The 72,089-nt window shown below is 39.6% G+C and overlaps 1 long non-coding RNA gene across 4 annotated transcripts; it reads right to left on the minus strand.

Annotated features, from left to right (window-relative positions):
- Positions 1 to 14,657: 14,657 nt before the first annotated feature.
- LOC116575311 lies at positions 14,658 to 50,516 on the minus strand. Of its 4 annotated transcripts, none has more exons than XR_004279702.1 (8): positions 50,342 to 50,516; positions 46,542 to 46,574; positions 45,750 to 46,050; positions 40,201 to 40,290; positions 40,038 to 40,113; positions 32,339 to 32,504; positions 15,397 to 15,535; positions 14,658 to 14,680 (listed from the first exon to the last, which is right to left on the minus strand). It is a non-coding gene; the product is annotated as an uncharacterized LOC116575311 (long non-coding RNA). The 4 variants fall into 4 exon arrangements; XR_004279703.1 differs by having other exon boundaries at positions 32,312 to 32,504; XR_004279705.1 differs by lacking the exons at positions 14,658 to 14,680; positions 15,397 to 15,535; positions 32,339 to 32,504 and adding an exon at positions 39,752 to 39,879.
- Between the last annotated feature and the right edge of the window lie 21,573 nt (positions 50,517 to 72,089).

Here is a 72,089-nt window from a genome sequence, read left to right on the forward strand (position 1 = left end):
ATATCTAATAAACCATTGCTAGCCCAAGACCACAAAGATTTACTTCATTATTTTTCTAAGAGTTTTATAGTTTTAGCATTTATATTTAAGTTACAGATCCATTTTGAGATAATTTTTGTATATGATGATAAATTTTGTATATGATGTGAGGTAGAGATCCAAATTCATATTTTTTTCATGGATATGCAGTTGTCATGTATTTGTTAAAGAGACTATCCTTTTCCTATTGAATGGTCTTGACCTCCCTTGCTGGAAATCAACTGCCCATAGATGTACAGGTTTACTTTTGGACTCTCTGATCTATCCTATTGATCTGAATGTTTATCCTTATGCCAGTACCAGTGTTTTTGGTTTTTTTTTTTTAAAGATTTTAAATCACAAGTAGGCAGAGAGGCAGACAGAGAGAGAGGGGGAAGCAGGCTCCTTGATGAGCAGAGAGCCCGATGTGGGATTCGATCCCAGGACCCTGAGATCACGACCTGAGCCGAAGGCAGAGGCTTTAACCCACTGAGCCACCCAGGTGCCCCTACCACAGTGTTTTGATGACTGTTACTTGTAGGAAAAAAACAGCTGGCAATTATCTTGAGGTAGAGCTTTTGAGGGAGTCTGACCTATCCTTACCCTTTCCAGGGGCTGCTAGGCTACTGATTTTCATGGCCACCATGATTATAAGGCCATTGGCTTCAAGACCACTCCCGAGTTGGGAGAAGAAGATGGGAACATGGCAAGTTAAGATACCACAAACTTCTTACTCTAACCCTGGTTCAGCCATTTTTCATTAATAAGGGCTCCTTGGATTTTTTGCAAACATTTCATCAATTTCCAGAGTTTTGAATAAGAGTTTGTTATTGTTGTTGTTGTTGATTTGTTTGTTTTTGTAAGTGTAATTGCTTTTATGAAGGAGCATATTTTCAAAGACCCTCACTCCAGAATTTTGGAAGTGCTTCTACTCCCTCCCCTCTTTTTCTTCTTTTCTTACACTCCATTCATCTTTTAATACACAGTTATCTGCGTAACCGGCTAGACCTGCAACTCAAACCTCTGCTTTGTGACTTGATGCTCACCTTGGGCCACATCCATTGCTTGATTTTAGTTGTAATGAGAGGCCTTGAGGCCAAGAGTCCCTGCTATCCAGGGGAAGTAACCAAGTACTCCTCTGTTGAGGACATGGTCTTGTATACACACCTAACACACATTTAAAAACCACAAAAGTGGCCCTTCCTTTGAGATGGGCAAAGAGAAGGAAAGAGGGATAGTGGACAAATTTTGAATCTTAGGCAACACCCCTAGAAATTAGGTAGTTAAACAAAGAAGTGAAACTACTGCTTCTTCAAGTTGTTGGGGTCCTTGACCTTGCAGACTAGAGGAGGAGGAATATGAGGAGAAGTGGAAGTCTCCAGTAGTAAATAACCAGACTGCTGACCCCATGGCAGTGAGAGAGGAGGAACAGGAAAAGGCATGCGGGTGGGGGTGGGGGACTTCCTGCAGGGATGCTATTTAATAGTTGATAGTTGCCCAGAACTAGCTGCTTCTACCTAAAAGGGACATGGATGAGTTGGAATAACCTATAAAATGCTCCCACTAGTGAGTCATCTATTATATTACTTCTTTTTATATTCAATTTTATCAACATTCTTTTCAATCATTCACTTGCTGGTGTAAATTGAGGAAAAAAAAGTATCTCTGGAAATGTGAACACAAAAGACTCGTCCTTAAACTACTTTACTGCAATTTGAGTAACAGATGGACAGAGCAGAGAATATTTCTCCAGTGTCAGAGTTGCATTTACTAAAGCAGTTGGCAAATGGAGTATAATCATTTTTATCCATTATGACACACCACATAGGGACTCCTGCTATTGTTGGTGGTCCTTGTTGACTTTGACCTTGTGCAATTAATTTTTCAAATGAGCTAAAGGTGACTCACATGTGACACAATATGTGCCTTTATTCATAAGAACTACTGATTAATGAGATCAATTGATATCTGAATTTTATTTCTGTTTCCAAGATTGAATCAGCAAGAGATGACCAAAGACTTTTTAGTGTCCAATATTTAATTTTACAGTACCCTGGGAATGCATACATTCTGAGGCTCTCGGTAAACATATCAATTGTAACTGTAAAACAGAATAAGGTTAATTACGTTGAAGTCAATGTGGAAGTGCAGGAAGAAGGGGAATAGGTTTACATTTTGAGAGTTGTTTGGATTAATCTAAACACAATAGCTAAAACATTTGTGATTGAAAAATCCTTTGGGATTAAATTACTTTGGAAGATTCATCCTCTAAACACACTCTATTAAAGATTGAAGTTCATGCCAAAACTCATTTACCCTGAAGTAAATCTGTGGAAGACATTTCACAGGAACTAGGAATATTAAATGTTCCTTGCAGTGGGAAATAGAAATTTTTTTCAAAGGGGAAAAAAGACATTAAGTCTTAAAGACATAAATGTCTTTAAGACATTATCTTTGGGGAAGGGAAATGCAAATTTTTATACAAAAACAAGTTATACTGCTTAAGTGTGGAAAGAAGCCTCTCATTTATAGAAACTTGACGGTCCCTGAGGGTTCTCTAGGAGAGAAGGGCTAACTACGAAATGGTAACTAAATGCAGAACATGAAGGTAGCAGACCTTTGTAGATAGACCCAAGGCTAGACATCCATACTTGGAGGAGTAATAGGGGGCAACTAACAAGTCAAGATGTTTAAAGGAGTTGTATTAGTCAGGGTTCTCTGGCGAAACAGAACCAAGTGCAGGGGGAGTTTTATTATGATGAGTTGGCTGATGTGACTGTGGAGGCTGAGAAGTCCCACGATCTGCCATCAGCAAGATGGAGATCAACCAGTGGTGTAGTTGTGGTCAGAGTGCAAAGGCCTAAGAACCAGAAGAACAGATGATGTAAGTCCCAGTCTGAGGGCAGGGGATCAATGTCCAGCTCACAGTCAGACCAAGCGAGAGAGAATTCTCCCTTAGAAGGACTAAGTAAGACTGCCGTAGAGGGTTCTTAACACATTCTAAAGCTACTCTTACCATGTGAAATCACTAAATATATGAGTTAGTCAAGTCTCCAGCAAAGGGTTTATCGAAATTCAAAGAACAAAGACACAGATAGCTTAAATTATTTTATTGATAGCCTCTATTTTCTTCATGGTAATAAAAAAGTCTCCTAATAGGAAATCCATACAGCTTACCTGTGGAGATCAACAAGGGATTGATGGCCTATTTAGGGAAGTTTAGGAATTCTAAGAAGCCTTATTTTCTGCAATTGCTTTTACTTGGAATTAGTAGAAGGAGCTGGCTGGGGCCATTGAGGCTAAATTAAATAATTAAAAAGAAATAACTGTTGATTAAAATATGAGTCAATTGTAAAGGGGAAAGCAAACTTTTTTAAAATTATAGTTTGAATAGCCTACAGAATAAGCAATAATCAGTATGTTAGCAATTATTTTTGCTGAAATTAAAGATATTATGATCACACAAAAAAGATTCCTATCTTATTAATTAGGCTAATGCTTTCTTTGCAATTATAATTTTATAAATATATTTTTATTTGCTTTCGAGGATAGGTAATAAAATAGGTTAAAAATTGACTTACTAGGGTAGGGCGCCTGGGTGGCTCAGTGGGTTAAGCCTCTGCCTTCGGCTCAGGTCATGATCTCAAGGTCCTGGGATCGAGGCCCGCATCAGGCTCTCTGCTCAGTGGGGACCCTGCTTCCTCCTCTCTCTCTGCCTGCCTTTCTGCCTACTTGTGATCTCTCTGTCTGTCAAATAAATAAATATAATCTTTTAAAAAAAATTGACTTACTAGGCTAAAAATTCCAAGTGTCCATGAAGATACAGGGTGACAATTGGGTATCCCTCTTCCCTCATCCTTCCTCCTCTGGTGAGGGCCTCAGTTATCAATACAGTACTATTTCACACATTTATAAACACCTCGGTAAAAAAGTGACAGGATCATGAATCATATGTTAACTGTTGGAATCAAGGGAGCTTAGAGGAAGCAAGAAAACAAGAGGTGGTGTCTTGAATTGGGATGCTTGAACTTGAGATTTGTTGTTATTACTTGATTAAACACCCACTATGAGAAATGTACTATACTAAGTCCTTTATTTGCATTACTTGTTTGATTCTCCGACCATTCCTAAAAATTATCCTTATTTTGGTGCCAAACAAACAGAGCCTCAGAAAAGTTATATAAATTGCTCCTGTTCATGCGGCTAGATATATGTGCAAGCAGAGCTTTAAGCAAAATTAGAATTACTCCAAAACACTACATGTTTACAAAATATTTCTTAAAAGGAGCGGGGGGTAAGCTTTCCACAGGCTAAGTATTTTTCAGATAGCTGGAATGTGTAGCTTTAAAACAGATCTATAAATTCAAGGATACTCCTTCCCATTAAGGGCTGGAGTATCTGTGCCTGGCCCTTGAACCTGAATGGGCCATTGTGACTCTATAAATATAATTTGGAGGAAGTGACACTGCATTACTTTTTTTTTTTAAAAGATTTTATTTATTAATTTGCAAGACAACATGCTCATAAGGGGGTAGAGGAGAGGAGGGGACAAGGGACAAGCAGACTTCTTACTGAGCAGGGAGCCAGACTGGACGTGGGACTCTATCCCAGCACCCTGGATTCATGACTTGAGTCAAAGGCAGACGCTTAACCACCTGAGCCGCTCAGGTGCCCCAACACTGCAGGACTTTCAAGCCTGGACTAGAAAAGATCATGCAGCTTCTGGTAATTTCTCTTAGAAGAATCCCAGCTACCCTTGTCTTTTAGCCATGTACCAGCCATGTGAGCAAGGAAGCTTTTAGCTTTTGCCCCAGATCTTGAGAATGAATCATCATCATCATCATCATCATCATCATCATCATCATCATCATCACTGTTCTTGTTTACGCCACAGTTTGAAGGTGGTTTGTTTTGCAGCAGTGCATAAGTGTAACAGTGAACAACTATGGCAAATTTAACACATAGCGATACAATGGCATCTTGACTCAAATGGCACTTAACCATACTTCTCCGCCTTATATTTTGTTTCGTCCACAGACGTCTTTGCTGGAGACACAATAACAATAATTGAGGATGATTTTTTTTTTAAACGCATCTGTTCAGATTTCTGTTATCCAGTACAGAAACCTTTTGCTCTCTGACTCTCTGTTCCACAGGTTATGTCTGAGGTTAATCTCCTCAGTGATGATTGATTTTGTTCTGTAGCTTCTCAATTTGAATTGCTTGGTTGCTACGCTCTGCTAGGACTGTTGCCAGAGGCTGAGACTAGCAATGCCCAGGAAGATCACTGCAGTATCATCGGTCATTTATTTCTTGTACAAGATCTCCAATTGGTGAAGGCCCGTGACTGCATAGAATTGGGGGTACCTCTGTGGAAAGCATGGTCTGTTTTCATATACTTAGCATTCTTTATGTTTTCCTTGTCTGGTGTTTTGTTTTGTTTTGTTTTTAATAATTTGTGCAGCCCAGATCTAGGAAAAACAATGTACAAAAATATTTTGAAAGTTAATGGCTGAATTCTGACTGTCATCTCTTCGACTTTTGTTTTTCTCAGACATGCTCCCTGCCCTGCTGATATCAGTCTTTGCTTATCTAGTCCTTTATCCCAAGACTGTGAGCCCTTACCTTTTAAAAATCAAGCCTTACTTTCTTCATATCCTCACACCGAATCACCTAGCCTTTGGTGGTCTTCATACATCACTATGGAGGTAATGGAATAGTTTGAAGTTCAATTATGAATAATGTTAGGAGTTAAGTGTGCAGTGAAACAGACAAAGGATAGATTGTACCATCCCTATACTTGTCCCTTAAATTCCTGGTAAGCTTCCAGAGCATCTGGTCTTACAAAGTAAGCTGCTGTGGAGCCATGGATCCCTATGATGGCAACTGGTGTCATACTGGTTAAGACAATTGCCCAAGAAACCAAAACCAGCTTCAGTTTGTCTGGACTCACAAAAAAAAAAAAAGATATGGGGGTTCCCAGGAGCCCAAACATCTGAAAGTGATTTCAGAAAGGGTCTGGCACCAGGCTCTGGGTTCCTCCCTCTGTTCCTTGAACACATTCTTACCCTCCTCTGTCTGGGGGCCAGCATTTTCCTTTCCCAAGACATGTCATAAAAAACTTGACAACCTCCAGCTCTGGAGTTTCTTTCATATCTTATTAGGAGTATCTGTTGAGGCTGTATGAGTCTGGTTCATTTCTGCAATGGCAGCTATGCCCACAGTTTTTGTCAAAAGCCCATTGACTACTGATGGGCACTGAAAGAACCTCAAAGCCAGCAGAGCTGGGTCAGGGGGGTGGAGGGCTCTGTACTTTGGGAAAACTCATGCTCACCTTATTCTTATACAGCAGCAGCACCTGGAGGCAGGAGATAACAGGGAAAGCCAAGAATCTAGGGTCTGGGAGAGCCCAGAGGCTTGCCTATGTGTCCAGTTCCATCCTGTGGACAGAGAGGTCCTGAGAACAGAGAGTGGTCATAGCTCCTCTTTCCATATTTGGCAAATGGCTCTCAAGAAGTTAGTTTTGACTGTTTTTCTCCCTAATTAGCTGATTGGTAGGGGATGCTGTAAGGGCACGGGGAACAGAGGATGGAGAAGCAGCTTGTAGGTGTGGGCTTTAAGCACATACTTCTGAACTTAAGCATTATCTTCTTGCCTGTCTTACCAATCTCAACAAATTCTTTAGCTCCACTGTATAAACATGACTGTTGGAAGCCCACTCTTGGGCTTAAGGGCATGTTTGTGTGAAGTGGGTGGTGATACAGAGAGAAGTTGGCTAGTAGATAAGCCAAGAGGAATCAACTGCAGATGCTGTTAAAAATGCAACTCTGATAGAAATAGACAAGGAATTCCTTGTTAAGTTGGTTTCTTTGCTACATCGCCCTTCTGAGCTTTGAACAAAATTATTGTCAATGTGAAAGTCAGTGACTGGCCAAGAAGGGATGTTAATATGCCCTGCTTCCCAAATTTTATTTAATCCATAAACCTTTTATTTCAGTAGTCACTTACAGGTTCCACAAAATACCATTTGGGAAGTAAATTAGTGTCTTGTGCTTGCAATCTCCATGCGAGTTTGTACAGAGAATATTCAGCAAGTGTGATAACCTTAGAAGTGCTCTTCACAGTGGCGCTGGCCCAAACGTTTTGGCGGCAGGGTAATTTACAGTCGACTTTACTCCTCACACCACTCACCCCTCCATCAGCAGTGATGTACCACTCCTAGAAGCTAGCTATCACTCACAAGCCAGAAGACAGTTTCCTAATCAATGCCTCTCTTTAAGAACCATCTACTGTCCAAGCCACGGGGCAGATACTTACTTGACTCTCTTCTACTTAATACCAATCTGTTAGCTAAAAATGTGTGAGCCCTTGGCTATTGTTTGCCTCCGGAAGACCTGGAAGGAGTCCACATTATGAGCTGAGCAAGGCCAAAGCCTCAGGCCCAGAGTCCTGCTTGGTTTAGAGCATCCCAGAGAAGGGAGAGCAAGGCTTCATCCCCTGCGGTCTGCTGCTTTACTGTCGGGCACTCGTGCATCGGGACAGCCCTCCTACAGTGCAGACTTTTTGATACTCTGGTGATGAGCGAGTACTGGGTTCTGTGAAGCCGATTCACTGCTCAAGCTCTGAGTACTTCCCACTCCCTCAGGAACGATTCCATCCAGCCTGCTCATTACGAGCCTTATTTATATGTGCTCTGACAATATTGCCGATTCCTTTTTTAATGAGTTTAAATAGATATTTCGAGATGAAGTATTTGCCTTAGCTATACATATGCCTATGAGCCTCCTACACACCTTATAATTCATGCAGTTTTCCATGTGTGAGTATCTGAAGTAAAGCATTCTGCCTGTTCTTTTTTGGAAATCATCATTACCTTGAAATCTCTATGACTTCCCCACTCAACAAATACTCATCAAAATACTATGATATAGTCCGTATAATAGAAGCTGTTGACACCTATGGTTGCTTGTTGAGGTATTTCTAGAGTGATTTCCTGTCTGCTTTATCCTTCTCCAGCTGGATCCATGTCAGTGTCCCTCCATACCAAGCCTCCTGCCTTGTGTGAGCCCATGCTGCTCACCTCCACACTTCCTCCCCGTTTGCCTGGAACCTTTTTCCTGACTCCCTCCCTGAACACTTTTGTTTAAGGAAGGTAGTTCATCAGAGTCATTTTGACTGTCTTGCACACCTGGAAAGTAAATGTGTGTTGCAGACACTGAGCCTGTCAAATCTAGTCTTGTGGATCTGTGCCTACTTTAAAAACATCTCCAAGGGAATGGGGATGGCTTGGAGTTGACAAAAGCTTTATGGTCATGACCTTGTCTTTAGGATGGATGGATCTCACCTGGAGCTTTCAGTTCCATCAGTGATATGATTATAGTGATGAAAAGGTAGGCTTTAAATGATAAAAGTCCATCTAAACTCGTCCAAACTAAAGTCACTGAATGACAGAATCTTCAGAAACTTAGAAATAAGCCTTATTTTTCACTAATTTGGAATTGTGCAGAATTCAAGCTCAGACTGAAATGGTTCAAGTGGTAACTGGGTGACACATTCATGTGAATTAGTACAAATCAAGAAGCAAAGAAGACACCTACTATGCTAAATGTAATAATCTATAACTTGAAGTTGTTGCTGCTCTTTTGGTTTTTCAGTTACTTAATTAATTGATAGTAGTGCACACTTGTCACCAAAAACCACAAGAAGTGCATTTCTCAAGCACAGAAGTTCTCTTGTAAGTGTGTCAACCGACCATATATTGTTGTTGGAACCAAAGATCCTACATGGTGGTGCAGGCAATCTTTGGAAGAACACTGGGCACATCCTGTGACTCCTCAGTCTGGTGAAAGCCTGGACCAGAGAGGGGACAGGGACAAATCAAGAAAGAAGCACTACACATTAAGAGAACAAAATTGTGTGTTCTATAGTCAGGAGTTTCCATTTCAGACAAACGGGAGGCTAAGATGAATTCAAGCAAAAGTGATATAGAAAAGGAAGTAAGTTGCTCAAGTGGTGGGGAGTAGACAGGGATTTATGAGAAGACAGGATACATGAATAGATTGGTAGCTTCTGCAAAGAACTGGAAGGAAGATTTCTCAGAGATACTGGGTGAAGTAACATAATTCTGTAAGCAGATATATAGAAGTCCTTGCCATGATACATCAGGCGAGAACACCCCCTGCCCCCACCACTGGCATGACCGATGCTGGCATCTCAGTAAGAGGCCCATCTCTGGTGGCCCAGCTTCTGGTTCATTACACAGCTATTCTTTTCAGAACTCAATCGTTTCACATTCTAATGATAACTTTTTGGACCATCAATAGTGGTGTGACTTTGATTAAATATAGAAAAATAATAATTCCTGCCTCCAGCTAATTATATCCCATCTGGGATTGCCTCTGAAAACCTCTAAGATTGGCTACCCAAATCTCATAATTTTACCCTGGAGAAGGCCAACTTCATTATGGCTAATTTAAACTGGTAGGACTTCACACATTTGCAATTCTTATTCCACTAATCTTCACAGAAATTGGAAAGAAACTCAGCTGTGACATCCAAGAAATGTGAATGCATGCAAATTCAGGAGTTGTTATGGATTAAAAAAGAAAAAAAACAAGCGGTGGAGCCTTGCCCGCACAAGTAATGAGATGCATACTTAGGTCACAGAAGCCAGCAACCAGCAGGGAATGCACAGACGATGCTGCATTTGACTCTTCTGTATGTCTAACATCAGAACTGAAGTTGTAAAATCCGACAACTTTGAAGTCATCAAGGTGATGACCTAAAATTGAGTCAGAATCCTCAACTTATTATCTATGCATCCAACCCATTAGTTCAAGCTTAAAACTCCTTAATTAACAACGACAACAACAGCAACCAAGGGAAAGAAAGAAAAGAAAAACATCTCTTGGTCTTCTAACAATTATCATCATTGGGGGAAAAAGGCTGTTAGCATTTAAAATTGACAAGTAATTTAGACACTAATGAAAAAAATGAGAACCATAGAAGGCAGTCAGCTGAAGGACTGTGGCCCCTCACTGGGGAGGCATATGCAGATGCCCAGATGGGATGGGAGGCTGAGCTGACAGAGGTGGCGAGTCCCCCACACTTTCTGTCCCATGCTCCATCTATCACCTTCCTGACCATGGCAAAGAGGACAGTCCTCTGGTTAACACGCTATCAAAAAGGGAAGAGTCTCTTGAAGTTTACTTAATGTCATGTTCAGAGGTTATCTGTAAAAAAGAATGATTTCCTTTGTGTCAAAGAGAAGGATACTCAATTTTACTAGCAAGCCAACTTGGCGAAATCCTTACAGTTTTGATCATTAGTTTCCTCATGCATTCTTCACAGGGCTGCTGTGAAGACAGTATCAGCTAAGCACCATGAAGCATCTACTATAGTGCTCGGCTCATAGCCAGCTCTCTGCCTGTGTTTCCTCCCCAAATTAATTGGCTTAAAGGAAAAATATTTCCAATTGGTTATAATATTTTTTTAAGATATAAAATATCATCAATAATAGACTATGTAAATGTATAAACCCAGGCCTTAAACCATGAGGATGGTTCTTAAAAAAAAAAAAAATTGTGGGGATAAAAATATTAGATCATCTTGGAAAACAGCCTGAACTGTGCTGTACTTCCTCCTTAATTAAGATATTGCCATTGTTGGATTTTTAGTTCGCTTTACTTCCAGGGATAAGACAGTTTGGCAAAAGCTTTGTTTTTATAATGTGAGAGATCCTGCCTGGCACACAGACACAGACTGAATTTTTTTAAAACCATTCCAGCAAACGTTTCATCTATCAAAGCAAACTTAAAATTCTCCAGCCTATTATTATCTTAACTCTGGAACATATGAATTAACGGATTTGAGGATGCAAATTGGATTTCTCATACCATGTTACATGTATCCAACTGTCATTTCTCCTGTTGACTTTATTAGTAGGAATGCCATTGGTACCAATGCTGCTCTAGCTTTTAATATGCATTCTCGGAGAGGATCTGACACAGAACAATGCAAATGAACTTCGCACGTCTTCTAAAATACAGATTCTGTGACTATAGATTGTGCTTTGATATTTCTACTGTGTCAGGGTGGCTACTGCTTTTTAACAGCGCCAACACTTAATTTCAGGATAGATCTAAACATTGGAATAAACCCAGAAAAAGAAGTGCATGAGGGTACAGCGTTTGTAATGCCTCCCGTCTTCGCCCCAGCAATTCCTTAGTAGATTGCCCGGTCTTGCCTCAGATTCTCTGTTCACTATTAATGGGGAATAAGATTAGGGATTCAGAGATGGTGGGAAGCTTGGTGGGTCCCAGAGAGTCTTTCTTCAGTGGACAGCACAGAAAACTGAAGCTGAGTAAAGGTTTTGGCTGAGGTTACACAGTGTTTTCAAGCCAGGTTGAATTGCACTCTGGCACTCCCACAACTATTTTGTGTCCATGAATGCATCACCTGCTTGTGTAGTTGGGTCTTCAGGTCTCCCGGGCAGGTTCTTCCTCCTTCTGGGGCCCTTTTCACAGTGAAGAGGTTAGCTTGTTTAATGCCCTACACACTCTCCCTTGCTGATTTCCTCCACTCCCTAGCTTCAAAGATCTTGGCAATGAAAACATTCCCCCAACGACTCATTTCTTGACTGAACTTGACTAATCATCCTCTTTCAAGATGGAAGTACCCCTGAAGCCCTACACACTCCAGCGAACACATGTTCCTCATTGTGTCCTTGACAACCACCATGCTGTGCCCTGACTCTGTCTTGACAGGCTTGGATCCACACCTCACTCACTGAAGATGTACACAGACACCTGTCTATGCTGGGTCTTACCTTTTCCCGAAAGGCTTCTCAGACGTCCCTGCTCCCACCTCCTCACCCTGCAGACCTGAGTACTCTGTACTATGATTATAGCAGCTCCTTCTGTGTGAGATCTATGATGCAAGGCTCTGGAAAGGAGGTGTATCGCACCTCTGCACTGACATAATAACTAGTTGACTGAGGTACTTAACATAGATTATGTGGAATTATAGAGAGAATGATTTCTCCAAGTTGTATACAAGTTCATAAGGAAGAAAATGAGACTATTAACCAAAAGTCCATTCAAGCCTGAGATATCCTTGAGAAATACTGTTTCTGATAATTGATTATTTACTGGAAAACAAACCAAAGACGTTTCATTGCTTATGGAATGCAATCTAACTTGACCACTCATATTGACCCAGTTCTCCTCTCTTCCTATTTAAATTGCTTCGAATTCACTGGCAATATGAACCTTTGGTAAACTGATCAATACAAAGTCTCTGTTTCTGTTGATTTGTCAGAAAACCGTTCTGGTAGATTATCCATCATTATAATTAAAATAACTTTGAAAGGACAAGTCTTTCCTAATGTCTTTTTAAGGTTAGTTGATACTCTGATAAGTACCTTAAGCCAGTTTGTGATCAAGTCAATCAAAATTACTTACTTCAAGAAGAAATGTCAGAAATCAATACATCCAAGGTTAGTGTTTGACATTCAATAAACTTACTTCAAAATATGTGATTAAATGTCCTACTGGAGACACTTGTAACTTCAATACCTTGGTCGATAACTGTGAAGGGTCTGAAATTTTACCCTACTTTCCAGCTAACAGGTTAGCCTTCCAGATTCATGGATACTGGCAGATGGCATGAGACCCGTGCATCAGAGACAAAAACAGTTACAGTAATAGCGTAGACCAAGTGTCGGCATTTTCATCAGTTCTCTTGCTATACAAAAGGCTTCACACCTTCATCCTGTACCTGCAGGGGGCTACATAACGGGAGAATCTTTTATAATGGGCAGTAAGCCTGTCTATACTTTGCCCTGGAGGGCAACAGTATCTTTCTTACGGTGGAGAGTAAAGAAACCTGCCTTTTGCCTGGGGGAGACATACTCTCTATTTTCTGAGGCTGTTCACTGTACAGTTTGAAAGAGTCTGCAACAAATACAGTCAGTATCTCTTCTTGCAAGACACACAGAACCTCAAAAGACCCGTGGAGAATGATCTCCCAACAGGTACATACAAAGATATTTAAAATTTGAAAGTAACTTCCTTAATTAGAGTCGCTCACTTTGAGTTAACAGAGATGATTGTGCTGGCGCAGGTAAGTACTCCAGTGAAAGGAAAAATTGTACTTTTGCTGAAAGAGTATTTTTTATAAAGACAGACTTACCACTTTGATCCTTGAACTGATAAAAGGAAAAACCCAACGTGGGCTGCTGCATGACGTATCTGACATGAGTGGTCAAAAGAAGACCTTGCACAACCCTCAATTCCAGAGCCAAAGAGACACAACGAATTGGAAAAAGCCTTACTGTTTTGCAGCTCAGAATACTGTTGCCCCTGCAAATGGAATTGTTTCTGGAATGGAATGGTTCTTCTCTCTCCTTTCCCGCTAACATGTCTCCATTTTGTACTCCCAGGCCCCGTCTTCTTTACAAAAACCCATACCCACATATACGTGCTACCATAAGTTCAATTGCTCCATATCATGCTCTGTATCTTATGTGTGTGACACATCCAGACGTATCTGGTCAACAACACGTCCTGCCATCTTGTCAATAAATATTGGCCCACCCACAACCCTCTTTACCACTATATGGCATTCTCTTATAAAGATGCATTTAAATTTGAATCAGTCCCTTGTTGAAAGTTGAGGATGGTTCTACTCTTTTGTTATTATAAACAGTGCTGCAATGAATATCCTTGAAGACGGTTCCACGTTTTTCTACGATTACCATAAAGCTTACACTGACATTTAAACTCAACTCTAAGCATACGTTGTTTTTAGTAATAACTTACATAAACACAAACAATTAGTCAAAGGGATTTTCAGAAGAGTTCAGTATTATTTTCTGATGATAAATGTGGAATGCTTTGTTTTGCCTCTCTAAGGTTTTGGTTAACTTTATCCTGAGATGATTTCTTCTAAGTAGAACTTTTTCTTCCTTACGAGGGAATATGGTAGGAAAATAAAATTGAGCTGAATTTGTCACTTCCCTCCTCTCATCTGGAAATTTACAAGTTATATAGTAACTACAGGAATCACTCGTTTTGCACTGGATTAAAAACAAACACAAGGAACCATGGGTCAATGCTGATATATGGTAACACCTTTTACTCTATATACACTTTTAGCTTAGAATTTTCTTTACCCATACTTACTTCTTGTAAGCCTCAGACAGACTGATTCAAGATGATGTTTCATTAACCAAACGAACTTTGAAGAAAAGGGCCTGTTGACCAATATCTCTTGGTGCCCGCAGTTCAGGGAAGAACAGAAAACTTAATTAACACCTATGTAGAATGTTGGATCTTTTGCAGATACCTTTAAACAACATCAGCAAAAAGGAAGCCTTGATGATTGGTTAACTGAGAAGTCAGGCACTCAAATTACCTTTAATAGATGCCAAGAAGGTACAGAATTTGATTCTTACCTATTTCTTTTCTGGACAGAGGATCGTATTACATTACTATTCATCAAGAAAAGTGTAAATAAGGGGAGGCTGGGTGGCTCAGTCTTAAGCGTCTGACTTTGGCTTAGGTTATGATCTCAGGGCCCTGGGATCATCTTCTTCTGCTTCTTCCTCTGCCCCTACCCCCTGCCCCATGTGTATTCTCTCTCTCTCTCAAATAAATAAAATCTGGAAAAAAAAAAAAAAAAGGAAAGAAAACAAAAGTATAAATGGCTTTTTGTTTTCCAAACTAGAAGCTTGACTCACATTACAATTGTTCAAGGTAAATACATTCTGGAAAGGTCACCAGAAATATATACACTTTAAACCAGAGGAATAATTTAGGTCTTTTAGGGATATAGGCAGGTGGCAGATATCTCTTGGAGCCAAGCTCCAGAAAGACTTCTCATCCTGGCTAGTAAGACAAAGATAAAAATTTTAGGGCTGCTTCTCTTACTCTCCATGAGAGTTCTGGCTACTAAATCAACTTCCTGATGTGCAGTGAGGTTGGAGGGGTTGTGGGGGGTGGGTAGGTGGCTGAGGCTGCTGCTGCCTGGATGTCCTTCTGGAGAAGTACAGGATGTGAGATTCATTCCCAAGGAAAGTCCTGAAGAACATTCCACGACTGCTTTTGCACAGAAAAACTAACTTCCATATATTGATTAAATTGTTACTTGATGTTCTTTGGGTTTTTGTTGGTGGTGTTAAATTCTATCTGAACACGACTGGTTGTTAAACCCAGTTAGTACAGGAATTAAAGTGTCGATGAGCAGTTGCGGATCCCTGATATAACTGAAGATGGAAAATATCTGGACAAAGAGGCAACGCTTGGAATAAATATTCCCAGTCTCTTCATGATGCCGATTAATCCATTGTTCCCGTTTTGTGTTAGCAGTGTCACATACCGTGGAGGCAGTATTGGGCAGCTGGCAGTGTCCACTGGCTTCCTGGTGCCCCATTTCCTTCCTCTGTCCTAAGTGGGGAGCCTCATCTCTTTCAGCCAAGAGCAAGCTTCTAAGTAGCTTCTATCATGACCAGCCTCATCTGCGGAAGAAAATCTTTCTAAAACGAGGCAATTACATGTATTATCACTTAGCACCCGTTTTCACAGAACTTTTAATTAGTGTGTATAAGTGAATGACTTAAAAACAAAGATTTTAAAAGGTAAGCTGAGCCCGGCTTCCCACCTATAAGAATGATCTCTGAGCTCTCCTAAGACAGAAATGTGTTCTCTTACCTTCCCTCTGCTTTCAGGCTCTCCCTTCTATTCCCTTTTTCCCCACTATTTATTTTCAAAAGGATATTTGAACAATTTTATAATAGAATACATACCCATGATTTAAAAATCACACTCAGAGTTAACTTGCTTACTGTTATTGCTGCTCTTGCCCATATCTATTTTTGTTCACTACTTCTGTATCTTGGAGATGACATTTGTAGCTTCAAATAATATACTTGTGCTTTTATTGATTGTCTCAACAGCGATAAAGACATCTTTAAACAGCACACCATGTAAATGAGAATATGATCTTTATTTTTACCTCTTCTCTTCCTCTTCTACGTCTTTAACTAGTACTTTTGCTATTCTGTTAATTTTACTGAGATATAATTGACAAATAAATCTTAATATATTTATAGTGTACAAATGACTTGATATACACACGGAATGTGAAGGGATTTCCGCTACTGAGTTAATTTAACACTCCTATCACCTCACATATTTACCCTTTATCTATTTGTTTATTTATTTTTAAAGATTTTATTTATTTATTTGACAGACGGAGATCACAAGCAGATAGAGAGGCAAGCAGAGAGAGAGGAGGAAGCAGGCTCCCTGCTAAGCAGAGAGCCTGATGCGGGGCTCGATCCCAGGACCCTGGGATCATGACCTGAGCCGAAGGCAGAGGCTTTAACCCACTGAGCTGCCCAGGTGCCCCACCTTTTATTTTTTTTTGATGAGAACATTTAAGTTCTATTCTCTTAGCAAATTCTAATTACTCATTATAGTGTTATTAAAACTAGTCACCATTAGATCCTCAGATCTTATTTATCTTATACTTGCAACAGCTAGCCTGTACTCTTTTATTAGACTCTCTCCATTTTTCCCATCCAGTACAGGGAAACTAATATTTTATTCTCTGTTTCCATGGGTTCAACTTTTTTTTTTTTTTTTTTTTTTTAGATCCCGCATATATAAGTGAAATGATGCAGTATTTGTTTTTCTCTTTCTGGCTTATTTCACCTGGTCTAATGCATTCTAGCTTCAACCATGTTGTTAGAAATGGCAATATTAACTTCATTTATTTTCATTTTATTTCATGCTATTATTTTATTTTAATTCCAGTATATATTAGTTTCAGGTGTATAATAGAGTGATTCAACAATTCCATACAACACCCAGTGCACATCATGACCTAATCCCCATCACCCATTTCACCCATCCTCTCACCCACCCGTCTTCTGGAAACCATCGGTTTGTTCTCTATAATTAATAGTCTGGTCCTTGCTTTGTCTCTCTTTTATTTTTTTCTCCTTTGCTTATTTGTTTTATTTCTTAAATTCCTTATATGACTGAAATCATATGGTATTTTTCTTTGACTGCCTTATTTCCATAGCATTATAGTCTCTAGCTCCATCCGTGTCATTGAAAATGGCAAGATTTCATTCTTTTTTAAAAAGATTTTATATATGTATTTATTTTAGAGGGAGTGTGTGTGAGAGAGCTGGGGGAGGAGGGGGGTGGGGTGAGGTGTGGGACAAACAGACTCGCCACTGAGCATGGAGCCTGAGGCAGAGTTCAATGTCTATACCCTGAGATCATGACCTGAGCCAAAATCAAGTTGGTAGCTCAACCTACTGATCCACCAGGTGCCCTGGATTTCATTGTTTTTTATGCTGAATAATATTCCACCATGAAGATATATATGTGTATGTCTGTGTGTGTGTGTGTGTGTGTGTACATTCTTTATCAAATTTGTCAATTCTTTATCCAATTCTTTATCCAATTTGTCAATGGACATTGGGGCTGCTTCCATAGTTCAGCTATTGTAAATAATGCTGCTATATAGAGATGCAAGTATCCCTTTGAATTTTGGGGGTAAATATCCAGTAGTGCAATTACTAGATCTTAGGGTAGTTCTATTTTTAACTTTCTGAGGGACTTCCATACTGTTTTCCACAATGGCTGCCCCAGTTTGCATTCCCACCAACAGTGCATGAGTGCCTTTTGGAACACATCCTCACCAACACTTGTTGCTTCTTGTGGTTTTGATTTTAAACATTCTGACATGTGTGAAGTGATATCTCATTGGAGTTTTGATCTGCATTTCCCTGATGATGAGTGATGTTGAGTATCTTGTTGTGTGTCTGTTAGCCATCTGGATGTCTTCTTAAGAGAAATATCTGATCATTTCTTCTGCCCATTTTTAAATTGGATTTGTGTGTGTATGTGTGTATGTGTTGAATTTTTTATATATTTTTAATATATTTTTGTATATTTTGGATGCTAACCCATTATTGGATATGTCATTTGCAAAAATCTTCTCCCGTTCATTAGATTGTTGTTTAGTTTTGGTGATTGTTTCCTTTGCTGTGCAGAAGCTTTTTATTTTGATGTAGTCCCAATCGTTTATTTTTGCTATTATTTCCTTTGCCTCAGGAGACATATCTAGAAAAATGGTGCTATAGTCAATGTCAGAAACATTACAACCTGTGCTCTCTTTGAGGATTTTTATGATTTTGGGTCTCACATTTAGTGTTTTCTTCATTTATAAGGCTAAATAATATCCCCTTAGATAGATAGATAGGTAGGTAGATAGATAGATGATAGATAGATGACCACAATTTTTATCCATTCATCTGTTGATAGATACTTAAGTATTTTCACATGACAATTATTGTTAATAATGTTGCAATCAACATGGGAGTATAGATTTGTCTTTGAGCAATGATCTCCTTCCCTTTGGATATATACCCAGAAATGAGATTGTTATAACATATAATAGCTCTATTTTTAATTTCTTGAAAAACTTCCCTACTGTTTTCTTTAGTGGCTAACCAGTTTACATTCCTACCAACCATGTAGAAAGATACCCTTTTCTCTATATCCTTGCCAGCATTTGTTATTTCTTGTCTTTTAGATAATAGATATCCTAGCAGGTGTGAGGTTACATCTCACTGAAGTTTTGATTTGCATTTCTCTGATGATTTGTGATACTGAGCACTTTTTTAAAAAAGATTTTATTTATTTATTTGACAGACAGAAATTACAAGTAGGCAGAGAAGTAGGCAGAGAGAGAGGAAGGGAAGCAGGCCCCCTGCTGAGCAGAGAGCCCGACGTGGGACTCGATCCCAGGACCCTGAGATCATGACCTGAGCCGAAGGCAGCGGCTTAACCCACTGAGCCACCCAGGCGCCCAACTGAGCACTTTCCATGTGCCCACGAGCCATTTGTAGTCTTCTTCTGAAAAAATGTCTATTCAGTTCTTTTGCCCATTTTTAAAAAATTGGGTTATTTGGTTACCTTACTACTGAACTATATGAATTCCTTGTACATTTTCAATATTAACTCTCTGTTGAATATGTGGTTTGCAAGTATTTTGTCCTAACCTATAGGTTGCCTTTTTATTTTTTGAAGGTTTTCTTTGCTGTATGGGAGCTTTTTAGTTTGATGTAGTCCCCCTTGTTTTCTTGATTGTTTCTTTTTTTGCTTTTGCTTTTGGTGTCAAATCTAAAAAAAAAACAAAAAAAAAACAAAAACAAAACAAAACAAACAAACAAACAAAAAACATTGTCACAACTAAAGTCAAGGAACTTCTTCCCTGTTTTCTTCTGGAGTCTCATGATATGGGGTCTTATGCTTAAGTCTTTAATTCAGTTAATTTTTGTCAGTGCTATAAAATAGTTGTTTCATTCTTTTGCATGTAAATACCCTGTTTTCCTGACAACATTTATTGAAGAGACTATCTTTTGTTCACAGTGCATTCTTGGCACTGTTGCTGAAAATTAATTGAATAGATATGCAACGATTTATTTCTGGGCTCTCTATTCTGTTCTATTGATCTATGTGTCTCTGTTTATGCTAGTACCATATTGTGTTAATTATCATACTTTGTAATATAGTTTGAAATCAGGAAGTATGATGCCTCCAGCTTTGTTCTTCTTTCTCAAAATTGCTTTAGCTATTTGGAGTCTTTTGTGATTATGTATGAATTTTAGGATTTTTTTTCTGTGAAAAATACCACTGGAATTTTGATAAATTACATTGAATCTGTGGATTATTTTGGGTAGCATGAACATGTCAAGAATATTAATTCTTCTAATCCATGAAAATGGAATATCTTTCCATTTGTTTCTTTCATTGATGTTCTGTAGTTTTCAGAGTACAGATCTTTCACCACCTTGGTGAAATTTATTCAAGTATTTTATTATTTTTCATGCTATTGAAAATGAGATATTTTTTCTTAATATCTCCTTTGGACAGTTAATTTTTAGTATGTAAAATGGAACTGGTTTTTTTTTGCATATTGATTTTGCGTCCACAACTTTACTGAATTTTTTAGTTTTAACAGTTTTGGGGTGGAGTCTTTAGAAGTTTTTTTCCATATAATATGTTATCTGCAACAGAGACAATTTTTTTCTCTTTTCGGATTTGGATCCTTTTTATTTCTTTTTTTCCCCACTAATTGCTCTGGTGAGAACTTCCAGTACTATATTGAATAAAAGTGGTGAGAGTGGACCTCTTTTTCTTGTTTCTGTTCTTAGAGAAATGCTTTTAGTATTTTATCATGGAGTACGACATTAGCAATAGGTTTGTCATATATGGCCCTTTTATGTTTCTTTGACCCATTTGCTATTTGGGATCATGTTGCTTAATCTTCACATATTTGTGATTTTTCCAGTTCCCTTCCTATAATTGATTTCTAATTTGATACCACTGTGGTCAGGAAGCATTTCTAATATGCTCAATTTTTTGAGAGGTTTTATCATGAAAAGATGTTGAATATTGTCAAATGCTTCTTCTGCATCTATTGCAATAGTGATGTGATTTCTATCGTTCATTTGGTTAATGTGGTGTATCCCATTGATTGAGTTGCAGATGCTCAACTACCCTTGGATCCCTAAAATAAATCTCATTTGATTAAGATATATGATTCTTTTTACGTACTTTTGAATTTGGTTAGCCAATATTTATTGAGGGTTTTGGTATACATGTTCATCAAGGGTATTGGGCTGTAATTTTTTCATTTTAGTGTCCTTATCTGGCTTTGATAGGGTAATAATGGCATTGCGAAATGGGCTTGGAAGTGCCTCTCTTCTTCAATTTTTTGGAAGAGTTGGAAAAGAATTGGTTTTTATTCTCCTTTAAAGTTTTGGCAGAATCCACTAACAAAGCCATCTGGTCCTGGACTTCTGTTTGTTGGGAGGTTTTGATTACTAATTCATCTCTATAAGTAATTGACCTACTAAGGTTTTCTCTTTCTTTGTGATTCAGTCTTGACAGGTTGTCTGGGTCTAGAAACTCACCCATTTCTCTAGGTTATCTAGTTGGTTGGTATATAATTGTTCACAGTAGTTTCTTATCATTCTTAGTCTTTCTGTGGCATCAATTACATGGTTCTTCTTTCATTTTTTATTTTATTTACCTGAGCCTTCTCTCTTCTCAGTCTAGCTAAAGATTTGTTAATTTTGTTTATGTCTTCAAAAAACCAGCTCTTAGCTTTATTTATCTTTTCTATTAACTTCTAAATTTCTATATTATTTATTTCCCCTCTGATTTATTTCCTTCCTTCTACTAACTTTGGACTTCATTTGCTCTGCTTTTTTTCTACTTCCTTTAGATATTAAGTTTGGTTGTTTGAGAGCTTTCATTTTTCTTAATGTAGACATTTATGGTTATAAAATTCCCTCTTAGAACTGCTTTTGTCACATCCCATAAGTTTTGGGTTATTGTATTTCCATTTTCATTTATCTCATAATTTATCTTTCCATCCCTTTTTATTTCATCTTTAACCCATTTGTTGTTTGGGAGCATGTTGTTTACTCTGCACATACTTGTGATTTTCTAGTGTTTTTTTATAATTGATCTCTAGTTTGATACCAATGTGGTCAGAAGAGATGTTTGATATAATTTGTCTTCTTAAATTTGTTAAGATTTTATTGTGGCCTCACAATAAACATAATCTCTCCTGGAGAATGTACCAAGTGTGCTGGAAAAAAGCATGTATTCTGTCACTGTTGGATGAAGTGTTCTATATATGTCTCTGAGGTTTAGCTCACTTAAAGTGTAGCTTAAGTCCATTATTTTCTTTTTGAGTTTCTATCTGGATGATCTATTCATTTTTGAAAGTGGGATATCAAACCCCTTACTATTTTTACATTATTATCTATTTCTCCCTTCAGGACTGTAATATTTGTGTCATATATTTAGTGTTCTAATGCTGGACACCAAAATATTTACAACAGTTATATTGTCTATGCATTGACCCCTTTATGATTACATACTGCCCTTCTTTGTCTCTGTTACCGTTTTTGGTTTCAGTTTTATTTTCTCAGATATAAGTATAGCTATCCATATTTTTTGTCGGTTTCCATTTGCTTGGGACACTTTTTTTCTATCATTTCACTATCTATGTGTGTCCTTAAAGCAGCAATGAGACTCTTAGAGGTAAATGTATTTGTATCCTATTTTTTTATTCACCTAGCCACTGAAATTCTTTTTTTTTTAAAGATTTTATTTATTTATTTATTTGACAGAGAGAGAGATCACAAGTAGGCAGAGAGAGAGAGAGGGAAGCAGGCTCCTCACCGAGCAAAGAGCCTGACGAGGGACTCGATCCCAGGACCCTTGAGATCATGACCTGAGCCGAAAGCAGGGGCTTAACCCACTGAGCCACCCAGGCGCCCTGAAATTCTTTTGATTAAAGAATTTGGTCTATTTGCATTTCAAATAATTATTGACAGGTATGGACTTAACTATTGCCATTTTGTTAATTATTTACTGATGTAGTGTCTTTTTTCCTTTATTCCTTTTTTACTCTCTTCAGTGATCTGATAATTTTTTGTAGCAGTATGCTTTCTTTTTATCTTTTGTGCCTCTACGATAAAAAGGAAAAGTTTATGCTTTGTAGTTACTATGAAACTTACATAAGCATCTTAGAGTTGTAACAGTCTATTTTAAGCTGTTAACAACTTAACTTTAAATAAATACAAAAGTTCTACATTAATATACCCCCCAATTTAATAGTAATGGCTTTTTATACTGTGTATGCATTAACAAATTATTTTAGTTATAGTTAATTTTTAGACATTTGTTTTTTAACCTTTATACTAGAATTGTAAGTGATTTACCTATCATCATTACAATATCAGAATATTCTGAATTTAACTATATTTTTACCTTTACCAGAGAGTTTTATACTTACATATGTTGTCATGTTACTAATCAGCATCCTTTTGTTTAGGCTTAAAGAATTCTCTTTAAAATTTCTTGTAAGATGGTGGTGGTGATGAACTCCTTTGGCTAGTGGTGATGAACTCCTTTGGCTTTTGTTCATCTAGGAAACTCACCATCTCTCCTTAAATTCTGAATCACCACTTTGCTGAGTAAAATATTCTTGATCAGTAGAGTCTTTTCTCCCAACATTGTGAATATATCATGATAGTCCCCTCTAGCTTGCAAAATGTTTGCTGAAAAGTCTGCTTATAATCTTATGGGAATTTCCTTGTACTTAAGTAGCTTTTGTCCTACTGTTTTCAAGATTCTCTCCTTTTACAATTAATTTTCATATATCTCTGTGTAGATTTACTTAGTCATTTTATTTTGTACTTTCTGTGCTTTTTAGTTCTGGATGTCTGTTTCTTTCCTCAGGTTAGGAAAGTTTTCAGTCATTATTTTTTTGTATGAGGTTTTTCCCTCTTTCTCTGTCTCCTTGATGAGATCCCTTCAATACACATATAAATCAACTTAATGATGATCCTAAGTCTGCTAAGCTATCTTTACTGTTTTTTATTCTTTTTTTCTTTTTTGCTCCTCTAATGAGTTTCACTGCCCCTTTTTTAGTTTGCTGAGGCTCTAATCACTTGATCCAGTCTGCTTTTGACTCCCTCAACTGAATTTTTCAGTTCCATTATTGTATTCTTTAGCTCTATGATTTCTTTGGTATTTTTGATATTTTATCTTTGGTGAAATTTTCATTTTATCATACAGTGTTCTTTTGACCTTGGTAAGCATTTCTATGACTATTATTTTGAACTTTTTTTTGCTAAATCACTTATCTCCATTTCATTAAGATCAGTTTTTAGAGATTTAGAGATTAAGATCAGTTTTTAGAGATTTATCTTGGTCTTTTGATTGGTCCCTTGTTTCTTCATTTTTCTTGACTCTCTGTATTGATTTCTGCACATTAGATAAAACAACAACCGCTCCCCATGTTTACATACTGGTTCTGTACAGGAAATGAACCTCCTCAATCAGCATGGCCCAAGCTCCTGGTTGTCTCTCAAATATATGTAATTGTCTATGCCACCATATTTGTTCTTAGTGGCTCCCAGTAACTGAAAGCTGTCCCAGACCGATCTACCTCCCAAAGGGAAGATTGCAGTCCACACCTAGATGCAGACTGATTAGAAACCAGATGTTTAGGTAACGGCTGGGAAAGTATGTTGTTAAGTCCCTTCCAGGGAGAAACTAAAAGATGCGTGATTTTACCTACTTCCTCTGCACTGAGTCCAGGAGGAGAGCAATGGGGAGGCTCTCCTATACCCATTTAAAAACCACTTCTTTGTTGCTATTTTCCCATGAATGAATGCAAGCCTCATTGGCTATCAGAATGAGGTGATTAAGGGGGAAGGGTGATCCCCTGGGTGGCAGCTATAAAAGTTGGGGTACTAAATGTGTCCATAAACTCCTTCCAAGGAGATGTTGGCAACTTGTTTTTATTGTTGGAACAAGCCAGAGGGAGAAGGTCGGGGAGTGCCTACTGTATCTTTTGGGTCTGGAGAAGGTCACAGTCAGTATTTATGTGTGCTAATTACAAGCTGAACCCTCAGGCAGGAACTCATAAAGTATGCAGTCAAATCCCTTCCTGTGAAGACTGGGAGATGGATGTTTTTTGCCTCAACAATGAGCTGGTGGGGGGAGGAGTATGGAGGGGGAGGATAGCCATGATGAGTGCCCATGTGTTTGTCCATTTAAAACTGCTTTTTTGTTTGCTACAGTTCTGTGTACAAGACCGATTGGCTATCACAGTCTGGCAGTCTGGTACCTGTCATTCAGGTGGGACCACAAAAGCTGGGGTGCCAAATGCATGTACATGTTCCTCTGAAGAGGTGCTGGCAGCTTGTTTTCATCATTTGAGTGAGTCAGAGGGAGAAGGGGGAATGCCCACCAGCTCTCCCAGGCTCTGAGGAAGATCACAGCTAGCCCCTAGATACATGCTCGTTAGAAGCCGAACCCTCAGGCAGTAGCATGTTAGATATCCAGTCAAACTCCTTGCAGAGAAAGACTGGGAGATGGGCATTTCACATTTTTGCCTGCTTCCTCCATGCTGAGCCCTGGGAAGATGCCATGATGAATGCTCACACATGTGCCCATAAAGAACAGCTTCTTTGTGAGAGTCCAGTGGCCTCTTGGGCACAAGCTCCATTTACTCTCTGAGCTAGGTATTTTAGAAGTCTGTCCCCTGGGTGGAAGCCTTTAAAGTTTGGGCATTGGATGTGCAGGAGTAAAACTCCTTATGGGGAAGCTGGAGGCTGGGGTTTCTTTCACAACTATAAGTCGGTGTGCCGTGGTGGGGTTTATGGTTTAAGTGTGTCTCAGCCTTTCCTACCCATTTCAACGTGGGTGTTTTCTCATTTACCTGATATACAGAAGTCACTCAACTAGTCTGCATTTCTCCCAGAGGGATATTTTTCTGCCTGTAACAGCACATTTGGTGCATCCATGTGAGGAAAAGTTCACGAGCCTCCTCTGCTGCCTTCTTGGTCCTGCTCTTCTTTTTCTCCCTTGTATTCCTAACCCTCAACTGGCTTCTACAGTCTGCCCCCACAAAAAATTTCTCTTCCAAACTTTCTCCCTCCTCATTCTCTGACAGGCTGTTTCTAAAACACATGTCGCCCTCATTAGACAAACATATTTGCCTCATTCCTGGGTCATATGGAAAAAGCTTAACTTGTGGCCTATTTCAGAGTCTGAATCATTTTACCTTATTGCATTGTTAAAGTACCAGTGAGGTAGTGAGTATTAAATCCACTTGTTACCATCTCCTGGGACGTATGCAGGGAAGCCACCTGTGTAATGTTTTCTCCCCAATTAAATTCACTCTCTTTATCCAGCATGAAATATTTCCATTATAAGTAGTCAGAGAATTATGCCCTACCAAGACACCCAAGAGGCCTATAAAACTGTAAAGAAAAGAATTGCCTCCTTTGAAAGACATTGGTCTGGGAAGCTTTATGACCCTATTTTACACTGTGCCAGCCAGAGGTTCTGGCAGATTTCCCATTGACTTATGGAGCCCAAGGCAAGTCTAGTCTGGAGTTGCCTTGATCTAATTACTGCAGGATTTCAATGTGTGCCCAGTTACAATGAACAGTGTTAAATGGTGGCCCTCAGCTGCACCAGAGTGGTAGTGGAACAGCGTTTACCAGAAGTGTAGTAGACTCCCCAGAGAAGAGTGTGGTTAGCCATGACTCTCTGTTTCCTGGTAGAATTACACATAGCTCTTGTGCTTTCATTGCGAAAATGGAATCACATGATGGTGGCAGTCCTTGTGGAAAGGGTGGGTTATAAAATGGATCTTTAATTTCAATTTGCCAGGTAAGTGAGGCAACAGGAGATCAGACTTATCTAGTTAAGACTGAGTACAGTGAGTGAAATTATCCCAGGAAAACAAATCAGCATCTTGTTTTGAAGATATTTCCAGGGCAGAAAAAAATACATTCATTTCCTTCAGATCTGCTGACACTGCCTTATATAAATAGTCAACCTGACTTTTGTCCATTCATTAGATTTCCAGCAAGACACACAAATAGTGACACATTTGTGAGGTTAAAATATGTCCACCAAAGTATATTTTACCACCACATTGCAGGTGTTCAATAAACTTTCACAAAATAAATAAAATGTGAAAGGCATTATTATTGCGCGGAATCGGTCTATGCTCAGAAATAAGTGCAACCCAGCCTATTTTGTTCATACTTCCCTGATCTAACCATTCTTCACATGATCTTGTATGAGACTACTGTATTGGGACAATGAGTGGCTCATTAAGTTAAGCACCTGCCTTTGGCTCAGGTCATGGTGGTCTCAGGGTCCTGGGATTGAACGCTGTATTGGGCTCCCTGTTCAGTGGGGAGTCTGCTTCTCCCTCTCCCTGTGCCTGTCCCCCTGGCTTGTTCTCACTTGTTCTCTCTCTCTCTCTCTGAAATAAATAAGTAAAAAATTTTTTAAAAAGACTATTGTATTAAAAGGTCATTATTTTATAAGTCACTCATGAAGAGTTCTTCCCTCTTTATCTTTATCTTGTACAAGTCTGGAACATTATTCATTAATTTGAATAATAAATATTTACCATAGGCATATAGTACGCCTGGGACAAATGATAATATTGAAATGACCTCTGCACTCAGTCAGCATATAGTCTTACAGAGTAACAACTGTTGATGACTGCACCCCTGTTAGTTGCACACTGGGAAAGACGAAATGTTTGCCTTTCCAACACTTATGAAAGCTTTGTGTCATCATCCCCATTTTACAGTTGGAAAAACTAAAGCTCTGGGCTTAAAATGGTCTCTTAAGATTTCACAACTATTAGATATCAAAGCCTGCCTTTGAATCCTCTTTTGTGTCAGTAGTTGCTCTTCAATATTTTGAATCGGATAAAACAACATAATAACTATATATTAGTTAGCCACTCACAAACCCTAGATTTAGGTAGGTCATTTACATCTCTGGAATTCTATGTCTGTGTTCTACTTTTCTACAGTAAAATTCACTGTACTTTTATCAAGTGAGCTTTCATTTTTAAAAATTTCTTCTTTATTGTTTCTCCTCTGCTATAAGATACAAACAAAAGGGAGTGGGGAACAGATATGACCATTAGTAGAAACTGTATTTCCTGGTTTAACATCTTTTCTTTGTACTAACTCAAAATGTGGTCTCAAGACACAGCTCTAGCTAAAACACTATTATTTTTTATAGTATTGTATTTCTGGCCTTGGAATTTTGTGAAGTTTGATATCACATACCTATAGACAAAAAAATAACCATAACTAATATAGAGGAAGAATTTTCTGACATAAAGATTTGGGAAAGTAATTAATATTCAACAGACTTCAGATTTAATTTTGAATTCATTTCTTTCAAACAGTGTTTTATTCAATATCTAGCCAACTTTTTTATTTAGTTTGTGAATGTCTTTTCTCACCATGTCACATAAATATATATATTTTTTTCTTCAAAACAGTTTGCTGATTCCATTTTAGGTTATGATTTACTGGAGAATCTATGGTTTCCCTGGTAATGATAAATGCAACAATGTATTCCACAGAAATTTAATAAATGATATCTTCTACTGATGATTAAGGAATGATGAGAATTGTAATGGTTGATTTTATGTCAACTTGATTAGGATATGGGGTGCTCAAATATTAGGCAAATATTTTACTGATTGTTTCTTTGAGTGTGTTTTTGGATGAGATAGCATTTAAACCAATAGATTGAGTAAAGCAGATTGCTCTTCCTGATGTGGGTGGGCCTCATCCAGTCAGTTGAAGCCCTGAGTAGAACAAAAAGTTCAACCATCCTCCAAGTAAAACTCAATTCCTCCTGCCTGCTTTCAAACTAGGATATTGGTGTTTTTATGCCTTTGGACTTAAACAGAAACATGGGCTCTTCCTGAGTTTCAGACCTGTTGGCTTTCACCTGAGGACTGACTGCATCATTAGTTCTGGTTCTCAGGATTTTGGACTCAAACTGGAACTACACCATCTTATATAAATATTGAATACTAAGAATTGGCTCTTGTGATTATGGAGGTCAATAAGTTTGAATATCTGCAGGGTGAGTCAGCAAGCAGGAGGCCCAGGAATCTTGATGGTATTATTCTAGTCTGAGTCTACAGGCCTGAGGACAGGAAGAACTAAGACCCAGGAAAAGTCAGTGTTTCAGTTTGAGTCCAAAGGCAGGATCTTGCTGATTCTATTTTTCTGAGGATGACAACAATGATGATGAAGAAGAGGAAGAGGAAGAGGAAGAGAAAGAAAAAGAAGAAGAAAAGGAAGAAGAGGAGGAGGAAGAAGAAGAAGAAGGGGAAGAAGAAGAAAAAGATTTTTAACCAAACACTTTAACTTTTCAATCTTATGCCTCCTGAGAAAAAAATTAAGACGTTTACTTCGTTTTTTTTTTAAACTTTCACTCGTTCAGCTATACTTGTTACTGATCTATTCTGTAAAAGATACTTATGCAAAATCTTTATATCTAAGAATCTTTGCCTAAGGTATATGTCCTCAAAAAAGCAAATAACACATTCTATAAAAAAAAGCAATATAAATTAAGTACATTCAAAATGAATGTAGAAAAAGAAGCAAGTGATTATACATGAAGAATTAGAAAAATTTAATAGGATGAACATTGTTTACAAATTGATGTAGGTAAAAACACTGAGTAGATGTCATGGGCTGAGTGAAGAAGTATGAGCATATCTGGAGAGTGTACATAAGATATGATAGATTTCTTAGAGACTATAGCTCTTTTAAGATGAGACTATAAAACTCATATTGAAGTCTTCACAAGTTTATAGTTTCTAAAATTGTGTGTTATAAATTGAAAGGCAAGACAGTTTGATTTTACCCTAGAAAATAAGGTGATTGTTGACCCACTTGTAACACATTTCATGGTCACAGAAGGCATGCTCTTTTTAAACTGTCCAAAATTTTATCATCTATATCACAGAATTCAAGGGGATGCATTAGGTATACCTTCCTTCCAAGTTTGCATAAGCATTTGCCTAGTCAATACAACTAAAAATGTACAATATTTTATTTTATAAATTTATCACTTGCCAGAATTTTCAAGAACTTTCCCAGTGACAAAATAATTTGTTTAAACATTGCTTCCTTGACACTTATAATACACTACCATATTAATTGTATGCTAAGAGGCATTTGATATAGAGTTTATGGATCATCCAAAAGTTTTGCAAGCAGCTTTCTTTTACTCTGAGTTTCTTCTCTTTTTAAAAACACTCATAAGAATGTGGTTTGGAGGAACACCTCCATCTTTTGAAAAGTCACTGCAATTTGTAGAATTAATCATAAACTTTTGAAAGTAGGTGCTATCACAATAACTGATTAAATAAATTTGATATAGAGGGCATCTTAATGGCAATTCTTGAAGTCTCTCCTAATTTAATCCTAGTATTTATTCAATATATACTTTTTTCAGCCACTAGATTTCAAGGAACTTTATTTTTTTTTTAAGGTCTGAACTGTTCAGAAAGGAATGAACAATGTTTACAATCAAAGAATGAAGGAAAAGGGGTAAACAAGGATATTGTTAATAGTACATAGAATGATTGATACTAAAATAAGGATACGCACAAAGAGACCTGTGCTTTGAGAGACCAAAGTAAGAGCAGAGAGGATAATCATTTAATAGCCTATTGGAGACAGACAGGTAAGATTTCTACACAAGGTTATTGCCTAAACAAATATGAAGGAGATAGACAAGAAATGAAACAAGTGACAGCATTCAGGGAAGAGATGAGAGAGGTGAAATATGTAAGCAAATTTGGTACACCCAACATAACCCGCCTTCTCTCCTTACACCCTGGTGTGTCATCTTGATCTTTTCATTTATCTCTTCAAAATTTCGCATGTTATCATTTACATATCTTGTAAGAAGCATGCAGTAGAGGTCCTCTAATATTGTTTGAACCATATAACAATTTATACATGTCAAGTAAGGCAAATTTCCTCTATCATTTAGGCACATTGGAAGTTATTTACTGAGAAGTCAAAACAAGTGGAAAAAGCTGATGCTACTGGCACAGCATCATTTCCCTGTGTTAAGATGACAGGTTCTCTTCCACAGAAAGCCTTCTTCTGATTATTTCTCTGAAATAATACTGTCTTGGCTTTGTTTTGTTTTAATTTATTCGCTTTGCAATTAAAAGTGAGATGGATTATAAATTCAAGTTGCTGTCACTCATTCATGTCTTCGTATGAGTAAGTTTTAGATTCTGTTCCCTCAGCGGATTTTGATAGGGAGAAGGGGTGAAAATATGAGAATGAGGATTGTTTGAAGAGGGGAGAGTATGCAGCCATGGAAGGTGATGGTGACTCTAAGAACTGGAGCTGAAAATACCTTATTCTTGAACATAGAAGGCTCTCAATAAGATTTATTTAATGAATGAAGACAATGTCTAAATTAAATCTCAATGATTTATAATTTTGTATGGAACTGTTTTTAATAATCAGAAACTGTTCATTTTTTTTTTCTTCCCTTTGACAAAGGTCAATCTTCAATGACAGGGAAACATTTGGAAAATATTTTTGTGGAAGAAGAAACCTTTCAAATTCCACCTCAACGTTTTATTACGTGGCAGTGTTTTTAAAAATCCAAAGAGAAAAAAAAGATAATAGGGTGGAGCATAAAAATTTAACAGGGACAAGTAAAATTCTGGACAAAAGAAAATTCAGGAAAGGAATTGACTAATGAAAAAAACTTCTACATAAGATAATGATAAATATTAAATAATTTAAGAAACATGCATAAGGAGGCAGGGCTTAACAAAAATGTTATAAGAAATCTAACACAAAATCTACTGGCCCAAGAAAAGGCTGTGGAAATGATATTCAGCAATATTTGAGCTTGGAATTCACTACAGGTAAAGTCTTGGGCCACGCTGACAGGATTGTAAGAAAATTTAGGGGTGTCTGGGTGGCTCAAGTCATGATCTTGGGTTCCTGGGATCAAGCCTCATGTTCAGCTCCCTGCTCAGTAGAGAATCTGTTTCTCCCTCTCCCTCTGTCCTTCCCCCAACTCATGCTTACTCTCTCCCATGTTTTCTGTCTCTCTCTCTCAAATAAATAAATAAATAAAATCTTAAAAAAAAAATGAAAAGAAAAAGCAACGTTAAGTGTGCAAATAAACAATTAACAGTGATTTGTATAATAAAAAAGAAGATATTAAGTTTTTTAGCATAAAACTCCAACACAAAAAATAATAACTCATATGCCAATATAAAATTACTAACTCCTTTCTCCCTGAAGCAAAGAAGCAATTAATTTGTTCTGTGTTCTCAAAGCATTGTGTTTCTAACATAAGGCAGCCGTTCCTCATCACACTCCAGTTGACTGTCTTCAATGGGTCAAGCTGATCATGTGAAGGACATCTCCAGGGAAGGGTCAGTGTGAGAGCTGTCATTTTGTGCCCAGTCCCAACTGCTTAGTCTGGGAAAGAAATGCAATTATGAAACTAAATTAAGGAGTGGGAAGAGTAGCACAAATGGAAGCTATTGAGGAGAAAAACGACTCTTCCTTTCTTTAGATTCAGTTTCTTTCTAAAGTTATACTCAAAATCCTCTGTCAATATTTAATGTTCTCTTCTCTCTCACTGGCTTCTCCTTTCCCCATAATGGCTGCTGAAGGAAGAACTGCATTCACTGTTCACACGTAGTCAGTCCCTGAATCCCCACCGCTGGTTCCTGCCCCCCATCGTGGATCTAAAACCTCCCTCTTGCGGCTCCTATCTAGAATCAGGTTTCCGGGACTTAATCTTCATCTACGTCTCTGCAACCTTTGATATTAATGACCCACCTTATATGAATCCCCCTAAATACACACCATCTGGTCCTTCTTTTCTGTTCACTTTACTCTTCTGCCTGGGTTCCTTTTCTTTGTTTGCTGACTGTAGATCAGGGAAGATGATTGTAGTGCAGAGATGTTGAATTGTCAATGAAGGGGAAGTTTCAGACAGAATAACTTCAGGAATAACGTCACAAGTGGGAACCTAGAGACAGAAATCACTATAAGATCATTTAGATCATTTCCTTTTTTCTTTAAGATATTTTATATTATTTATTTTAGGAAAAGAGCGTGAGCAGGGAGAGGGAGAAGGAGAGAGGCAGACTCCCCACTGAGCCTGACCCTGGGCTAAATCACCATGAGATAATTTTTTAAAACCAGATATAGGGACTCAATTTGGGGGGGGGGACCTTAAAAATAAAGACAGTTACACTTCAAGGTTGTACATGATCTGGGCAGAAACTAAAAGACTGGCTGTAAAGACAAGCATAGAATATTTCAGCCCCTCCAAGGTGAATTTCAAGATGCCATTATTAGTCACTTACTTTCTCAGATAATATTTACTGAACACTTACTATGGACATGTCATAGGCACAGGTTATAAAGCAGTGAATGAGGCAGGTGTGTTCCCTGGTGTTAGAATCTAAGCAAAGTTTACTCTTCAGTGAATGGAATTAGGACTTCAAGGGAAGACTCAGGACAAATGGTGCTAGCCAGAAGAAGGAGCCTTTCAGGAAGAACAGATTTAAGTATGGTCCTCGATGAATTCTTAGACTGCAAATGTAATAATACATAGGAGAATTATTGCTTTTAGCAACTGCAAGATGAGCAGGCTTTGTTTCACAGAGTTACTCTTGACCCAAAGTCATCTGTGTCATAAATTTTACCATGGGGCTTCCCACAAGGTAGAATCTGCTCTTGCAGATATGTTAGGAATACTAATTACAGACCACAAAGGAAAGGGAAATGGAGAGAAGGTGGGAAAGCCAAAAGGCAAGAAGGCAGATAAGAAAGAAGGAATGAAAATTGGTTGGTTGGTTCTGGTCTTACACATGGAAGATTGAGTTTAGGACGAACTTGGAAGTAGGTACATTTTTACAAATTCAGCTGAGCTTACCTGAAAAAAGTTGGAGAACAATCAGAGTCATGTCCTCTGCTGCAAGGAAAAATAGTGACAAGAAGGAACGATCTCACTACCATTTTCATAACATAAGTTAGTCCGAGCCTGGACAATAAAAAAGCAGAGTATGGCAATGTTTTGAAACGCATCTTGGAGAGAACAGATTGCATTTTGCTGGACCCTCTGGCAGCACAGGTTTTGGAAACAGCAAAATAAGGTTTGGTTCAGGGAACTGCTTTGCATAATTCTTCAGAAATCAGGGGAAAACTGCATTTAAGACAGATCTCTGTAATTCCAAGAGAGAAAGAGTGTTTAATAGTTCATAATGTCTTATGATCTTTCTGGAGATGAAGGAGAAAGAGGATCACAAGACACTGGGTCCGTGGAGAAGGAGGGTAATATTTGCTTGGAAATTTCTCTGTTAGGAGTGCTCCTAAGAGGAAGTAAAATCTGTGTGTTGAGATAGAGTCCTTACTTCATCCCCCTTCAGGGTGCCAAGATAAAGCAACACTGTTGATGGACTGGAGATCCCCTAGGATTCCACCACACCAAAATCCTAAATTTTGCGAGATGAGAGTGTTGAAAATACCCCCACTTGAGAACAGAGGCAATTTGCAAGATGAATGTTTTCCTGGGAATTTAGGATGCATAGGGCATGAAAGAAAATTTCTCACAACAATAGAGTTCCAGTTTGGAAATTAGCTGGCACCTGTAAATCTAAAATCAGGGAGATTGCCTCTTTGCTCTTTAAGCTTTCACTGTTAAGGCTTTGACTAATTACATCAACAGCAATGTGAATCTGCACTGAAATGTTTATTTACTTCCAAAAACATATCTGGGACACCTGGGTGGCTCAGCAGGTTGAAGCCTCTGCTTTCGGCTTGGGTCATGGTCCTGGGGTCCTGGGATCGAGCCCTGCATCGGGCTCTCTGCTCAGCAAGGAGCTTGCTTCCCTCTCTCTCTGCCTGCTTCTCTGCCTGTTTGTAATCTCCGTCTGTCAAATAAATAAAATCTTAAAAAAAAACCAAAAACATCATATCTGATTGTGCCTGTTGAGGCATACTTGTTGAGAATGGCATTTTGGTGTCTGTATTTTGTGGATGTGGGGCTTGAGCCAAGGTATTCAATTTATCCCATTGACATGTGAATTCATTGGCAATTGAGGTCTGTGAAGGGCTCATGTTAGCACTCATTCAATTTTGTAGATGCTGATGGAGCTTCCCACCCTCCACTTCCTGAGAGGAAGGCTGAGGATGTGGTTGCTGCAGGAGGACATCCAAATCACATGGAGCATCTTTGTGAGATACCCCTGGCCAGGACACAGTAAGACGAGATGGCAAGGAGAACAGAATTCTAGACTTCAGTTTCCTTTCATTTGATTGGAGAGAATTTATTTCATTTCTTGGACTTGAATTTCTCTCTGGAAATTTAATAACTGGAGGTATCTATGGGTGTTGTATGTAATAAAACGCCAAAATTAAGAGTGTTTTGTGAAGCCCTTTATTCCCTAAGCTCCAGAATTTAATAAGAAGTGGCCTAAGCTTCCCCATCATTGGATATGCATGGATGGTGTGTGAAATTTCAAGGTTCAGTAATTTTGTTTGTTCTCTCCACTTCGCACTCACTCTTTTATGAGGGTAGAGAAGTGATTAAGGAGATCAGTGATGTTCTGGCCTACACCGTTCCACCCTTATTCATTTATTTGTTTGTTTGAGATACCAAGGCCGCATATAGTATCCATCCCTCATCTTCTAATGGCGAGGCGATCCTTAATCCTTTACCTGTTATACCTGAAAATGTCCTAGGTAGCTTGGATGCATTTAATTTGGAGTGGGAGAGAAAAAAAAGGCCTCTAGAGCTCTTTAATCTGGTTCTCATGAGAAAATCTTGCTTTGGGGATTATTAGGAAAAGAATTTCAGCTTAAATTGATGGTGAAAATAAGAGCCCTAAACCAGGAGTCACATAACCTAGTGTTCATTCTGGATTCTCATAAATTTTCTACTACAACTCATTTCATTTTCTTAGACCTACCATACCCTTTATATTGCTTTTGTAGACTCAAACTTGTATCAGACCATTCTGGTTTCCTTTAACATTGCAACCAAGAATTATTTACTGAGAGCCCGTTAAAGGCCAAGCTCTGCATTGGACACTAAGGAAATTGTTGTCACAATTGCTGATTGAATACAATGTCCATCCCCACTTGGGTAGAACATTCTAGTGATAGTGTCAGACATTAGCAAATCATTAACAAAAACTATAATTATAATTTTGAGAATACTTTCTTTCTTTGCTGTTTTAATTTATTTTGAATATGTGTGTACTTTATCTTTACAAGGAAATGCAGTGTTTTGTTTTGTTTTGTTTTTTTAAAAGATTTATTTATTTATTTGAGAGAAAGAGAGACAGAGACAACAAAAGCATAAGCACGGGGAGTGTTAGAGGAAGAAGCAGGCTCCCTCTTGAGCTGGGAGCCCAATGAGGGGCTCGATCCCAGGACCCGGAGATCATGACTTGAGCCAAAGACAGACACTTAGCCATCTGAGCAACCCAGGTGCCCTGGAAATGTAGTTTGAAAGTCAGCATCCATAAGTTGAGTAACTCAAACCTAAGTTGCTCGTGACCTACTCCTTAGTACAGTAGTTTAAGCTCTTGGAAAGAGAAAAAAAATGGATTAAGCTACTAAGACAAGGCCTGTGAAGTTTAAAAATTTGTATTATAATCCATGTGTTTCAGGCATCAATCGATGAACCCAGCACGTTTATTCGCTGGAAGAGAAACTTCAAGAATGCATTCAAATTTCCCTATCAGTGCATGTCACTGTTGAGAAGCAACGTAGACTGAATATAGTTGATCTGGTGCCTGTTGGCTTTACCATGTGAAAGAGAATTGTTTGGTCAGCATTCCTACAATGATGCCAGTCAATTTTGTCTTTAAAAAAATCAACCTTTGCCATCTGTATTATTGCAACGTTCTTGTCCTATTTAGCAAATGTACAGAAAATAGATTACTGATTTTCTCCAAGCTTGCAATTCAAAGTTGTTATTTTTGTCCTAAAACTTAGGAATTTAGGGAAAAAACTGTTTCCTCTTTAGTACCCATGAGAGTTTATTTTCCTTACTCTTCTACAGTTCCAAAATCTCGGGAAATTTTGTTTTCTTAAGGGTTTCCTTTCATTTTTAGCTTCTTGGTAGCTGGATTCTAAAGAACATTCCTTATGGATAATGCATGAAATATTTTCTTATTAAAAGTCATGTTAAGTAAGCAAAGCTTATTCTCACTTAAACTTTACAATAAGAGAAAAGCAACCAACAAAAGTGTAAGGTAACTGTGAGTATAATAGTAATTGAGCCAAATTATTTTAGGTGCTTTTTTGATATCCCTGGGGCTCCTGCTTAGGAAGAATACCAAGGGGGGCAGATAAATTCCAGTATATCGCTGTATCTTATGGTGAATGAGATCAACCAAGAACTCATGGGTTTGCTTCCAGTAACTCAATAGATTGAGAAAAAAAGATATATATCGTTTCGTCAACAGAGAGTATACTTAAATTTCATATATCCAAAATGGACTCAACAGTGTGTTTATGTCATTGTGCTATTGTGTCAAAAGTAGTGTAACCCTAACAACTGTAGAATGCCTAAATGACCCAGTCTTTGCAGAAAGATTTTTAAAGGCACACAATTTAAGAGTCATAGTTGATTTTAAAACAATCACATTTTAGACTTTTGTCTTACAAAGACACTAAAACAGCTCTAGTTCATAATCGTCAAAAATATCTATCAAAAGCCCTCATGCTCAACACTCAGGCCTCTCAGTTGCCCTAAATTCATAAGAGCTTCTTTCCTGACCCAGTTTGCCCTCTTTCTTCCTGACCCAGCTTCTCCCTTGACCCAGCTCCTCTCCTTTCTACATTCTTGACCCACTTTCTCCCCTTCTCTCCTGACCCAGATTCTCTCCTAACTCAGCTTCTCCCCTTTCTTCTCTTCTGACCCAGCTTCTCTCCTGAGCCAGCTTCTCCCCTTTCTTCTCTCCTTGACCTACCTTCTCCCATGACCTAGCTTCTCCCCTTTCATCTTTCCTGACCCAGTTTCTCCCCTTTTATGCTGACCCAGCTTTTCTCCTGACCCAGCTTTCCTTTCTTCTCTCCTTGACCCAGCTTCTCCCCTTTCTTCCCTCTCATTACCGTCAGTGTATGTATCATCTTAACCTCTTCCAAAGAGAAGAATGTTCTTCCTCTCTAGCAAAAAATCAAACATGGAGATAAGTACCTGGTGGAGAATCATCTTCATGGGCAGGATTTCGGGAGGAAGGCTATGAGCATCATTCTGAATCACACTGACTGTTACAGAGTGTCACCTAAGAGTCCTTCCTGGCCCTGCCATTCTATTCTTCCATCCAATGAGTAGCTGTTGAGCCACTGACCACATTTCAGGGATTAATGCACACCTTGGGCTGAAATGATGAGCAAGAGAGAGAGCATTTCTTCCCTGTGTTATTGTTTCTATTGCTGCTGTAAAAAATAACCATATACTCAGTGACTCAAAACAACACACATTTATTATCTTCAGTTCTATTGGTTAGAGGTTCAAAATGGGCCTCACTGGACTGAAATGAAGGTATATGCAAGGGTACATTCTTTTTGGCAGCTCCAGGGGAATCCTTTTCCTTGCCTTTCCAGGTTCTAGAGGCTGCCCACATTCCTTGGCTCATGGCTCCCTTGCTGCATCTTCAAAGCCAGCAATGGTGCATGTCCCTGGTCATCACTCCATAGTCATGACTCTCTCTGACTTTCTTCTGCCTCCCCTTCTACTTTTAAGGACTCTTGTGATTGCACTGGACCCACCTTGACAATCCAGAATCATCTCTTTACCTTCAAATTAACTGATGCTCCACCTTAATTCCATCTGCAACCCCCAAACTAATCACATACGCATGGTTTTGAGGGTTAGGATATGGAGGTTACTATATTGGAGGTTATTATACATGGAAGTTATTATATTGCCCACCAGTGGAATAGGCTGTTTAGATTAGCAGAGAATCTAAACCAGTAATTAGGCAATCAACATACAGTGGGCTTAGTGCTAATGGGGAAAGTCTGGGAATGCCTAGAAGGGTCACCCAGCAGGGATTTCCAGGTTGGAGAAGCCTTTCCAGAGAAAGTACTAACGAAGCTGAGGTTGGGGAGAGAAGTGGGAATAATCAATGGATGTTGTGGTTCTAGGGGTAGGAAGAACATTCCACAGAGAAGGAATACCGAGCACAGACCCACAGAATGCAAAGAGGGAAGACAGAGCACCCTCCAAGTTGGAGATTAAAAGAAGTTCCTTATGGCTGGGGCAGGGGACTCAAGATGGGGTAGGAGCCTGGGCCTGTGAGTTCCGAAAAGCAAGAAAGGACCAGATCATAAAGAGTTGTGTTGACCTTGCTACGTGGGAAGTGGGGTGAGGCCCCACTCTTCTCGGAATGCATACCCACTTCAGGGTTTCAACCAGAGGTTGGCTGGCATTGCATTGACATTTGAAAAAAACCATTCTGGCAGCTGTGTTTAAAATTAGTTAGAGGAAGGTCAGGCAGGACATATTAGTGACCTAACTGGGTAAAAGTAAAAGATCATCCATTAATTAGGATAACAGACGAACTAATTCATGTCAAGTTAACTCCAAAGAAAAACAGTGTTAAGCAAGAGACCTGAAAGTGTCAGATGCGTTCAGATCTAAGTGATGCTGATTATTGAAAGAAACAGTATCTGTGATGAAACAGGGGGGATGACTATTTGGAAAATGAAAACTATGAGAAAAATATTTTTTAAAAAGTACCTATTAACCACAGGGTGCTTAGGTGGCACAGTCAGTTAAGTGACCAACTCTTGCTTTCAGCTTAGGTCATGGTCTCAGGGTCATTAGATTGAGCCCCATGTCTGGCTCCATACTCAGCATGGAGTTTGCTGATGATTCTCTCTTTCCCTCTGCCCTTCTTCCACTCCATGTGCAAGCTCTTTTCCTCTCTCTAAAACAATTAAATCTTTCTTTTTTTGAAGTATCTATTGACCATATTAGAAACTTATCTCAAATTACACTTGATTATTGCAAACATATGCAAATTGTCTTTTAGTCAGCAATTGGTGTTAATGAACTAAGGGCATCAATGGTTCATCCTGTGGTCCTGTTGTCCTGTGGGAGGTGGAGGATGGCTCAATCCCCCAGGATTGCTCTGTGACATGACACTACACTGCATGGCATAGATAAATCATACAGTGGAATTAATCTATAAATTTGTCACTTAACTTTCAAATGCTTTTGGTGACTTATTTTTTACCTCTCTTGCAATTTCTCCCAGACACTTGGCACTTCTTTCTCATCAGTAAGATCTGACCAGTAAGTCTTCTCAAATTCAATAGACAGCAAAGTGTCACATATTCCCCCTGGATTCTAGTCCTCATTTCTTTGACAATTTGTTCTGTATTTACGATAAAATAAAGGAAAATGTTCTAATTTAAACTTTTCAAGATTTACGAGAAGCATACTATCTGCTTGGAGAAGTTGAAATCCAAAGAGTTGGAAAATCAGATGGATTGAAGAGTTTTTTATACCTCTTATTTGTACTTTCCAAACTACCTGAGGGTGCCAGCTTGGGTAGAACATCTCGTAACAAGCTTCCTGGTGAGAGTTTTGACACTTCCACTTCTGGTTCCTATTGGAAATACCACAAAATAAGCCTTCTGTGCAGCATTTCAGTAATTCTCATGCCAATTCAGGAATTACAGAAAGAGAAACTTACCCTCAAACTTCAGAACTTTAAAAGGCTGTAGTTTGAAATTAGTGGTCAAGCTCTAATGTTGGCTCCAAAATCCCGGATTTGAAGATAAGTCTAGCAAGAAAGAAAGCTTTTAGTTGAAAGTAACAGCAAACTGGATTAACACAGGTTTACACAGGAGACATCTGCTATTTACTTAAAATCAAAATCAGGAGGTAAATCTTCCAGAGCTGGGCCAGCCACTCCGCAACATTGAAGTTAATCACTGTTTCCTATCAGCATCTCAAGATTTTTCTGGGACTGACCATGAATTTGTTGTCCAATTTAGAATGCTTTTGAGTATGAAAAAGGCATTATCAAAAATTATACTGGGCCAGCAGGATTCACATGAGATTGTCTCAGGTAAATGAGTACATATAGTTACACGATTTTTTTTTTCTCATGCTGTTGCCTCATTGTCTCAAAATGGCTGTCACAGTTCCAAATTCTGTTCCTATCACCACATGCAAGGGCAAGAAGCAAGGTGAAGAGAAAATGATAGCAAGCTTACTTTCCAGGCCTGCCCCTTTATCAGAAAGAAACTGTTTTCTCAGAAGCCCTCATTAGATATCTATCTACATCTCTTTGCCACCATTAGCTGCAAGAAAAGCTGAGAACTTGTGTTAGCCAAATAGAATCAGTCATGATAAGTTTGGAAGACTAAGAGCTTAACACCTGGGGCAGGGCCCAACAAACAAAATGGGGTTGTTAACAGGGAATAAGGGAGATGATTTGGTCCATGACTAACTGGGAAGGCCTCAGCCAATGCAACTTCCACCCTTTTAAAACAGGGAAACTGTTAGGACGTTGGTATTTGAACATAACTCCATGTCAGAGTTTCTAGATTACACAAATATTCAGGTTCTCCTGTATAGCTTTATATACATCAAGTTTATATTTTCTACCCTCCCTTGCATTTAGATATGTCCATACGGCTGAATTCTGATATAATCTGTGCCATTTTGGGGGGAAGCCCCAAAAAACCCTCTAAGGGCAATTCTCCTTCTCTCTTTCCATTCACTAACAGGAGGGAGAGAACTCTGGAGAGGATCATAGAGGAAGGTGAAGCCTTGGGGCAGAAGAGCTTGGGTTTCATAATGATGATACATGATGAGCAGGGCTCTTTCCACCAAAGGGGCAGTGACATGCTAAATCACCAAAATACTGAGGTGGACTGTTAACATCGGTTGGTCTGTCCCAGAGAATACTGTCCATTTTCTCAATATTTATTATCAACAGGATTAATTCACTTGCCTGACTCAGGTGGGAAAAAAACCACTCCACTCTAATATCCTTAGCTGGTAGCACAGAGCTTGGCACAGAGTAGGTCCTCATTACATGGGTATAAATGATTGAAAGGAAAACCCTACCAGAGAACCAAATGGGCTCTTCCATCTGGTGTCTCCAAATGCAAACAGAAAATAGAGGAAACAGTCTTCACATCCTATTCTGTGTCCACAGATAAAGGATGTTCTTGGTAATAAAACACAAAATCATTTTTCACTTTTGTTTTCCAGAATCAGTGTCTCCCTCGCTAACTGTCCCTCATGACCAAGTTGGTCCTCGTAGGCAAATCAACGTGGCTTTTCTTCACCAGCCATCACCGGTCACTTACAGGGGCTGCTAGTATCCATCCTGTCTTCATTGCCAAGTTAAAACACATGTGAGACTGGAAGCTGCCGTGGGTGAGAGGCACCTAATCTATGTCCGTCATCAGTCATGTTGTTACCTCTCTGAGTGAAGAGCTACATACTCTCTCAAGTCCTTTCCTGTGGGTTCCTTCTTGTTGCCCTGAAGGAAGCAGGGTCACAGATCTGGCTGGGAGCACAGGGCGGTGGGGTGAGGTAGAGGTGTGGTGGGACCCTGCCTCGGCTGACAACCACTGTGAGGACTTCAGTGGCCAGGGGCTTATTTGGGAGCCACTACCAGGGACTGCTTCTTATTGTAGAAATTTTATTGAGCTCTTTCTTGTGATCTTTTGTTAAGCCAGTTATTAAACAACAGCAATGAACAGTAGTAATAGTAATAATAATAAATAAAATTATGAAATTGGCTTTGGAATAAATTATGTACTTTAAAGTCTTTTTATGTGCCTCACTTGGCCTGTGTCACTGAAAGCAAATTCAGGGTAACAGGCAGTAACAAGCGTGCATGTGCCAAAGTTAACAGCATTGGGCTGGGGTCAGAATATCAACTTTAACCTTCACCAGCCAGGAGGCTTTGGACCCGAGTTTGTCCTCTTATTTTCCGTATCTTAAAACATCAGGGACAATAAACAAGGTTTTAGGGTTTTGTTGGGAAGAGAACATAGATAAGAGCTTGGCTGGTAATACCTGTAATACACTGCAGACACTAAGTGCTATGGGAACCCAGGCAGTCAATGTTATTCCTCTCCAGGAGGATGCTCTTTCTGAGCCACTGAGCGCCTGGGTGCAGAGTGGAGGTGTGTGTGTGGCGGGGGCGGGGGCGGGGGCGGGGGCGGGGGCGGGGGGGAGGCCATTAAGGCCTCCACATTCTGTGCTAACTTTATGCTCCTAGCAAAAAGACTTATGTTTCCCAACTGCATCCTGGCTGTATGTTAGATTCTCTGGGGTCAAGTACCACTCACGAAGGTGCTATTTCATTGTACTGAGTAGCACTTACAAGGCCGGCCTATCTTTAACATAGTGCCGTGATACTGAACCCTTGGCAAAGGGCACAGAGACAGGAGGCAACCGTGATGCTCCCTCCTTTTCTTAAAAGATCTTAAAAATGAATGGTAATATCAAAAGACGGAGTTCTAACCACCAGGCACAAGTCCAAGTTACCCCTGTTGCACGATATTTCCAGTGCTGTAAGAGCCAAAGCTGAGACTCCCAGGCAGAAACCGAGTAGTTACGGGCTATGGAAGCTGGGCCCTGCATCTCAACCGCGCCGCGCTCCCAGTGCGCCCTGCTCACCCCGAGTGCGAGGGCAGGTGCACCATAAACTACACCAGCAGTGCCTTGTGAAGCCTCTTTTCCATAGTACCCTGCAAGCGGTTGGGGATGCCCTGTATGCCCTTAAATCTGGACATGGATCTGTCTCTTAGCGTTGCTGATCACCGCGCAGCAGCTGCGTGAACATTACCTCTACCCAAGTGACAAGGATCTTTTGAAAAATCTGCACCAGCGCCAATGCGCAAAAAAGAAAGCACCCAAGGCTTCTCACTCGCAGTGGCTCTGGCAAAATGGGTGCCCTAAAGACGGCATGCGCCTCTATCCAGGATCTGAAAAGCCATCACAGAGGATTTCCTAGAAGTACTGAGTGTTGGTTGACTTTGTGTTCTGCCGCATACAGCCCCCCACCCCTTCCCCTGCCTTCAACCCTAGCTAGTCATTTTCCTACATCTGCAGCCTGGGTTCTTGGGTTGTCCCATTGCAAAATTCAGGCAGAAAATACTAGAGGCTGGGTTGACATAAGCTTGGCCCACTGAGAAAATTAATAATGAATTTATGTGATCAAGTAATTAAATAAATGGAAGTTACATTGAAAGCCTGTTAGATTTTCCAGTCCAGTTATTGCATTCAAAGTTAAAATTATTAAATTCAAGGTGAGACATCTTACTATTTTTAACTGGTGATATTTAGTTTCCTCTCCAATCAAAAATCTCAATTATAAGCTGTTTTAACATATAACATGTGTGGGGCCTCTCTGTTCCACCAGAAGCAAATGCATGAGGCATTTTTCTTTCTTCTTCTTATCCTCCTCCTCCTCCTCCTCCTCCTCCTTCTCCTCCTCCTCCTCCTCCTCCTCCTCCTCCTCCTCCTCCTCCTCCTCCTCCTCCTCCTCCTCCTCCTCCTCTTCCTCCTCCTCCTCCTCTTCTTCTTCTTCTTCTTCTTCATAGGGAGCCACACTCTGTGCTTTGCATGTTATTTTATTTTGTTCTTTAGGATTTAATAGATGTGGGGATATATTATTATCTCATTTAATTCTCATCATAGCCTACTGTTTACTAGCTCCATCTTTCAAAGGAGGAACTTGAGGCCCAAAGAAGTTAAGTAACTTGCCCAGGGTCACACAGTAAGCTCAGAGCTGTGATTTTCCTGCAGGAATCTGGCTCCAGGGTGTGTAAATTCCAACCACAGCTGCCCTTCGCAGTAAACCCTGCAGGAACCCTCACCACAGCCTCTGAGAAAGGATGTGTTTCTTCCTTACCCTTCTCGTTTCCTTCCGCGTCTGAGGGCCAGAGAATGCTTTGGATAAATGTTCGCTGAGTAAATAAAGGTAGCAGTATTATTATTTTAAGTTTACAAGAAAAAATGGCAGCTCCAAGAAGCTAAGTAAGGCAGAGTAAAACCACTCAGGATTCAAAGTCGAGTCTGTCTGCTCTTAAAGCCCATGGCATTGGCCATTCTCACAATGCACGTAATCGCTCTGTACCTTCACCGTGGAATTCTTATAGAGTGCATTACAATTTAGGTCCTTGTGAGCCATTCTCCGAGAACTTTTTCTAGGGGAAGGGTGGGGAGATGCGGTTGGCCAGCGGAGTCATTTTGCTCTTGGCATTCTGGTACCCCAGATTTGCAACAGAGAGCACTGGCAGAGGTCTGTTAAAGATGGTGTAATATAAATGAGAGCACAATGAGTGACTTAAACAACAATGCTTTTGGGCGCCTGGGTGGCTCAGTTGTTAAGCAATTGCCTTTGGCTCAGGTCTTGATCCTGGAGTTCTGGGATCCAGTCTCCCATTTGGGGTTCAGCTCCGTGGGGACTCTGCTTCTCCCTCTGACCTTCCCCACCCCCCATGCTTTCTCTAGTGCATGTGAGCTCTCTCTCTCAAATAAATAAGTAAAATCTTAAAAAAAAAAAAAAGTTTAAACAAAACACAATGCCTTTCAAACCTTTTCTTTGCTTTTTTACAAAGGAAGGGCTACAGTCAGCGATGAGGTCATTTTTATTCTATCACTTGAACTTTTGCTTGAGAAAAACATTAACAAGCATCTCCTTCCAGAAATCTTGCAATTTGTTTAGTCATGGGGACCCTGCAGCCATCTGCTACTCAGCTGCCCGAGTTGTTTATTCATACTTTTGCCCATTCATCTGTTTCGTGTTTCCTTTTGTCCATTTCTCACTTAAGATAAACAGAAACCTGTCAGCGTGTGACGAAAGCCAAGCCCCAGACTCTGTGTGTAGTGAGAATACGCTATTTGTCGGGGGGGCGGGGGAGCGGAGCAGAAGGGGAAGGAAGAAAACCCACTTGCTGGTTCTTAAAAGGCAGAAGATCATTTTAAATTTCTCATTATGTCTTCCTCTTGTAGCTGACCTTCGCCATGCCCTTTGGATTACAAAAAAAGGAGGAGTGTGACATGGAGTTGTTCCAGCCATGCAGACCTTGCAACACAATTACTCCTTTTCTTATCATTTAAAGAATTTCTGATTATTTCACCTGGGCAGAAAGTCTGCTTTGCCATCTCAGACAACATGTTTGTAGAAATGCATAGGTTTTGCAAGAAAAGAGATACCATTCTCTTAGAAACTCAGAAATGCAAGGGAAGATATTACTAATCCCTCACCTTCCATTTCTTGTCACTTTGAATCGATCCCTTCCAATTATGTCTCATAAGTGACAGAATGCCCGAACCAAACTGGCTTACCCAAAATGAAATTAATTATCCCTAATACCTGCAAAGTCCCAAGGTGGACTGATCTCACAAAAGACTTGAGCAGGACTTGTATGAAATTGCTAGGGCCTGGTTTCTTCTGTCATTCATCCCTGTGCCCTGTGTGCAGGGGGTAGGTGTGGGTCTCCTTGTCCTGTACTTCATACAGTGGCCAAGTGGAGATGTGAGTTTCAGTGACACCTTCCCAGGGACACTGCAAAGGGAAAGGATTTACCCCTTTCAGTTCCAGAAGCTTCAGCAGATATCATTCTCTGACTTTGATGGTGACATATCCATTCTCCAACCCACCACTGAGGCCAGGGGAAGCCAAGGCACTGATTGGCCAGGATGCAATCCTTGACAACTCTGAACCTTGGGTTGGAGGATGGAAAGGTGAGTTTACCCTACTGGAAGTCTGTAGGAGATCCCCATAGATAATCGGTAGCTACTGACCCCAGAAGGGCAAACAGACAAGAAACAAAAGATCCAGATGGTTAACTGAGTAATGGTACCTGCATACTATGGGAAATTACTCAGTCATAGATTTTTTAATATGATAACATGAAAATCAAACAAGATGCATCTGATGACCTAATTATGTAAGAATCAATACATCTCAATATTAACGTAAATAATTACTAATATTAAACATATTAATATCTTAATATAAAATAACTGGAGGAGATGTGACAGGGAGTTAGTTACCTTGTGGTATCCACTCTCCCTTTGCTCTTCTTCCTTGGGAAAAACAAAACAAAACAAAAAGTAAGAACGGAAACAAGCAGAGAGAACACTGTATTTATTTTCACACATGCTTGAGAACTTGGAATGAGAGAAACATCAGTTATGAGGACTGTAACAAACCAGCTAAAGGAGAAGCCATTTACTCAGCTCCAACCAGATATGACCACTAAGGAATACAGCCTAGTTTCTAGAACTCATCTTTTAAGAGAAACTAAGAATGAGATTTTTATGTGGATTCTCCTCCTTTTTATACTAATGGCTACTAAGTCAGTCAGTCTGTACAGAAAGCCATTCTTCTGTAAGGACTTCTAGTGCCTTTCACCATAAGAGTAACAGGTTGAATATGCAAAAAAATAAAAGGAAATACCTACCTCTATACCAATATCTACTTTACAGTAGATACCAATATCTACTTTACAGTAGATACCAATATCTACTTTACAATGAGAGGATTGATCAATGTAGTTAGACCTACTCTACACAAACTACAAAGAAAAGAGATGCTATTAATATCTTATAGTCATTATCTTCTATTGAACCTTACTTCACACAACCTCTAGGAAGATAGTCTAAGATACTTACAACTTTCTCCAGTCAAATGGAGATCTGACCTTTATAATTCCCTCCCAGTAAGTTCCTTCTTGGGCCTCAAACAGGATCAAATCAGTACCTAAACCACTGATATGATTTTCAAATGTCTTTATGGGGGCCACGTAGGGGATATTGATTTCTTAAGTTAAATCGTAGCCCCCTCAGCTCAATTCCCGAGACCTATGTTAATTCCCTAGTTCAATAAGTATGGTTGGAGTGGAAATTGCTATATTTTCCAGAGCTCCAGATGTATGAGAAGAACAAATCAGAGATTCTAGCAGATTGGAAAACCCACCTGTCTGTTTTGGGTAGTCTATCAAGTGGGTCATCTTAGTCTTAAGGAAATTTCTTTATACAATTGTTTAAAATCATGAAGTCATTAGTTACCTATAAAATTTCATACTTTCACTGAAGTTCCAGGTCTAGACTGAAATGTGCTATATAACTTTTGGGACTAGTGGGTATGGCTGGTGCCTTGAAGCAGCTTGTACAGCTAATAAGGAGTGTCTCATATTACACAGGTGACTGGGCTCAGGTGGACAGAGATTCATTTTGTGTTACATGCCTGCACAGCTCTGGATCCTCAAGCATGAGATAAAGTGTAGGTATCTCCCCTCAGGAGGCCCATAGTTTGGCAGCACCTCAGAAAGTAATATCCCTTCTTCTCAGCAAACATCCCAACCATCAGCTGGCCTACCGTCCCTTCTATGGGACCACCTTCTCCCAGTAGCTAGGAGATACACCAAGAAGAAAGAACCAGACCACTGGAGCTTCAGTAGGCTCCCCAATATTTTGGGAATTCTGACAGAGTTCTAGAAAGAGTTCCCATTTTAACATTTACCTGAGGAGGACAGATGGCTAGAGAATATCATTCTTCAGAGTTGGGCACCTAGGAAGACTCTACTTCTTTGCTGTCAGTGAACTAACTTGTGGGAGAAATAAGCTCAGATCTGTTGGCCCTCAGAAAACAAAAGGCTGTGACTGAAAGGATTCACCTTGTTTATTTGGTCATTTTTTTCACAGTCCATTTATCTAACAAATATCTGTGGAGCAGCCACGTGTGCCTCTGGAAATCCTCTCCACTGATTTAAAGGAGGCTCTTCTGTTTTACTTCTCTTGCCCTTCTCTGTCCCTTCTTATACTTCCTCTTTACCTTGCCTTGTTTGTCACGTCAGCATTGGGTTGGCCTCTGTTGTAGCTACATTACTCCCCATTAGACTACTTCTTCTGCCAGTTCTGCTTTTCTCACTCCCAGCTCCCTTAGAGACGCCCCTATAAGCACACCCCAGTGAATGTAAAATAAAGCACACAGATCTCCATCTCAGGGTCTATTTCCAGGGGTGTCCTGTCTGTCACAAAGTCTCTCCACGAATTGACGTAAGCTGTTCTTTCTTCCCCAACTGCAGGTCCATTTTCACTTACTCAAAATGAATCCTGATATAGGAAACAAAGGGAAGAGAAAAAAAAATTAATTTCCTGGCTGCCTACAACCCATTGAGAAGTCCTGGAAACAGGCAGAGCGACCTTCCTCCGGGAACTCAGCTGCCTCCATGTGAATACTTTGCTAAGGGCAAAAGGCAATCTTAGCTTGACATTATCCCCACTCTGAGGATCCTGTAAGTCTTCTTTAACATATAAAAATTCCTTTGAAACATCCTTTATTTCTATCCCCAAGATACATGTTGGCAATCATCCCGCAAGCATACGCCCACAGAAACACATCTGAAGTGTCTCATGACTAAGGTTTTATTAGACAGTAATAAATGACCTTTTTCCCAACAATAGCTAGCTCCCTCAAAATCCTAGAAACCTTGCTTCCAAAATTCCTTAAAGACCTTCGATATCCCTAACCCTCTCCCAACTTGGAAGCATATAGTGGGCCACTCCTCATGACTCCAGTGCAGCTCTTTCTGCTCATGGGTCCTGTCCCTGTCCTTTCACAAAACCACCTTTTTGCACTGAAGATGTCTCAAGAATTCTTTCTTGGCTGTTGGCTCCATACCCCAACATTTCCTACATCAAATCCCACCTCACCTGCCACTCCATCCATGAGGCCTTCCTACTTGGATGTAATCTATTTCCTCTGAACTACAGATTGTATTACTACCTCCTTTTAATGATATTTATAATTCCTATTTTATTTAATGTCTATGTCTCATTTCTTTTATTGCAATGAATATTCTTGGAGGTCAGTGCCTATGTGCTTCATTCTTTTTTTTTTCTTTTTCTTTTTTCTTTTTTTCTTAATTATTTTTATTAAAATATAAGGTGTTATTTGCCCCAGGTGTACAGGTCTGTGAATCGTAAGGCTTACACATTTCACAGCACTCACCATATCACCTAACCTCCCCAGTGTTCATAACCCAATCACCCTATTCCTAACCCCCCACCCCCAGCAACTCTCAGTTTGTTTTGTGAGATTAGGGGTCTCTTATGGTTTGACTCCTTCCCGATCTTATCTTGTTTCATTTTATTCCTTCCCTACCCCCTAAACCCCGCACCCTGACTCTCAAATTCCTCCTATCAGGGAGATAATATGATAATTGTCTTTCTCTGATTGACTTATTTTGCTCAGCATAATACCCTCTACGCAGCCGTCAAAAGAAATGAAATCTTGCCATTTGAAATGACATGGATGGAACTAGAGGGTATCTGCCTCATTCTTATATTTCCAAAGCCCCTGGCACAGTGCTATTGTTATCAAAGTGGGACAGGATTAAATCCAAAGCCCACTGTCTGTTTTATATAACAAATGGTCACCTTTAATCCTCTCTCCTGCTACTGTCCTCAATTTAAAATTATTGAGAAAATAAGGTTTCAGTTATATGATAGATAAAAACCAGAGTTAGATTATATTTATGTTCATATTCATATTTATATTAGATTATTAGCCATGTACAGCAAGCAAAATTCCATAATGCCAAGCCACCTGGTCAAGCTGCTAGGGAGACCAGGGCACTCAAATGGGAAAAATGATAATTATGACACTCACAATGACTGTGGGTATTGTCCACTATTATCCCTTAGGAAGTGGTCACTACTAGCTATGTAATATACTGAATTACATGTATTATCTAACTTGATCCTCACGACAACTTTATACCATAAATGCCATTAAGGTCAACTGAAAAAAAAAGGAAACTCAGGAAAAATCAACAACTTACTCTTACCCATGGTTATATAATTAATGAAGGCACACAGCTGCCTCAAATCCTATCAACAATACTCTTGCCCTTCTCCCCCTGTGATAGAACCACTCAATGAGTGCTGAATCAGTTTAAACACGGAATTCCTCTAGGAATGTCTCCACATGATACATTCCAGATTCTGTCAGGAACATCCAGGGGCACAGCACTTAGGAGCCAGCCACTGCTGACTTCATGGCACCTGGAGCTCTAGTATAGAATCATAACTACGGCTGGGACTCACGCTGGGAAATGTAGGAAGCTCATCAAACCATGTTATACTTCATTTGGGATACCAGAGTCTGGCATTCACCATGAGATCTCACTCCTATAAGGTGTCCTATCATTCTAAGAAACTATTTGTTGAATAGTTAAGTTCCTAAAATAGTCTCAGGGTTATTCTTGGCATTTGAGTGTATGGTGGTGAACAAAATGAACACATTCTATTGTTCACTACTTTCATCCCAACACTAGACTATAGCCTAGAAAATTCTAACTGCTCAATAAACACTTGTTGAATGAGGAATGAATGCATGAATAAATGGATTTCTGCTTTAGCTCCTTGACTTTACATCTTCCCCTTCTTACCCATGTAGCTCATGTTTTTGGATCCCAAATTTTGGTAAATAAGTCTTTCTTCCTGGGCCAACATTCCTAAAGCTCTCCTCATCCCCACCCCCTTCTTTGACCAGCCCAATGGTTGGCTTAATTTTTATTTTTCAGTTCCTGCTAGAGGGTGCCAACCAGTGTTAAGTGATTGTACCAGTCAGCTTAGGCTAAGTTATGCTGTGGTAACAGCTGACCCCAGTATCTCAGTGTTTAGGAAAACAAAGATAAGTTTATTTTTCATTCACATGAATGGCTGCTTATCAGGTACAGCTTTACTCCAGAAGCAGCATATCTGAGATACATTAATATCAGTTTTATAGCAAAGGGAGATGACAGAGTCACCAAATATCTTTTAGAGCTTCTGCCTGAAAGGGATGTTCATCACTTTTATACCCATTCGTCAGCCAAAACAATTCATGTGACCAAACCTCAATTCAAGCTTTAGATTAGTACAGTCTTTCCATAGAAAGGGACATCATGAGTCATGTGACCAAGCCTAATGTCAGGGAGACAAGGACTTGTAACCCTTCCACATGAGGGGCAGTGAATCAAGCCATGTCAAACTGGCCCTTGCCACCTGGAAACCTACCTGGATATTCTATCTCTAAGTTACTGGAAACCTGACTAGATTAGAAATTAAAGTGGTCTTTGAAAGCCTCTTTGATTGAAGAAGGCATGTAGTAGTGTCTGAGATACCCTGGAAACTACTCATCACACAAGGATATTCCAAGAGCATTGTCTTATCATCTAAAGCTTGAAACTGATGACCTTCAGACTTCCTTTCAACGCCAGGTTCTGTGTAAAAGAAAAAAGGCCCGAAAGTCTTTGGAGAACACTCAGTAGTAGAGGTCACTTTTACTTTGTGGCCATGATTTTAACATCCTTTAAAGGATAAATATGAAATATGGGAAGAGGATAAATCGAGGACATTCAGGATTATTCTGAAGCCAGAAGAAGCAAAGCATCCATGTTAAACAGTTTGTAACTGTCTTCATATTGGAAAACTCCCTGGTAATGGTTGCTCTTTTTGACTATGTAATTCTCAGCAGCAAAGCAACACACAAGACCAGCAGCCTCTATCTCCTTATTTATTAATAAGGATTGCCCTCTCTTTTAAGGTTTACCTCACTGCTACTAAAAAAAATGGCTATCTGGTCATTTAAAAATCTAAAATATGGCTTTAATATGGAGTTTTGGTGGCTTTCTGTTTCTGTGGTGTAGAAAATTGGAATTTAAACCATCCCAAACCAATGGATAAAAGGTATATAAAGACAAAAGAGGATGAGTAGAGAGGTTCATAGAAATAGCTAAAAGTGAAGCAAGTCAGTGAAGAGGGTTACTGTGTTTTTCCTGGCATTATTTTTATGAAGAATTCCAGAATCTCTATCTTTCATTAAAATGAGATCTAACTCCAGCTCATGTCCCTCTTGCCAGCTTCATGGATCCCTGAGAGCCAAGGTTGGCATCCTCAGACAAAGGTGTGATACCATATCGGGAGGTTGTAGGCATGGCCTGGCAGGGGAGGGTCCCATGTCTGCCAACTTATCAGGCCTTGAACACATCACACTGTGACTGAAGTAGCCTGACTTCAGCATGCCAGCAGGAGCAACAACTGTGCGCCATCAGGTGTGAACAGATTACTTATTAGGTCAACCTCGTGCCATGGCTCAGTCAGAAAAAAACTGGGAGTGTGGAACTTGATTGAGTTGGACGGTAGTCTCAGAAACAGGTACAACTTTTTGTAAGAAATGTTTCAAATGACCTCCTCACGCCCTATCCCATTTGACTACAAATCAAATCCCTGCTTTAGATTTGCTCATGTTCAAACTTCCCAGAAAATATTCAGTCAAATGTCTATTGACATCACGTGAAAGATGATTATGAACTGACTTTGAAACTCTAACACAGCACACCTAAAATCCAAAAATGAATTTCATTCCTTTCAAAGTAGCTGCCATCATTCTACTTACTTAAAATGCTGCCCTCTGTAACACTAGACAAAGGGTCCCATTTACTGGGTCACAACCAGAAAATGGGGAATAATTAAAAACTCTTTAAGCTTTGTATGACTAATCAGGCATAAAGGAGGCTTTCTCCATTTTCTTATACCAGCCATGTCCCATTTTGATGCATAAGATAAACTCACTGAAGAATGATCTTAGCCCAGGGCACCTGGGTGGCTCAGTTGGTTAAGTGTCTGCCTTGGGCTCAGGTCATGATCCCAGAGTCCTGGGATCTAGTCCAGGCTCTCTTCTCTGCAAGGAGCCTGCTTCTCCCTCTCCCTCTGTCACTCCCCGATTGTGCTTTCCCTCTCTCAAATAAATAAATAAAATCTTAAAAAAAAAAAAAATGATCTCAGCCCCGTAACTGATTCTCATGTTAGAAAAGAATTGCACAAGTTTATGTCCACCTCTTATTTTTCTACCCTAAATTCTCTTACCCAGTTGACAATATTTCATTCATTCTTTTGCTCATTCATTAGGTAAATCTCTATTGAGGCCGTATGTTGTGCCCAGAAAGGTGCTACATGGCTCTTTACTTACAGAACTTACCTCCAGGGGAGGGCAAACAAGAAAAGTGATCATAGAACAGGATGAAGGAGTCAGCTGTTAGTCAGTCTGATAGATGGAGGCAATAAATGTAGCTGGGTGGAAAGTTTTCTAGGAGTAGAAATGTCTTGTCCAAAAGGCACAAATGAAACAATAGCTGACAGGCCAGTATTGGGCAGAGGAGAGAAAAGGGAGCATTGAGCAGAGGCAGTAACATGGGCAGACGTGGCAAGGCTTGGCCTGGTAGGGAATTTAAAAGCCTCTGGAGTATAAGGTACATGGGGAGAGAGTGAAGGACAGAGTTGGCCGCAAAATGAAGTGTTTGCAAAAACCAAATCTACCCTCCAAAGCCTACTTCTTCCCCTCTTACCTATCCATTTGATTCTCGGCTAATGCCACTTCTTGCTTAGAATCTGACTCCTGCCTTCCAACTTCTCTCCCTCCTACTGCACCTCTTCTTTCCCTAATACCCATTCTCCTCTGTATTTAAAGGATTCTTGTTAAAATCTACTCAATGATGAAGTTCCCTGCAAAAAGTCCGGCACTGACTCTCAGCCTTTAAAACAATATGCAAATAGTTAAGTGTGGCTGAGGAACATCTTGATTTACCTCTCTAAATCAGTTTCCCAAAGCCTCCTCTGTATGATACCAGTTCCTAGGGAGTTAATAAGGAACATTCAAGGAGAAAAATAAATTTTAAGGTAAAACAAATTTGGAGAACACTAGGGAAAATCTACAGATTCCCTTAGCACAGACCTTGACATAAAAATATGTTCTCGAATCTCTAAGAAAGGAATATGTTGAGGCACCTGGGTGGCTCAGTGGGTTAAAGCCTCTGCCTTCGGCTCGTGTCATGCTCTCAGGGTCCTGGGATTGAGCCCCACATCGGGCTCTCTGCTCAGCAGGGAGTCTGCTTCCACCTCTCTCTCTGCCTGCCTCTCTGCCTACTTGTGATCTCTATCAAATAAATAAATAAAATCCTAAAAAAAAAAAAAAGAGAAAGAAAAGAATATGTCATTTGGTGCTTCTCTACTTTGGGAACCTTGACTTGTGTAATCCTGACTTGGGTGGAGAGTTCCTGTACGAGTGTACACACACACACTCACTTGCGCGCACACACAAATCTTGAGATTATCTCTTGGTGCTGCCCATATTCTGGTAGGCAGAATGTCTCCCAGTGATGCTCAATGTTCTTATCCCCAAAACAAAAAGAACTTTGCAGATGTGATTCAGTTACGGACCTCGAGGATGGGAGACTATTATGGATTATGTGGGGGTGGGAGGTGGCAGTTTGACCACAAGAGCACTTGAAGTAGAAAGTTGTCTCAGCCCGGAGGAAGAAGAGGAAGGCAAGTTGGGAACTCAGAGATTCCAAGCATGGGAAGGATTCGATGTTCCATTGCAGGTTCTGAGATGTAGGGAATCATGTAGAAGAACTGGAGAGAGGTTTTTAGGAGCTAAAGGTGACCCTGGCCGACAGCCAGCAAGGAAATGGGGCCCACAGTCTTACACAGAAGAAGCAGGATGCTGCCAACAACTTGACTAAGCTTGGAAGTGGCCTCCTCCCCAGAGTCCCCGGAAAGGAGCTCGACGCAGCCAATTTTTAATATCATCCCTGTGAGACTCTTAAGTAGCGCACACAGCTGAGGCACACTGACCTGACTGACAGAGTTGGGAGATAGGAAATTGGCCTGGTTGGAAAATGTTGTTTGAGGTAATCTGTTATGGCAGCAATAAAAAACTACTCTGCGTTCATCTCTCATCACTGCCTGCTTATGCTCTGCACACCATTCATATTGCCCTGCCTGTGATCCCTAGAAACAGATGTTCTCTCAAGTGTCTTGGGTTGGATCACTATGCCTGGAATGCTCTTTCTTTTACTTCTCATCTTTCCAAGACACAGCCACTAATCCTCACTTCTTACCCTGCCTGCTCACCAAGGCATGACTGCTAACTCCATTAAGTCTTGGTCGAAGTAAGCTTCATCTGCTCCAGCATCCCTGGCCTTCCCATGTGATCCTATCACTCCACGTCCACATGTCTGCTTCTTCTAGAAGGCCTTGAGAACAAGTTGTTAAATTAATTTAAAAAGGAGGCCATAATACCGACGTGGCTCTAATGCCCTGGCAGCCTAGGTAAGCAAGCCCAAGTCTAAGTCTGTAAATACCTCAAGGTCACAAAATCAAAATCTTAAGGACAATCACAATTCTGGATTGTTGCTGCCTGAATTGAATTGGTTTTTTTTCAAATACATTCTTACAATTGATAATATGAATATGCTTCAGTTTATCTTTTAACAAAGGACAATATTTTATCTATCTTTTCATTTCTAGCATCAGTCCAGCATAGAAGAGGTGATCAGCAAATGTGTAGAATTGATGAATCTCCATAAAGATAACTAGTTAACAGCTTACATTATGAGGTTGAGCCTCAAAAATAAATGTGGTCTGGAAACAGAGATCTGGGGCACCTCAATACAGAGGTCCCCTTTGAAGAGCATTGTTAGCCCAGCTCACCCAAACACAGAGGAGGAGGGTAATATTTTTGAATTTTTGAAAAATATTTTCCAAAGTATTTTTAGTCCCTGCAAATTTTGTTGTCCTAAGATTCCTTTCTCATTAAATGAAGTTCATCCATTTCTTCAAGGAGAGGGGCAACAGAACCTAGAGGAAAGTGCCCTTACTTTGTTCTGAGTTGATTATTAGACTTGATCTGGTCCATAGAGAGGCAAGAGAACTGAAATCGGGGCTCTGTAGAGAGGGAAAGGGATTTTCTAAACTCCAGAAGCTTTCCATATCAAGAGCAGAGCTTTCAGTCTGAGCATTTACTTTTAACATAAGCCTCATAATATGAAGCTGGTATAGAGACATTTTGGTAACTTGTTTCATATCTAAAAAAGAAGGGAGTCCAGCGGGTGCAGTGACCACCAAACCCATACTTTCTTCCATTATCTCACATTGTCTTGAAAGAATGTATTGCTTCTGGGAGTAATGATTTCCCTGTCACTGGCCACATGCAAACGGAGCCTTAGTGGCCTTTTTGCAGAGTGATGGAGGGAAGACTTGACCAGGAACAAGCAGCTCTTCAGGTGAACTTTCAAGTGAAGTCCAATCCTTAGATTCTACAGTGCTAGGAGAATGTTGGTTTCCTTATTTAATTTAATTAATTAATTAATTTATTTATTTATTTATTTTAAATTTATTTATTTCTTTTCAGCGTAACAGTATTCATTGTTTTTTGCACCACACCCAGTGCTCCATGCAATCCGTGCCCTCTCTAATACCCACCACCTGGTTCCCACAACCTCCCACCCCCCAACCCTTCAAAACCCTCAGATTGTTTTTCAGAATCCATGGTCTTTTCCTTATTTTAAATTGAGCTTCGGGCATGCCTGGGTAGCTGAATCTGTTAAGCATCCCATTCTTGATTTTGGCTCAGACCATGGTCTCAGGGTTGTGAGATTAAGTCCCACAATAGGCTCTGTTCTGGACGTGGAGTCTGGTTAAGATTCTTCCCCTCTGCCCCTCCCCTGTCACTTGTGCATGTGTGCGCTCTCTCTCAAAATAAATAAAGAAAATGAAAATAAAAATAAAAAAGTAAAAATGAATTCCAATGTTGAAACTGCCTCACATTTAAGTTAAACTGAATTCTGATACACTCTGGATAATTCAATCAATCCATTCAACAAACAGAAGAGACTAGACACAGGAATTGTTTGAAACAAGCAGCAGTTTAATCCAAAAGCAACAAATGGTTTATGTGATTACTCTTTCCTCAATAAAGAGAATGAAATCTGGGCATAAAAATACCATTTACATTGGAATTCTATATAACTACTTAAAAAATAAATTATATATATAATTTTTTATATTTGTATATTCAATATATTTACATGATGCAATATCCACAATCACCATGAAAAAAGCACATTGAAAAGTAGTATGTGAGGCATAATTCTGTTTTTAATTTAAAGTCATCTCTCATCCTATAAAATATCAGTAGAAACCTGGGAAGAATACACGCCTACCAGAAAGACTTAGCTAAAGTGTGGTGATTTCAGAAAAGTGGAAGTAGAGTAGGAAATGAAGGAATTGTTTTCATTTATACTTATATTTACATATGTAAAACCAAATTGTTATGTTTTTAGCCATGAGCTATTGATGTTCTAATTTTTTTTTCTAATAAAAATGCATGTCCACAGCTAGTACAGTTAGTTGGTTTCCAAGTGAAGCAAAAGTGATGCTAAAATACCCTCATGTTCTAGAGCTGCAGACTCCTTAGGGAGATTCTGGGATCTCTCCCCCACTCCCAGGGCCATTTCTAGGACCACAGGTCTCTAATCCCTCCCCACTTTTTTTTTTTTTAAGATTTTATTTATTTATTTGAGAGAGAGAGTGTGTGTGAGAAAGAATATGAGCAGGAAAAGCAGGAAGAGGGGGAGGGAGAGGGAGAAGCAGTCTCCCTGATGAGGACTTGCTGCTCAAGGGTCCTGGGCTGGATCCCAGGACCCTAGGATCATGACTTGAGCTGAAAGCAGACACTTAACCAACTGAGCCACCCAGGCACCCAGGTCTCCAATCCCTTTTGTGAAAGATGCTCCAAGTTTCACAGGGAGGGGATCCTTGTGCTTAATGGGTGTGTCTTGGGTCTCAGCTCCACAGCTCTGCAAGAGCTCTGCAGGCACAGAACAGGCAATTTCTATGAAAACAAAAATGGAAAGGATGGCAGGCAGGCCCAAGTGCCATCCAGCAGCGATCCCTGGGACCCCAGGACAGCCAGGGGAATGCAGACTCATGGGAGGGCTATTTTCTAGGAGAGCCTATTTGAATTAAAAAGGACAGGGGCTTGTGAGATTAAGAGTCACTTATGGTTTGTCTCCCTCCCAATCCCATCTTGTTTCATTTATTCTTCTCCTACCCACTTAAGCCCCCATGTTGCATCACCACTTCCTCATATCAGGGAAATCATCTGATAGTTGTCTTTCTCTGCTTGACTTATTTCACTAAGCATGATACGCTCTAGTTCCATCCATGTTGTCGCAAATGGCAAGATTTCATTTCTTTTGATGGGTGCATAGTATTCCATTGTGTATATATACCACATCTTCTTGATACATTCATCTGTTGATGGACATCTAGGTTCTTTCCATAGTTTGGCTATTGTGGACATTGCTGCTATAAACATTCGGGTGCACGTGCCCCTTTGGATCACTACGTTTGTATCTTTAGGGTAAATACCCAATAGTGCAATTGCTGGGTCATAGGGCAGTTCTATTTTCAACATTTTGAGGAACCTCCATGCTGAGGGTTGCTGGGGGGAGGGGGTTTGGGAGAAGGGGGTGAGATTATGGACACTGGGGAGGGTATGTGCTTTGGTGAGTGCTGTGAAGTGTGTAAACCTGGTGATTCACAGACCTGTACCCCTGGGGATAAAAACATATGTTTATAAAAAATAAAAAATTAAAATTGGAAAAAAAAAAAAAGGACAGGGGCTGAAGGTAACATGCTTGGAGAAAAGGGGAGAGAAGCCAGCTGCTGGTGGAGAGTATAATTCAATACAGCAGGTGTTGTTTTTTCCCTCTCAGGCAAGACAATCTGGAGGGTGTTCAAACTCAGTAAGGAAACACCATGAAAAAAGCAAACAAAACCAGAAATCACTGAAGGAAGAGTCTACAATGAAGTCAGTCTTTGTAGAGCACCTGGGGGAGCCTACTTGCAGGAAGTTATACTCTGGACTCAGGAGGGAAACAGGGTGCCTGGGTGCTGGAGGGAACATAGGTCAGCAGCAAGGTCAGGGGAAGAAGCCTGGAGAACACGTCGTTCTGATCTTCTTGAGCGATGCAGAATTTGACAACTCTGTAGTAATTATCATTACTAACACAAAAAGCTAATTCAAATGACCTCCAGAAAGACAAAGAGACCTTTTTCAAAGGACATGCAACATATAACCATACTGCTCCTGGAAGCTATTAGGTCCTTAAAGATGCTGGTACTTTCTCATAATGAACATGTTCTTGTGTTCAATCCCAGAAAAATACTTGTCAGCATCCAAAAGGCCAGGGGAAAACCCTTAATGGTGCTTTTCTTTAAGCTGGCTGACATTGCTTTCAGCCTGCCTTTCTTCTGTGATTTATCTCTGAGACCATGGGGGTTGATCGCGGTGACACGGGGAAGTATTCACTGTGGTTATCTGTTGGGGATCATCTGCCAGTAGACAGAATGTGGTGAACTGTGGTTTGTCAGAGCATCTGAGCTGACATTGGCCTGCTACAGACCGCTGCAGGGCCCCCGGTTATTACATGGTTTGTCCTGGGAACTCTGAGCAGGCGTGGAGTTTGTGAATTATTTTCAAAGGTTATGAAGGAAGCTACCAATTTATTCCAAGGCTGTCAGAAAAGCTATCTCATTTCTTTGCCCAAACAATCCTCTTTTCTCTTGCAAGTCTTAAAAAAAAAAAAAAAATTGTAGGGGAAAAGAAGCCTTCCTTCAAACATGTTTTGAAAGTTAAATTCCTTTTTTGTTCCTGTTGTTTTTGAGAGAAAAACAGTGATGGCTCCCCCGACCAAAGTCTATGATTAATTATCCCATAGTGTTTTTGAAATACAGCATACTAAAAACGTTTCTATGGTAAGGAAATCTGGAATTGTAGGGAGGGAATAGGGCAAATGGGAGAGAAATGCTAAAGAGGGGAGGCGGTTTGTGCCTGTGAAGGAATGCAGGACTAGTAACAAGCACAAAGAGGGAATAGCAAACCTTGCCTTCAGCATCCTCCTATCTCCCCCTTTAACACCTGCGTCTTGGCACCTGCCTTTCTGGACCTCAGTTCCCTGTGCTATAAGCCTGTGAGCTTCTAACTGGGTGTGCTGGCCCCAGACTGCAAGAGCATCATAGGTCCACCTCCACCTGCTCTGTTACTATTCCCAGATGTACTCTGCCCCTTTAAAGAACATCCTTCAGGCCATATCAGCTCCATTTTGTGAGCCCCTTCTTCACAACCCTCTTTCACCCACCTTACAGACAAGAGGCCTACCTTTCACCTGTGCCTGTGATTTGCACAAAGAACCTACCTTAGATCACACCCAAGGGTGGCAGATCCTCATGATAGAGTCTGGACTGAGAAAGTAAATGACTCTGTTGCTAGTCTGGTGGCCTCCAAATCTCTCCCTTCAATGAAACAGAAGGACACTTTATAATTTTAGATGATCAATCATCAAAAAAATGTATTTGATGGTAGAGCACAGAAATTTTTGGCTTATAATCAAAGACTGTGACACTACTCTTAAAACAACTTCTGTGACCTTTTACTTACTGATTTGAACAAGTTTACTTGGCACTTACATCTCCAAAAACAAGAAAATGAAAATAGACTTGATGTGGAACTCTCAGTTGGGATCAGTAAAAAGTAATGTTCATGAATATACACAAGAAAAAAATGAGGAAAAATGCTCCCATTTATATAACTAAAATGCATTCCCAATAGCATTCTAATTTTATACTATTTATCAAAACAGGCTTTATTTTTGAGCAACTACATTTTGAAAGAAAATAATAATCAATCTGTAAGAATTTCAATATTTAGATTGTTATAGTTAGACTTCCATTCAGTCATTTATTCAACAAAGATTTACTGAACATGTGTGATTTCTGTGCTCTGTTCTCGATGCTGGTGATACAGCTTGAATTAACCAAACAATATCCCCAATGAAATGAGGGAGAGGCAGACAATAAATAAACAAACAAGAAAATATCTATACACTATGCCAAGAATAAAAACAGGCTAACATGATAAACATAAAGAGGGTGTCTAGTTTAGACAGGTCAGGGACATTTTCTTTGAAGAAGATGTTAAGGTCAGATCTGAACCATGAGGACATGGCCAACTAAAGATAAGGGGAAAGAATGTTCCAGGCAGACAGAAGCTAATGCCACTGTGGGCAGATAACAAGGTAAGTAAATTCGAGATAAGGACACAGAAGATGGCCAAGGTAGGAAGAATGGCAGGTTAAGTGGAGGCCAGAGGCAACTCATGGTGAGAATTGTAAGTCAAGGCAAGGGTTTGGATATTATTCTAACTGAGGTTGGTAGCCTTGGAAGCAATTTAAGGATGTAAGTGAATTCATCTAATTTAGAATTATTTTTTAAAATATCTCTCTGGCTTCTGGCTTCCAGAACCAATTGTGAGAAGACAAGCATTACAATATATAGTTATTAGGGAAGCGGCCAGAGTCTCTGTCCACAGTGGCAAGCAAAAGGTGAGAGTCCATGTACAGTTGTGGTATATTTGAGAAATGGGTGGAAGGAAGAGACAGAGATTCTAATTGCTTTATTTTTAAGGAAAGAAATTTGCTAACACAAATTAGCACCTAATTTTCCTTTTCACATGAACTCTTAATATAAAACAGAAGGCTTCACATTGAGTTTTCACTTAAGAAAGGATATTTGGAATTCTCTGTTCAACAGAGAATATAAATACCATCATGGCCCCTGGCCACGAGGAAGAGAAACTGACTTACCTCATACCTATTTTGTCTTTTCCTTGGTTTTGATTATGATGGATTCAACATACTGATTTCATACTGACAGAGTAAAATGTAGGTAGAGTTTTAAAATTCTACAGTAGGAAATATTCACAAATTCAGTGATTTAAAGCAATGCAGAGATATTTTAATGAACTATTCCAGTGGCTTCTTCTGGATTGCCTCCTTCTGAATTGCTTCTGTGTGCCTTTATGGAATACATTTCAAGCCTAAAATCTACTTTCAAGCAAGAGCTGTTCTCTATCTAATATTTTTTAAATAAACTGTTCTAAAAGAATTTCTGTTCCTGGAATATATAGGAGCCCTAATCTTAGTAAAGCAGCAGCTTTGAGAAATTGTCTCCAGTGATCAGCGAGTAATTATAACACATAAATTAGCAGAGGAAGTGACCACCGTCAGGAAACACTGTTGGAGAGCAAGCCCAAGGCCTCAATACTTGGAGGCCTATGCAAACAGAATTTGGTGGGGGCAAGTGGGGAGTGAGGGGGGATAAACATTAATTTCTCTTGCAAATAAAGTTTCATCATCATGAAATATTCAAAGAGCAGCTCCTCTGGCAGCTGTTAGCTCTAGTGTACTGAATTGATATCAGCCCAGTGCAAACTCTCAATCGCTGCCTTCAAATTCATTAACTCCATGATGATATACCTGGATATTCAACCACAGGTAACACACACACACTCCTGTTTCACAGAGGTGAAGTTTTTCATTACATGTGGTTATCTAGTATGCTATCCCAAATTGCAAGAACTCTTTGACTCACAAAGTGGTGTTCAAGGGCACATGGATGTGGAATAGACAGAGGGAAGGAACGTCAATGGAGCTCTGGGAGGTAGGGATTCTTTACAAATTTCATTTATTTGTATCTTCTAGGAAAAAGGTGAGAAGATTTTGTTACCCCATTTTATGGGTTAAAAATACTCAGGTTTATGGGCACCTGGGTGACTCAGCCATTAAGCATCTGCCTTCAGCTCAGGTCATGATCCCAGCATCCTGGGATCAAGCCCTGCCTTGGGCTCCCTGCTCAGCAGGAAGCCTGCTTCTCCCTCTCCCACTCCCCCTGCTTGTGTTCCCTCTCTCACTGTCTCTCTCTCTGTCAAATAAATAAATAAAATCTTAAAAAAAAATACTCAGGTTTAAAAAGATTCTCATTTATAACACATTCCTTCTCATCTTAGACTCTCTTTACAAGTGCCTCACATATAAATAAACGCTTTGGAGTGGTCCAGCCGGATCATTCTCCAACCCCCAGTTTATCAAAAAGAAAAATCTTCCTTCTTTTAGCTCTGATATTTTTATTCCCATTTATTTAGTTAGTTAGTTAGTTAGTTAGTTAGTTCAGAATTCAGGTCATGAAAATTTCCCAATTTCCTCCACAACAGAGCCATGTTTCCTTTTATAAACGTGTATTCGTATATTTGTGTATATACTCCTCCAAAGAGCAAACAAGCAAACAAACTTCCTCGTTTTCTTCAACTCTGCTGAGGCAGGGCACACCATGCCTTCTCTGGGGCTGCCTAGCCACTAGCCTTCCCTCCCCTTCTCTCAAACTCTTTCCTCTGATTGAAAAGCAAAGATCTGTGTAGAAGATCTTGCAGCTTTGAAGAAAGACTTTAAAGAGCAGTATTCATATTTATCAGGAATTATCATTTAAGAATGAATAGTTACAGTAATATGAAATGTTAACCTCAAAATTATCTGCCCCCAGTGTTTTCTAGATTCATATTTTTATAAACATTTGATTAGTTGTATAGCTTCATAAAAAATAATTCATTATACTTGCCCAGTTCTCTATTTAAGAATTCTGGTTGTATTTTATACCAAAATTCATCTACTTAACTTGATTATCTAGAGAGAATTACCTTTTAGAAGTGTAGCAAAGCAAAGTAAAACCCATTTGCAAAACATAAAAGCAGAACCAGATGAAATTTACCAAAGGATTATTAAATATTACTGGGGATGTGTGAGAAGTTTAAAGCAATTAGAAACCTTCCAATAATTAGACTAGATTGTAGAATTATTTTTAACAAACTAGGTATAAAAAAAAGTTGTTTTTATTAAGTGAAATGCAATGCTCAGTTAGAAAAAATTAGCAGGCAGGGCACCTGGGTGGCTCAGTTGGGTAAGCAACTGCCTTGGGCTCAGGTCATGGTCTGGGAAGCCTGGGATTGAGTCCCATATCAGGGTTCACCTGCTCTGTGGGGAGCTTGCTGCCCCCTCGCCTTCTGCCTGCCACTATCCCTGATTGTGCTCTTTCTCTCTCTCTCTCTCTCTCTGTCAAATAAATAAATAAAATCTTTTAAAAAGAGAAAAAATTTAGCAGGCTGATTTACTAAAATAATCACTGTATATACATATATACCTCTCTCTTTAAGAAAGTATCATGTGCAGAGAGAGGAGTGAAGATGGTGAAGTACCAGGCTGAGATGACATCAGGTAGCAGGAGATCAGCTAGATAGCTTATCAAACCATTCTGAACACCTACAAATCCAACACGAGATCAAAGAAAAGAAAAGCAACAAATCTAGAAACAGAAAATCGAACACTTTCTGAAAGGTAGGACCGGCAGAGAAGTGAATCCAAAGTGACAGGAAGATAGACTGTGGCGGGGGCCGGGGGTGGGGGGCTCCCAGCAAGCAACGGAAAAATGGAGCACAAAATTAGGACTTTTAAAAGTGTGCTACAGGGGCGCCTGGGTGGCTCAGTGGGTTAAAGCCTCTGCCTTCAGCTTGGGTCATGATCCCAGGGTCCTAGGATTGAGCCCCGCATTGGACTCTCTGCTCAAGTGGGGAGCCTGCTTCCCCTTCTCTCTTTGCCTGCTTCTCTGCCTACTTGTGATCTCGTTTGTCAAATAAATAAAATAAAATCTGTAAAAAAAAAAAAAAAAAAAAAAGTCTGCTACACTGAGGGCATCACTCCAGAGGCTAAATAGGACTGAAGCCCACGTGGGGACAGCATGGTCTCAGGTACCGCAGGGTCATGGAAGGATCAGGGTGTCTGATGTCACAGAGCTCACAGGTATAAAAGCGGGAAAGCCGGCTACAGAAACAGAGCCAAGGAGTGAACTCTCAACTCGGGGTTACCTTGAACCGTAATCTGTGGCACAGGCCGATGCTCTGTGAGGGGGGTCCCCACAAGATCCAGGGAGACCCCGACCTGGAAGAGCTCAGGGATCTGTGGGGTTCAGAGACTCCAGGCGGAGCTGTGTGCCAGAGCCAGAGAAGCTTGGTCACAGGCTGGGTGAGCTCAGAGTGCAGCCGGAGGCCAGGGAGACGGGAGTGACTGAGTGCTTTTCTCTGAGGGCGCCCGAAAGAGTGGGGCCCGCGCTCTCGGCTCCTCCGGGCCTGAGATCGGGAGGCAGCCATTTTCATTCCTGTCCTCCGGAACTCTACAGAAAACGCTCAGGGAACAAAAGCTCCTGAAAGTGAACCTGAGCGGATTACTTAGCCAGGACCCCGGTAAGGGTGGTGCAATTTCACCTGGGGCGAAGACACTTGAGAATCACTACAACAGGCCCCTCTCCCAGAAGATCAACAAGAAATCCAGCCAAGCCCAAGTTCACTTACCAAGGAGAACAGCTGAATTCCAGAGGAGAGAGCAAAGCATGGAATTCATGGCTTTCTTCCCATGAATCTTTAGTCTTGCAAAGCTAATTAAATTTTTTAAATTTTTTTTCTTCTGCTAATTTTTTTCAACTTTTACCCTTTCCTCTTTTAACGTTTTTTAACTAGATTATCTTCATACCTTTCATTAAAAAAATCTTTTTTGAAACTTCATTACTATACTCATATTTTATCCTTCATTTTATCTAACTTTTTTTGTATACACATAGGGTTTTTTCTTCTAAAAAAATTTGGGGTACAACTTCTTCCAATAGGTCAAAATTAACCCTAAATCTAACACCGGGCTTGATCTAATCTCCAGCCCAAGCAAATTCTCTCCACTTTCTTTTTCTTTATTCTCCCAACCAACTTACCTTATCAACTCCTTTGTTAGAAATTTAAAATTTTTTTTTCATCTTTATAGTCATATTCCATCCCTTCATTGTGTTTACCCTTATATATATTTTTTATTCTTTAAAATTTTGGGAGGGAGTTTCTTCTAACAGACTACAATACTCCCCAAATTAAGTGGGTGACCCTGTTCTAGTCACCAGTTTTATATATATATATATATTTTTTTTTTTGTTTTCTTTCTTAATTTTTTTTTTCTGAACTTCTTTTTATTCCCTTCCCCCCCCCCCCCCCCCCGCCACGATTTGGTTAAAGCACATTTTCTGGCGGTCTTTGCCACCCTTCCAGTATTTCATTTGCTCCTTCATATATTATTATCTGGACAAAATGACAAGGCAGAAAAACTCACCACAAAAAAAAGAACAAGAGTCAGTACTGAAGGCGAGGGACCTAATCAATACAGACATTGGTAATATGTCAGATCTAGAGTTCAGAATGATGATTCTCAAGGTTCTAGCCAGGCTCAAAAAATGCATGGAAGATATTAGAGAAACCCTGTCAAGAGAAATAAAATCCCTTTCTGGAGAAATAAAGGAACTAAAATCTAACCAAGTTGAAATCAAAAAAGATATTAATGAGGTGCAATGAGAAATGGAGGCTCTTACTTCTAGGATAAATGAGACAGAAGAAAGAATTAGTGATATAGAAGACCAAATGACAGAGAATAAAGAAGCTGAGCAAAAGAGAGACAAACAGATAATGGACCATGAGGGGAGAATTTGAGAGATAAATGATACCATAAGTCCAGAAGAAGAAGAAAGAGAGAGGGGAGCAGAAGGTATATTGGAGAGAATTATTGTAGAGAATTTCCCTAATATGGCAAAGGAAACAAGCATCAAAATCCAGGAGGTGCAAAGAACCCCCCTCAAAATCAATAAGAATAGGTCCACACCCTGTCATCTAATAATAAAATTTACAAGTCTTAGCGACAAAAAGAAAATCCTGAAAGCAGCCTGGAGCAAGAAGTCTGTAACATACAATGGTAAAAATATTAGATTGGCAGCAGACTTATCCACAGAGACCTGGCAGGCCAGAAAGAACTGGCATGATATATTCAGAGCACTAAATGAGAAAAACATGTAGCTAAGAATACTATATCCAGCTAGCTTATCATGGAAAATAGAAGGATAGATAAAAACCATCCAGGACAAACAAAAACTGAAAGAATTTGCAAACACCAAACCAGATCTACAGGAAATATTGAAAGGGATTCTCTAAGAAAAGAGAGAACCTTAAAGTAGTAGGTCAGAAAGGAACAGAGACAATATACAGTAATAGTCACCTTACAGGCAATACAATGGCACTAAATTCTTATCTCTCAATAGTTACCCTGAATGTAAATGGGCTAAATGCCCCCATCAAAAGATACTAGGTTTCAGAATGGATTAAAACAAAATAAAACAAAACAAAAAAAACGAATCAATATGCTGCCTACAAGAAACTCATTTTAGACCCGAAGTTACCTCCAGATTTAAAGTGTGGGGGTGGAAAACAATTTACCATGCTAATGGACATCAGAAGAAAGCTGAGGTAGCAATCCTTATATCAAATCAATTAGATTTTAAGCCAAAAACTATAAGAAGAGATGAGGAAGGACATTATGTCATACTCAAAGAGTCTGTCCAACAAGAAGATCTAACAATTTTAAATATCTATGCCCCTAACATGGGAGCATCCCATGTTATTAAACCAATTAATAACAAAATCAAAGAAACACATCAACAATAATATAATAGTAGGGGACTTTAACACTCCCCTCACTGAAATGGACAGATCATCCCAGCAAAAGATCAACAAGGAAATAAAAGTCTTAAATGACACACTGGACCAGATGGACATCACAGATATATTCAGAACATTCCATCCCAAAGCAACAGAATATACATTCTTCTCTAGTGCAAATGGAACATTCTCCAGAATAGATCACATCCTGGGTCATAAATCAGGTCTCAACTGGTATCAAAAGATTGAGATCATTCCAGGCATATTATCAGACCACAATGCTCTGAAGCTAGAACTCAATCACAAGAGGAAGTTTGGAAAGAACCCAAATACATGGAGACTAAACAGCTCCTTTTAAAGAATAAATGGGTCAACCAGGAAATAAAAGAAGAATTGAAAAAATTAATGGAAACAAATGATAATGGAACTGCAATGGTTCAAAATCTGTGGGACACAGCAAAGGCAGTCCTGAGAGGAAAATATATAGTGATACACGCCTTTCTCAAGAAACAAGAAAGGTCTCAAATACACAACCTCACCCTACACCTAAAGGAGCTACAGAAAGAACAACAAAGAAAGTCTAAACCAAGAAGGAAAAGAGAAATCATAAAGATCAGAGCAGAAATCAATGAAATAGAAACCAAAAAAAAGAAAAAACAATAGAACAAATCAATGAAACTAGGAGCTGGTTCTTTGAAAGAATTAGTAAGATTGATAAACCTCTGGCCAGACTTATCAAAAAGAAAAGAGAAAGGACCCAAATAAGTAAAATCATGAATGAAAGAGGAGAGATCAAAACCAACACCAAAGAAATACAAACACTTATAAGAACATATTATGAGCAACTCTACGCCAACAAATTTGACAATTTGGAAGAAATGGATTCATTCCTAGAGACATATAAACTGCCAAAACTGAACCAGGAAGAAATAGAAATCCTGAACAGACTCATAACCAGTAAGGAGTTTGAGACAGTCATCAAAAATCTCCAAGCATGGCGATTCACAGACCTGTACCCCTGGGGATAATAATACATACTATGTTTTTATTTAAAAAAAAAAAAAAAAAGAGGACCCCCCCCCAAAAAAATAAATAAATCTCCAAACAAACAAAAGCCCAGGGTCAGACGGCTTCTCAGGGGAATTCTACCAAACATTTAAAGAAGAATTAATTCCTATTCTCCTGATACTGTTCCAAAAAATAGAAATGGAAGGAAAACTTCCAAACTCATTTTATGAGGCCAGCATCACCTTGATCCCAAAACCAGACAAGGATCCCATCAAAAAAGAGAACTACAGACCAATATCCTTGATGAACACAGATGCAAAAATTCTCACCAAAATACTAGCCAATAGGATTCAACAGTACATTAAAACGATTAGTCACCACGACCAAGTGGGATTTATTCCAGGGCTGCAAGGTGGGTTCAACATCCACAAATCAATAAATGTGATACAATACATTAATAAAAGAAAGCACAAGAACCATATGATACTCTCAATAGATGCTGAAAAAGTATTTGACAAAGTACAACATGCCTTCCTGATCAAAACTCTTCAAAGTGTAGAGATAGAGGGCACATACCTCAGTATTATCAAAGCCATCTATGAAAAACCCGCCGCAAGTATCATTGTCAATGGAGAAAAACTGAAAGCTTTTCCTCTAAGGTCAGGAACATGGCAGGGATGTCCATTATCACCATTACTATTCAACATAGTACTTGAAGTCCTAGCCTCAGCAATCAGACAACAAAAAGAAATTAAAAGGCATCCAAACTGGCAAAGAAAGTCAAACTATCTCTCTTTGCAGGTGATATGATACTATATGTGGAAAACCCAAAAGACTCCACTCCAAATCTGCTAGAACTTGTACAGGAATTCAGTAAAGTGTCAGGGTATAAAATCAATGCACAGAAATCAGTCGCATTTCTCTACACCAACAACAAGACAGAAGAAAGAGAAATTAAGGAGTCAATCCCATTTACAATTGCACCCAAAACCATAAGATACGTAGGAATCAACCTAACCAAAGAGGCAAAGAATCTATACTCAGAAAACTATAAAGTATTCATAAAAGAAATTGAGGAAGACACAAAGAAATGGAAAAAATGTTCCATGCTCCTAGATTGGAAGAACAAATACTGTGTAAATGTCTATGCTACTTAAAGCAATCTACACATTTAATGCAATCCCTATCAAAGTCCCATCCACTTTTTTCAAAGAAATGGAACAAATAATCCTAAAATTTATATAACCAGATAAGACCTCAAATAGCAAAAGAAATATTGAAAAAAAAAAAAAAAAAAGCCAAAGATGGTGGCATCACAATTCCAGACTTCAAGCTCTATTACAAAGCTGTCATCATCAAGACAGTATGGTACTGACACAAAAACAGACACATAGATCAATGGAACAGAATAAGGGGCCCAGAAATAGACCCTCAACTCTATGGTCAACTAATCTTTGACAAAACAGGAAAGAATGTCCAATGGAAAAAAGACAGCCTCTTCAATAAATGGTGCTGGGAAAATTGGACAGCCACATGCAGAAAAATGAAACTGGACCATTTCCTTACACCACACATGAAAATAGACTCAAAATGGATGAAGGACCTCAATGTGCGAAAGGAATCCATCAAAACCCTTGAGGAGAACACAGGCAGCAACCTCTTCGACCTCAGCCGCAGCAACATCTTCCTAGGAACATCGCTAAAGGCAAGGGAAGCAAGGGCAAAAATGAACTATTGGGATTTCATCAAGCTCAAAAGCTTTTGCACAGCAAAGGAAACAGTCCGCAAAACCAAAAGACAACTGACAGAATGGGAGAAGATATTTGCAAACGACATATCAGATAAAGGGCTGGTATCCAAAATCTATAAAGAGATTAGCAAACTCAACACCTAAAGAACAAATAATCCAATCGAGCAGTGGGCAGAGGACATGAACAGACATTTCTGCAATGAAGACATCTGGATGGCCCACAGACACATGAAAAAGTGCTCCACATCACTGGGCATCAGGGAAATACAAATCAAAACCACAATAAGATATCACCTCACACCAGTCAGGATGGCTAAAATTAACAAGTCAGGAAATGACAGATGCTGGCGAGGATGCGGAGAAAGGGGAACCCTCCTACACTGTTGGTGGGAATGCAAGCTGGTGCAGCCACTCTGGAAAACAGCATGGAGGTTCCTCAAAATGTTGAAAATAGAACTACCCTATGACCCAGCAATTGCACTACTGGGTATTTACCCTAAAGATACAAACGTAGTGATCTGAAGGGGCACGTGCACCCGCATGTTTATAGCAGCAATGTTCACAATAGCCAAACTATGGAAAGAACCTAGATGTCCATCCACAGATGAATGGATCAAGAAGATGTGGTATATATACACAATGGAATACTATGCAGCCATCAAAAGAAATGAAATCTTGCCATTTGCGGCAACGTGGATGGAACTAGAGGGTATTATGCTTAGCGAAATAAGTCAATTGGAGAAAGACAACTATCATTTGATCTCCCTAATACGAAGAAGTGGAGATGCAGTGGGGGGGGATTGGGGGGTAGAAAAAGAATAAATGAAACAAGAAAAGATTGGGAGGGAGGCAAACCAAAAGAGACTCTTAATGTCACAAAACAAATGGAGGGTGGCCGAGGGGAGGGGTGCAGGGAGAGGGTGGTGGGGTTATGGACCCTGCGGAGGGTGGCTATGTGCTATGGTGAGTGCTGTGAAGTGTGTAAACCTGGCAATTCACCGACCTGTGCCCATTATAAAAAAAGATAAAAAATTGAAAAACAAAAAAAAATATCATGTGCAGGCACACCTGGGTGGCTCAGTTGGTTAAGCGACTGCTTTCAGGTCAGATCATGATCCTGGAGTCCCGGGATGGAGTTCAGCATCCCTGATCAAGGGGGATCTGCTTCTCCCTCTGACATTATCTATCCCCATGCTTGCGCTCGCTCTCTCTCTCTCTCTCTCTCCCTCTCCCTTGCTCATTCTCTCTCTCAAACAAATAAATAAAATCTTAAAAAAAAAAAAAAAAGGAAGTACACATGGAACACAAATGCTGTGAGATATTAAGAAAACTCTAAGACATTATTTGCCACTGTGGTAATATGAAATATGTGACTTCTGAGATAAAAACCTATAAAATGTATGGAATTGAATTGATTCTATAAATTACAGTATTTGGAATCAAAGCAATGGTCAGATGACAGAGTATATTATATTTAAGAAAGTGCTGGTAGAGAGACAAGAGTGAACATGGAACTGTTGTTGAGGAAGGAGAAGAGGTTAAGTGT

This window comes from Mustela erminea, chromosome 16, assembly GCF_009829155.1.
Source record: "Mustela erminea isolate mMusErm1 chromosome 16, mMusErm1.Pri, whole genome shotgun sequence".
In the NCBI taxonomy this organism is placed as follows: domain Eukaryota; kingdom Metazoa; phylum Chordata; class Mammalia; order Carnivora; family Mustelidae; genus Mustela; species Mustela erminea.